The sequence below is a fragment of the Camelus ferus genome, chromosome 12 (assembly GCF_009834535.1).
Source record: "Camelus ferus isolate YT-003-E chromosome 12, BCGSAC_Cfer_1.0, whole genome shotgun sequence".
Taxonomy (NCBI): domain Eukaryota; kingdom Metazoa; phylum Chordata; class Mammalia; order Artiodactyla; family Camelidae; genus Camelus; species Camelus ferus.
In genome coordinates, this window is record NC_045707.1 from 1,607,999 (window position 1) to 1,668,946 (window position 60,948).

Consider the following 60,948-nt stretch of genomic DNA (forward strand, 5'->3'; position numbering starts at 1 on the left):
ACAGATGACTGGATAAAGAAGATGTGGCACATATACACGATGGAATGTTACACAGCCATAAGAAAGAAGGAAATCCTGCCATTTGTGACACTGGGGATAGACTCTGAGGGCATTATGCTAAGTGAAATAAGCCAATGACAAGTACAGCATGGTATCACTTATATGTGGAATCTTTAATTAAAAAAAAATCAAACTCATAGAAATAGAGAGTAGAAAAGTGGTTTTCAGGGGCTGAGCGGTGAGGGAAATAGGGAGAGGGTGATAAAATAGGTACAAAGTTTCATCTATTAAGATGAATAAGGTCTGAGGATCTGATATATAACATGGTGACTACAGTTGATAACACTGTATCGTATAGTTGAAATTTGCTAAGTTTAAAAAATGAATGAATGAATGAATGGTTTAGTACATTGTCTGGGCGATTGCTGACACTCAGTAAAAGCGAGTCCCCTTCTCTCCCTGTTGCCACAGGCAGAGGCTTTGCCAGACCAAGCTGGAGAAGGCTTTGATTTTCCTAACATGAGCTGGTCGATTTAAGACTGGAAATCTGAGTGAGGGTATAGCTCAAAGGTAGAAAGATTGTTTAGCAGGCACGAGGTCCTGAGTTCAATCCCCAGTACCTCCGCTAAAATAAATAAATAAACCTAATCACCTCCCTTCCCTCCCCCAAAAATAAATAAAAATTATTAAAAAAATAATAATAAAAGACTGGAAATCTTACAGGTCAAGACCAGGCTCCAATCAACCACCATTCATTTGTGGTGACCACAGGCATGGTGAGACAGGTTATTACACTCTGGGGTGATTACAAAAGGGTGATACAGGCTCCTAGTCTTCAGATGCTCACCTCGTCTAGGAAAGAACTAGGTGAAGACCAAAAAGTGAAGCAACCGTGACAGAAGTGCAAAGGGTTAACTGAAGAGCAGCGACAGTGAGTGGGACTGGGGTGAGGGACTAGGGAGAGGGAGAGACACTAGCAGCTTGGTTCCATCTGGAAAGGTTTTGTGCTGCCTGGAGACAGTGACTTGGAATTCCCAGAATGCACTGTGCTTTCTCACCTCCACACTTAGACACGTGTTTCCGAGTACCTGGGATGCCCTTGCCCTCTTTACCTACTGCGCTTCTTTTTTTTTCTATTTTAATTTTTTCATTTCTTTTTTAATCTTGGGGCAGGGAGGTAATTAGACTTTTACTTGTTTTAATGGAGGTACTGAGGGTTGAACCCAGGACCTTGTGCATGCTAAGCACGTGCTCTACCACTGAGCTCGATTCCTCCCCAGTGCACTGCACTTCTGCTCATCCTTCAAGAGTCGGCTCACTGTGGCCTCTGGGAAGGCTTCCTTGAGCCTTCTAAGCAAAGAGAAGCACTTCCTTAACTTATCCATTCACTGCTCTCCAGGAAGACATTAATTATCCAAATGCCCAGGTGTAGGCATTGACCATAGACAGAGCACACCGCTAAGCTTTGTGGGGAACATCAGGACTGCTCGCAAAGAACTTACCAGAGTACCCTAGTCATGGGGGAAAGAAACTACTTTTTAGGTGGGAAAAAAAAAATATTAGGTGGAACCATATGAAATTACTATTTTAGCAAGTCAAAATGGTGGTGTATCAGTAATTCCACATGGTACAACCTAATGATTAACAATGCAAGTTTGTCTGTAGCAATGTCATTTTCTCTCTTTTTTTTAATTATTGGAGTTTAATTTTATTTTATTATTTTTTTTTTTAGTGAAAGTACTGGGGATTGAACCCAGGACCCTGTGCATGCTAAGCATGTGCTCTACCACTGAGCTATCCCCTCCCTCTGCAGTGTTGTTTTCTGATATGCACACAGCATTTTCGGTCTGCAGAATGCTTTCATCCCCGTGATCTCATGTGAGCCTCACACGCTGTGCTTTAGGCATGTCTACTGTCCCCATTTTATAGATGAGGAAACTGAAGGACAGAGCCAGTGACTCCCCGAAGGCCAAGAGGGGACTTAGGCCCACGTCACCTGCATCTAAATATGATGCTTATATGTGTCATTCAAGGTCAAACAACTATTCATGTTGAAGGGAAGAGAAGATACAGGAAAGAGAAATCAAAAACACATAGGAAGTATCGCAGACTTCAGAACTGTGCGAGGATGGGAACTCCTTAATCATGCACCCAGCAAATATTAATCTAACCGTTACTAGGCATGGGGCACTGAGCCAGACGATGAGGAAATAGAATTGAACAAGGAAAACCAGGTCCTGCCCCCATGGAGTTCATATTCTGGTGGGGACGTCAGACATAGCAAGTAACTACATTAAAAAGACTCTCAGAGAGTGATTCAGTGCTATGCAGAAAACAAAAGAGAGCCATGTGGTGCAGAGTAGGTGGTGGGTGAGTGGATAAAGCCATGGAGAGGATGTGCAGAGAAGGCCTGTGTGTGTTGTACTCTGTGTGTTGAAAAGGAGGGGACCGAGAAGAGCTCTGGGGAGGAGCATTTCAGGCAGCCTGACAGCCAAGTGCAAAGACCCTGAGGCTGGAAGGAGTTGGGTCCAAGTTCCAAGACAAGGTCAGCGTGGGTGGAGCAGGGGAAGGGGAAGGAGTCGTGTAAGATGAGGCCTCTGCTGGCATGAACCAAATCAGAGAATATCTCCTGGGGAAAGCAAGCTTTCACCCTGCCTAGGCAGGGTGGGTGGGGTATGGAGAGGCACCAGGAAGAGGGAGAGAGGACTCTGCCATGAACATGGTCTCTGATTCTCCACACTGGATTTGGCTGAGCCTATAAATCAGCTGGGGCAGTCATTGTCATCATCTGGAGTTTACCTGATGAAGAAACTCCACAGGTTTCCACTGAAGGAGAGACATTTCCAGGATGTGTAATCCTTGTCGTCTTCTTCCAACATTTCATTGGCTACCGATACACAAGGAATAAAATGTATTGCACACCAATTACTGGATCTGGGACCTGGACCAATGGATGGAGGCTTCAGAGAAATACATTTGAGTGCAAAAGATGGAAAAAACAAACAAGCAGAGCTGAACCAAAAGAAAACGGGCTTATGCGGAAAGCAGGGATAGTCCCGGCCATGAAGGCATGCAAGCCAAGGGTGGGCAAGCACTGAGCAGGATGCGGAGAGGAGCTGAGTGTCAGAAGTTCAAAAAAGATAACTTTCCGTAGGGCGTACCCACATGGCAGTTTGCCTACAGTGGTCCCTGTGATGACAGGTGTCCCAGTGTTATTTACATTAACAGTACTCTTCTACTCCCCAGTAGTGTCCCAGAATGGGATGATGAATTATCTAGACTCCAAACTTTAAGACCCCTTTCAGCCCTGAGAGTCTGTGATTCTCTTCCCCATCCTGATATCTCTCTTCCCCCCCGTTCAGCTACAGGACTTGTTTGAAGTCATTTCCACCAGAAGCCCTGACCTGTGCCCCCAGACGAGGTGGGGGCGGGTTAGTTCCATCGGCCTGGCAGACCTTCTCCTGTAAAAGCAGCCTGAGTTTCCTTCTAGAAACCTAATGTCAGTTCTCAGGGGGTGGGCAGGGTGGGCACATGACTTGGCCTCTGACCATCCTCCTGACCATGGTGATCTCGGTGGGGAGCGAGGTCACCACTCTGAGAACCTGCGGAGAATGAAGCCCACACGTAGGCAAGCTGAGCTGAGAGATGCAGCAGAGATTGTCCTAACGCCGCCATGAGGACACCTGGGTTCAGCTGTGCCTGAAGCCAACCTACCTCAGCCTGTCATTTACCTGAGCAAGCAGGTCCCTGTTTTCATTAATCCAGTTGAGTGTGGTTTCTGTCATCTCCAGAGGAGAGACACCTGAACAGGTGGTGTCCTCAGAGTACCCTGCATTTTCCCCATGACAGCTCTTATCACCCTTGCTTGTAGGCCCAGACATCAGATCTGACCCTCCCACCAAAACAGAAGTCTCATGAGAGCTGGATGTCTGCCTAAATCCTCTCAATCTGGTGAGGAGCATAGCCCTACTCCCTCCCATCGCTGGGGTCTCCACAAGGGTAACCTCCATGAAGAGGCCTCCCTCCATGACCCTGTCTCAAAAATTCCTCCCATCATGCTCTACTTCGCTGGCACCCCATGTGGCTTCTCTTCAGAGCACCTCTCTTGCCCTTTACAACATCTCACTGTAGATGACATTTTTGTTAGATTATTGTCTGTGTCCCCATGAGAATGTAAACTTTCATAACTTGCTCGGAGCAGGGACCTTATCTCCTGGGTCCTCCACTGTGTAAACAATGCCTGGCACAGGGCAACATCCAGTAATGATGGTGAGTGACTGAGTGAGTGAGTGAGTGAACACCACTGGCCTGGGAATTAGAGGAACAACGGATGCAAAAGCTTAACAAAGTGCCTTGGTAAGGGTAAGGGCTCAATAAATTGTTAGCTGCATGTTCTACCCCCACTTCCACCATAGTTAATCTTCCTGAGTGTTACCCACACCTGGCCCTGTGCCAGGCAAGGTGAGTGATAGCGCTAACACACTCAGAGCTCTAGCTAAGAACTTGACGCATACTCTTCCACTGAAGCTTCACAACAACCCCCAGGAAGCAGGTATTATTATTATTACCCCCAGTTTACAGATAAGAAACAGAGGCACAGAGAGGTAAATTAACTCGCCCAAGGTCACACAGCCAAGTGGCAGAGCCAAGGTTGGAACCCAGGAAGTCTGGCACCAGCATCCAGCACATAATCACTCATTAAACAGCTTGTATCTCGTGGAGATGAGGAAGGCAGAGTCTCTGCTCCCAGAGAGTGGGCCAGATACATGAAATAAAGTGAGGGCCCCACACGTCCCTCTTTAATTAATTAATTATGAATTCATTGCATTTGTGGGGAGGGGAGCCACTCTGGGCCCCAGAAGCTGAACTTACTCTGCCTCTTTTCTAGGGTCAGCACAGATTTCATTTAACCTGAGAGGCCACTGAAGCCATAATTTCAGCTTTTGTCAATTCAGGGGGAATCAGTGGAAGGGCAGCCTAATCTAAGATATTTTCCTTCCAAGACTGGTGGGGGAAGAGGTGAAGGGCAGGGCGGTAGGCAGAAGGGTGACTGTCGATTATATTCGAGATTATCTTTGAAATAAGTTATAAAGTGTCATATGGAAAACGGTCCTTTAAATGGAGCCCAGTGCTCCTTCCCGTGGCGGGTTTTTCTCCCCTCCATCCGTGAGAAGTGTTCTCGCCCTGCTGTCTCTCCTCCTCGCACTTCTGAGCAGCGTGCAGGCACATTTTGGAGGAGCCAAGAATTAAATCAAAATTACATTTCTCTCACTGTCTCTTGGACAAGTGAAACGGTTCACTTTCATTGGCTCCTAGAGGCTCAGGGGGCCAAGGCAGGGTTAATAATAATAATACTGTGTATTCATAGACTGCTGTGCGGCATCCTGCAGTAGCCCGTATCATTAACTGGTAACTGAGCTCTCAGCCCTAAGACATGGGCTGGAATGAAGCCCCAGAGGCTATTAAGAACCAAAATATGTATCTAAAAATGGCTAGATCCAAAGGTTAGTGCTGTGTAAGAGCAGCCAGCATTTCCTCAGCCCCCACCCTCCAGGCAAGCCCTTCCTCCTGTCTGAAGATCTCAGTGCCTTCACCCCTAAAATGGGCTTGACAAGGGGAAAGATAGTTAGGGATGCTTTCTGCTGCTGGTAACAGGACATCTGGCTAACACAAACAAACAAGGGGCTGCCAGAATCTATTCGTTAGCTCAATGATGTCAGGGCAGTGTCTCTGCGAGTCTCTTGTCCTTTCCCTCATGGTTATAAAACGGCTGCTACAGCTCCAGGCATGGTGCCCATATTCCAGGCAGGATGAAAGGCAGAGGAGAATAAAGACAACTCTACCTATCCCTTTTACCAGTAAAGCAAAAGCTTTCTCAGAAGCCCCACCTTGCCCTCAGCAAATTTCCACTTATATCTCATTGGCTAAAATAGGATCACATTAAAACACCTAGCTAGTCAGTACTAGTCAGTACTGTCGACTGGCTAAGCGAGGGAGAAAATGTTAGGAGTGAGTTCTGGCTTAGCTGGCTAGCAGTGGGGAGTAGTGGAAAGAGCACTGACTCAGGAGTGCTCTTCTACCATCTGGGTCTGTGGTCTCAGTTTCCTTGCCTGTAAAATGGGAAGCATTGAACCAGATGATCTAGAGCCCTGACACTGAGTCAGTTTATGACTTCTACAGAAGCACCTGAGGCTGACACACAAAGAGGCAACAGACTATAATCCCCTGCTCCTTACTGTAAGCTGGAATAAAGGAATTACAGCCATGGCGTAATCAGAGGGACTGGAGGGTCAGGGCTCCTGTGTTCCCTTTCCTTGTTCATGCTGCCAACTTCCTAAGGGTTTGAGTGTGCCCAGTATAGAGTCTTCCAATCAAAAGTCATGTAACCTGGGGGGAGGGTATAGCTCAGTGATAGAGCGCATGCCCAGCATGCATGAGGTCCTGGGTTCAATCCCCAGTACCTCCATTATAAACAAACAAACAAACAAACAAACAAACCTAACTACCCACCCTCAAAAGAAAGTCATGTAACCTGAAATAATAGCAATAATAATAATGTCAAACATTGAATGAAACTTCACTATGCACTGGACACTATGCTAAGAGCTTCACCTGCATTATCTTATCAAATTCTATCAATCCCATAATGCAGATGTTATTGATATACCCATTCAATAGATGAGTAAACTGAGGCTCCAAGTCACATCCTTGCCTAACATCACACAGCTATGGAGTGGAGGAATTGGGGTTCAGACCCAGGGATCCTTGCCCAACATCACACAGCTATGAAGTGGAGGAGCTGGGGTTCAGACCCAGGGAGTTGCACCGAGAGCCCAGGTTCTTAACACAACCTAACATTTATCTTCCACCCATCTATTATCCTGTTTATCCTTGTTCCTATGGCAACCCTATGGGGGATGAATTGTCCGCATCTTCTACAAATAAGAAAAGTGAGTCTCTGAGACGTTACATGATGGACCTAGAGTGACCAGCTGTTCCCAACATTAAGTGCTGGAGGTCAAATAGGACCAGAGCATCAGCCCTGAGCCACATTCTCGCCACGATGCCATGCTGTGTGGGAGTGTGTCCCGTCCAGAGGCTCAGGAGGCTCCTTGCCTTTGGATCTGTCCTATGTAAGCCCTGCCAGAAAGCCAATTAACGCTGACTCTGCTTGGCCAGGAATTTGCAAACTCCTGCTAATTCTGGAATTTGCATTATTGGTAATAGCCCAGGGAGGCGCATCCTTAGCGGGTTCGCTCCCCTGGGGGAAACCAAGGGCATTGGAAGAGCTGTGTTGTGACCCGAGGATGACTAACACCACAGCTTAACCTCCACCTCGGCCTGCCTTTCCTGGGGCTCAGGGTGGGTGGTGATGGGGTATGGGGAGGGAGACTTCGAGCCCCACAGCCCTCTACTCTGACTCTCAGCTCCTACAGGAGCAGATGGCAAATCAGATGCCTTCCCAGAAGACAAAACCCCAGCACGCTGGTCTGAGGGATTCTGGAGTCCTGACACTTTGGGCCACAATTTACAACTATGCCAAACACAGTGGCCCTGCCAGCCTCCCCTTAAATCCCATAGCAGACCCACATCCCAGCCATATTCAGCTCCGAGGCGGAGGGGTTGGGGGCACGTCTTGTGAGGGTGCAGTATCATGGGGATGCCTTCAGGAGTCAAGAGGAAGCTCAGGAGCCCTGCTGCTCCATGTCAACACCTCCACCTTCTTCAGTTCACACATCCCCTTTACTACGGCAAGAGGGGACCCCAGAACAAGGTGGGATCCTGGTAGGACTCCTACCTCCCTCTCCTTGGCCCAATACTCACCACCTCAAGATTGCCAACTGCCTAGAGACCCCCACGGGGCCATTCGCATCATGGCCTTTATCTCCACTTGCATCAGTCCTCGAGCAGCCCAGGACCCCAGGGGCACCCTCATCCTCTGGACGCACCCTCATTCGGTTCCACAAGAGAGGCGCCACTACCCCAAGAGCCCCCTCCCCTGCTTTTTTTTTTCCCACAGCCTTCATCCCCATCTGAAATTCTCTCTGTTTCATTTACTGATTTGTCCATCTTCTGCCTCCTACATCGTGAAGGTAAGCTCCGTGCGGGCAGGGGTATCACCGCCTTAGCCCCCGTATCTTGAAGGGTCCTGATACACGGTCAGACCCCAACAGATAGTGTCAAGCAAATGAGTAAGGGTGAACAAGCACAGGAAGGGATGCCTAACGAAAAGGAGCTCACAGAAGCGTGTTTTACATCACAAGAACTGAGGGCCAAATCGCTTGCGGGTGGGGTAAATCGGCAGCTTTATGACATAAGGGACCCAGCTGGTTTCTCTGTGGTTCTGCTGGCTTTTCCATCATGCTTACAAAACAGCTGCCCCAGCTCAGAGCATCACATCTTCATGCAACAACGTCCGAAGTCAGGAAGGAGCAAGTGTCCACCCTCTGCCCCTTTTTAAGGATGAAGGACAATGTCCCCCAGCAGCCTCACTGGGCAATTTGCATCACCTGACTATGCCTCAACCTATCACTAGCCAGGAGAACAGGATGCCTGTTTACAGTTTGCACCAATCAGCATTCAGTGCCCTCTCCCAGCTGGCGAGGAGCCCATGGAGAACCTGGGCACTCCTTACCTAACGAAGCCTGAATGCTATAAGAAGAAAGGAGGTGGGATGGAAATGACTATCGTGAAGGCTGTGCTCGGCGTCTGCCATGGATGCTTCAAATTTTAAATGTAATTTTCCTCCTTAATTATGATTTGCGCACGGGCAGCACACTTCATCGTCCCCCAGTGCTTTACTGCCTCTCAGTCTGCTTTACCCCTCACAAAGCCCTCAGGATGCAGGCATGGCAGATGGTGTTGGCAGTTTACAGAGTAGAAAACTGACAGGTAAAGAAACTAACATCTCCAAGTTGTGGCAAAACCGGAACTGAGTGCCACGGGAGTCTGACACCCAAGTCAAGAAGGCTCTTTCCATGGTGTCACGGTGTCTTCCGGACGAGGGTTACATTATATGGAAAGCTCCTTTCTTTGGGAGAACCTCCAATCAATCAATCAATCAATCAATCAATCAATGTCTCTCTCTCTTCCATATATGTATATGCATATGTGTAATATCATTACTTTCATTCCATGTAGCCCCTGTAAAACCGAGTGTTTTATAGACCCAGTGTTACATATGACTCAGGAATATGTTCCAAACCAATAATCTCTACACTATGGATATTTTTTCTTTTGAAAAGCAACTTAAATCCTTACTTTAAGCGTCTCACAAAACTTCTAAAGAGGGAAAGTCTATTTGTAATGCAACAAATATCTCACAACTCCCCTTTCCTCAACTCGCTCAGTAACTCCCATGGATCTTCCCCCAAAATGCTCTCCTCTCTTTTTCCAAACTGCCCCAAACTCTTTTCCCAGTCTCAGTCCATTTTGACTCTTACTTTCTTCCATCTTCTCACACCTCTCAGACGTTATTCTCCTGGCTTCGAACTGTATCTCTCTGCACTTCCTTCTGTTTCCAACATTAATCATCCCAGCCAGCCTGAGTGTTTCTGCCCTGACCCACTACCTCAGCCCTGCACAAGGGCCCAGGAATCAGCCTGACAAAGACAGAACCCCCTCGGCAGCCCGGGGAGGGAGGAGGATGTGCCGGCTCACCTGGTACTATTCCCTGCTCCCCTCTCCACTGTCCCAGTCACAGGTCAGAAGTTCAAAGAGCTTCTGACACCAGTACCACCTCTAGGAGCACCTGGGGAAGAAAGACATGGTGAACAAGAAAACAATCTTCCCCCGTATTCATGGTGCCTTTTCATGACCTAAAAAGCAGTTTCCCTTTAGACTGGCTCATCCAATCCCTACAGCAAGCCTTCAAGGTGACTGTTACGCTCATCCCCATTTTCCAGATGAGGAAATTAAGAATCAGAGAAATAGAGTAGTTTGCCAAAGGACAGAGCCAGAAGGAGATCTAGAAGGTTGTGGCACAGGGCTATTGCATGAATGAATGTGGGCTTGGATGCACGGATAGATGGATGAGTGGATGGTAAGTGAATGGCTCCAAGGCTCACATGTGTTTCACCACATCCCATTGACCCCAAGACAAATGCTGCTTCTGGAAACTTCTACAAAGATCTCTCCTCCGAATTTCCTTCTCACATCACTGCTATCCTTGCTGAGATGGCAGAACTGGACTGGAATTCCAGAAGCCATTCTAATGGGGCCCTAGATTCATTCAGTAGCCCCACAACCGGGTCCCACCCGGGCCCCGATCCCTAAAGCCCCCCTCTCCCCATGACAAAGGCCATTTAGCAACCCTGTTCTTGCTGTGGGTCAGACACAGAGTGAGGACTGAGCCTCAGCAAGATGGATTTAAGCACTTGCCACTCAAAGTGGAGTCCCCAGAGCAGCAGCATCGCCTGGAGATGATTAGAAGTGCAGAATCCCAGGCCCCACCCTAGATGGACTGAATCCAACTCTGCATTTTAACAAAATGCCAAGGGGACTCACAGGGGAGGCAGCAGTCCCAGGCCTTCTTTTAGGATACGGCTCCATGCTCTGGGCCTGACGGTTCCCTTGTGGCTCACCTCTGCAAGTACAGCTTTGCCTTGTTTCCAAGAGGGATTCCTACCTATATTCCACTTATGATAACTATATTCTTGCATTGGTCCCTGCAAATGAATGCTTTGCCTGCCAGGCAGGGGTTGAGGGGGTGGGCGGAGTGGTGCCTGCTTACCAGCCCAGGTCTCTGGGGCTCAGAGGCCCAGTCTAAAATCTTGCCATCTTATTAGAAGGGAAAGCATGTTCCTGTATGTCAGTAGATCATGGATAGACATGGAATTTAGAATTAGAAAGACCTGGGTTTGAATCCTGAATCCACTTTTAAGTTGGAATAAATCACAAACTCTTAGAGTCCTACCTGTGAAATGAAAGCAGACACCTCTATTGCAGGATTTTTATACGGATTTCATGGATCACAAAAGAAAAAGCCACTAGCCCAAGATAGGTGCTCAATAAATGATAGTTCTGTTTTCCTGACCCTTCTGCAGATGGCTGTGTTAAACCTACAGGCAAACCTCCGTGGTCTGACACTGTGAATCACTAATTACTCCCCTAAATTTGCTAGGATGCTGTAGGCTACAGGTAATAGAAGGCCCAACCGAAAGTGACCAAGCTGATAAAGAATTCATTATCTCACATAACAAGAAATCCAGAGAAGTCCAAGACTGGTAAATTCAGTGGTTCAACACCACCTTCAAGGACCCAAGTGCTTGCTTGCTTTCTGCTTTGCAATTTTCATCATGCCTTACAGGCCCAAGAAGGCTGCAACACTTCCAGGCATCACACATCATATCCAGCAAAAAAGAAGTATCATGTACTTTTTTTCAGCTTTTCTGAACAACAAGCAACAGGCTTCCATTCAGTTCCCTGGGCCAAGATTGGCTCATACACCTATGTCTGAACTATTCACCAATTTGACCAATCATGATCTCCTCACTGGAATAATGCAGTTCCTCTGAACAGGGAAATAAGGTAGGGGAAGCTATTGGCTCATCGATCAACAGTATCTGCTATAGACCTGCTTCCCGGTGTGGGCCTTCCTCCCACTGCCTGGTGCAGTGAAACACCACCCAAGCTGATGGCCACACTCCCAAAATCCCCATTCTGCCCATAGCTCTGGTTCTCAAGTGCCCCTGCTCCTGGGAATCTCTTGGAGAATTATTTTTTAAATCCTGATGCCCGGGTCTCCATCCCAGAGATTCTGATATTAATTGATCCAGGGTGAGGCCTGAGCCTGGTGATTATTTAAATCTCCTAAGACAAGCTAATGTCTTGAAAACCACTTGTTTATTTCAGTGGTTCTCAACCATTAAGATGCATAAGAATCATCCCCAGGGTTTCTGATTGAGCAGGGCTGGCATGGAGCCGGAAGGTTTGCATTTCTAAAAGTTCCCAAGGGATGCCAAGGGGGCTGATCCAGGGACCACACTTAGAACTCCTGGTCAGGATTAGTGTTTTTTGAACTTCATTGTGCATAGAAATCACTGGGAGAACCTGTTAAAAGGTAGATGCAGCTCCAGTAGGTCTGGAACAGGGCCCGGAGTCTGCATGTCCAACAAGAGCCCAGGTGATGCAGCCCAAACTACATAGCAGGGTCTAGAACAGGGATCAGCAAACTAGAATCCGTGGGCCAGACTCAGCTAACCACCTGTTTTTGTAAATAAAGTTTCATTAGAACACCACCTTACTTGTTTAGTTACACACTGGCTATGGCTGTTTCTGCAGCAGCAGCAGAGTGGAGCGGTTGCAAGAGAGACCACATGGCTTGCAAAGCTGAAAAAATTTACTATCTGGTCTTTTACCAGAAAAGTTTGCGGACCCCTGGGTCTAGAATGATGGCTGGTTCTCAAACTTGGCTGTACATTGGAATCCACTGAAAAGTTTCAAAAGCTACCAAATCCTATTTCTGGAGATTTTAATGTAACTAGGGTTCAGCCTGGGCCTCCAGGTTTTTACAAACTTCCCAAATGATTCTATCGTGCATTTGAGAAAGGCAGGTCTGCCAGACATCCTCCCAGCCCTGCAGCTGTGCCCTCACCCTCTGACATCCTTCACTTTAGCTGGACTCTACTCCGGGAGAACCAAGCTTCTGCTTTTATCAGCTGCCTTAGTTCAACAAGACAGCCAGCTGGGTCCTGAGCGGGGCCCCTCCCCAGGGGAGAATTTTAGAGGAGGTTCTGCTCCTTCAGATAGATCAGGTTTTGCACACTCATTTGCAATAAATAAACGGACAGTCCCACCCCTTCCTAGCTAAACTTCATTAAATTTACAGAAAAGTCTATCTTTGCCCCCAGCCCACTGAGAGAGTTGCCATTGTCAGAACTGAGTCACAACACAAAGACACACATCAGATGTGCTCCTGAAAACATGTGAATTGTCCTTCCTCGAAATAAGGAAAAGAAAGAGAATTATTGGTAACAGGAAGTGAGTTTTCAGGTTTTCATTTCCAAACTCAGTGTATATATGCCCTTGGCAACGGGCTCCAATTAACTCCCCAGGAGTCTGCTGTTCATAACACTTGCATAGTCCTTTAGAAAACCCCAGATTTAGAAGAAGAACTGTTTAAAAAAAAAAATCAAATGGGCACTGCTGACAAGGCAAAAAATAAAAACAACCCTGCTATGTCAGTCTACATTTGCTCAAACTCATAAAATATACAACATAGTGTTCACTATGGGCTTTGGGTGATTATGATGTATCAGCTTAGGTCCATCAATTGTCAGAAATTGTGGTGGAGGGAGGTTGATCACGGGGGAGGCTATGCATGTGTGGAGATGGGGTAAATGGGGAATCTCTGTACCTTCCCTCAGCTTTGCTGGGATCCTGAAACTGCTCTAGTAAGTCAATAAACAGTCCTGCCACTTCTCAACACAATCTGGAGCTGGAGGGCTTTGAGAGGTCATGGAGTGGGGGGCTTTTTTTTTTTTTTTTTTGAGAGTTCCTTTGCCCCTCATCACAGTTGCCTTCTGGAAGATGTTTCCACCCCATCCAACCATAAGAGCCTCAGCCTTGGTGCTCCTGGCCACAGGTGACCAGCTCCAGAGGAAGCCCTGACCAGGCCAGTAGTAGGACTCCACCACCCTGGCCTCAGGGGACTGGCCTGGAGCTTGGCTTCTGACTCACACTGAGCCAGTCTGACCCCTTCCCTGGGGTACCTCAATCCCTCTCTGGTGGTGAAGGTGAGTGAGGAGAGTCACAATCCTATTTCCCAGCCTGGGGACAAAACCAGCTGGGAAGAATCAAGCCAACATCCAAGTAAGGCCAAGATGGGGTGCGGAAGGAGCTTCTGCACCATTCCTCGGGAGGAGGGTACAGCTCAGTGGTAGAGCGCATGCTCAGCATGCACGAGGTCTTGGGTTCAATCCTCAGTACCTCCACTAAATAAATAAATACATAAATATATAAATAAATAAACCAAATCACCTCCCCCCCAAAAAAAGAGTTTAAAAAAAAGACCCCATTTCTGAAGTGGGTAAGGGTTTAGCTCAGTGGTAGAGCACATGCTTAGCAGTACCTCCATCTAAAAAATAAAAAATAAAATTAATAAATAAACCTAATTACTTACCCCACTCTTTCAAAAAAAGAAAGAAAAGAAAAAGCCCATTCCTACCATTCCTACTGTCCCCAAAGCACAACTATTCTCCTCCTCTCCACCGCCCCAGTCATCTGAGCCAAAACATCCCCTGCTTTGCTCAAACTAGGTTTAATTTGGTTTTGGTGACATGAAGCTGGCTACTGTAAGAAAAACGCTGCAAGGCAACACTTGTCTGAGAGGCGCTGCTGTGAACCCAGCTTCCTCAGCTGGACCCAAGGTGCAGCACCTCTTAGGTGGGGCTTGGAAGAAAAAAAATCAGGAATGTGAGGTTTTCTGCTTTGACACTGCAGGAAGAAAGGACGTGTAGAAGTTGTGTTTCTGCAGCACATTAGCTCCAAACCTCAGGGTCTTAAAACAAGCACTCTTCACACACAAGGTGTGATGGTGTCATACTACTGAGATGGACTGAGTCTTCGTTCCACTTCTTCACTCATTCTCTGTAATAGAAATGCACGCCCTTTGCCACGTGATTCACCAGTGCCTCCCACAAGCGTATATTTCCCCGACTCCACTGATGATGTTGATGACTTGTGGCCAATGAAATGTGAGCAGACTGAAGTGGGTGGAGACTGTAAATGTACCTGCATGGTTTGGCTTGGCTTCTTGTGCTCTGTCATTGTCCTGAGAAGAGGATGCCCTGGGTGGATGCTGGTTTCAGAATAGAGATGTGTGGAGCAGACCTGAACCTGGAGCCAAGCCCAACCCAGCCCAGAAGAAACCAGCAGAACCACAGCTGACCCACAGGACCATGACAGAGAAGCCAATGATCATTGCTGAATGCCAGTGATTTGGGGTTGTATGTTACTCAGCATTATTCTAGCAGGCACCTACCTGACTGATAGAGAAAGTACCTGATGTACTCACTATACAGTAGGCACTGTTAATCCTCGCAATAACCCTATGAAATAGATACCATCACCCCCCTTTTACAGCTAAGGCAACTGAAGCTCATAGACATTATTTCCTGACTTAACATCACAGATAATAAAAAAAAAAAAAACAGATTTTGATACCAACTGACTCATTACATTGTGATGCACAGTCCTCTTACAATGCATGTGCATTTTTTTCCATTTGAGTTAGAAAAAACATGTTAAAGGTCCCAGCCCTGAATCGCTGGATGCCTGTTATCCTCAGTTCCACTCCGAATCAGTACAGTGGTGGCTGCAGATATCAGTCAGAGGGAGAGAAAGTTCCTTCTAGCCCCTGCCAGGCTGAGGGAAGAGGCCTGATGTGCAGGTTCAATGTGTGGAAAAGGTCATACGAATCCCCTATTGGCGTGCAGTATTGCTCCAGCAGATAAGTGCTATTCCTGCCTAAGTGCTATTCCTCCCTCCTCCCTTGCTAATAAAACATCGGTTTCATTCGGTTTACCTCCTTGCCCAGCTCAGGAGGTAAACCATGACTGATTGGTCCAAATTAGTCGTGCAGCCTTATTTCCCTTTGCCAGGTACTAGGTCCAAGAATGGGCATTCAACCCAGTTCCAGGAAATAAGATGCTCAGGGAAGTCAACCAGATGCTTCTGGGAAAGCTCTTTCTCTCTGGTTAGGGAGACACCCTCTCCCTGACTGTTTGGTCACAGCAGTGAGCGTGGGATACTCGGAGCTGAGGCAACCATATCGCTATCACGATAAAAGACATTCCCCAACACACAAGAGTACTTAACAGAGAAGAAAGATAGGAAGATCTGGGTCCCTGATGACACCACTCAGTTGTTGAAAGCCTTGTAACTACCTAATTTCCTGTTAGGCAAACCATTAATCTCCTTATGCTTTAAGTCACTGGTAGTTGGGTTTCAATCAGTAGCAGCCAAACACATCTGTATTAGTTATCTATTGGCCACTTAGAACTTGGCCACTTAGAACAACAGGCATGACTATATACAACAGCCAAGACACGGAAACAACCTAACTGTCCATCAAAAGATGACTGGATAAAAAAGTTGTGGTATGTTTACACAATGGAATACTACTCAGCCATAAAAAAGAATAAAATAATGCCATTTGCAGCAACATGGATGAACCTAGAGATCACCGTTCTAGGTGAAGTAAACCAGAAAGAGAAAGAAAAATATCATATGATATCATTCACATGTGGAATCTAAGAAAAAGAGAAAAAGAGGACACTAATGAACTCACCTACAAAACAGAAACAGACTCGCAGACGTAGTAAACAATCTTATGGTTACCAGGGGAAAGGGGGTGGGAAGGGATAGATTTGGGAGTTTTGAGATTTGCAAATGTTAGCCACTATATATAAAAACAGATTTTTTTAAAAATTTCTTCTGTATAGCACAGGTATTCAGTATCTTGTACCATAGCCTTTAATGAAAAAGAATATGAAAATGAATATATGTATGTATATGCATGATTGGGACATTGTGCTGTGCACCAGAAACTGACACATTGTAACTGACTGTACTTTAATTAAAAATAAATAAATAAAAAAAATAAAACAACACGCATGAATTATCTCAGTTTCTAGAGGCCAGGGATCTGGGCACAACATTGTTGGGTCTTATGCTTCAGAGACCCTTAAGAGGCTGCAGACGAGGTGTCTGCTGGGCCTGGAGTCTCCTCTGAAAGGACTCTTGTTGTGACAGGACTTGGCTCCCTGCTGGCTGTGGGCTGGGAGTCACCCTCAGTTCCCTGCCACGTGGACCTCTCCAGAGGGCAGCTCACAACACAGCAGCCGGCCTCGTCAAAGCCAGCAAGAGAGAAAGTGCTGCGAGTCCAACGGAAGTCAGCATCTTCCATAATCTAGTCACAGATGTCTGCAGCTTCACCATATTCAAGCAAGTCCTGATCCACTCACCTGGATCCTGAGTCAGACAACCCAACTGCTACAAAATACTTTTAAGGCCTTTGGGAAATTTTTAATGTAAACTATACATTAGATGATATGAAGAAAATAGTGTTCATTTTATTAGCTGTGCTAATAGCACTGTGATTCTTTATAAGAAAATGGCCATAATATTTTTGGTATATTGCATTAAATATAAAACTAGCAATATATAATAATAAACAATATAAACTATAATATAATATTTAAAATATAAATATAAATAATTTATATTATTTATATTGCTTTTATAAGCAATAACTATAAAAATTCTGTTCATTTTATTAGGTGTGCTAATAGCATTGTGATTCTACATAAGAAAATCACCATAATATTTTTGGTGTATTGCATTAAATAAAATATGTCATCAAAAAAAAAAGAAAATGGCCATTTTTTAGGAGTACATAACAAGGTATGATGGGATGAAATGCTATAGTGTCTTGGGTTTACTTTCAAGTATTTCAACTGGGAAAAATGAAAAAAAATGGATAGAGCAAATGTAGTAAAAACACTAATTATTGGTGAATATACTCACTGTACTGAATTCATTATATGCACTGATAGTCACTGTACTATATCTCAACTTTTGCATATGTTCAAGTTTTTTATAACTGTTTTTAAAAATCTGGCTACCCTTTTATGACCTCCGTGAAACTCCACGTTAAACACAGAAGACTGAGAGAAATTGTGCTGCGAACACAAGAAAAGACAATGACCGGATTGTCCTCGAAGCTCTGTTCCTGCCTCCCTCTCCGTCCTGCTGTCTTCCTACACATACGCTCTAACCCTGCCATCCCAAAACACACCTAGTTCCCCAAACAGACCATGCTCCTTCATGCCACCCCCTCTAAAAGATTCTGCATTTTCTATGCCTTTACCCAGTGGTTTCTTCCAACACCTTCCTCAACACCATCTATTCATCTGGTCTACCTCCACATGTCAGCTCAAGTGTCAGGTCATCAGTGAGGACTTCCCTGACCCCACCAGCTATGTAGAATGGACCCTCCCTCTCCGTAGTGCCCGTTGTGCCTTGTGCAATGATTATTACCGTATGTATCACAGTGTATTGGAATTATGTATCTTCATGTCTGATTTCCCCACCAGGCTGACAGCTTCTTGAGAAAAAAAGATTTCTCATACATCTCCATACCCAGTGATTAACACAGGGTTTGGCACATGGTTGAGTGCTAAATAAATGTTTGTTGAATAAATAAATGAATAATTGAATGAATGAATAAATGAATGAAAAGATCTATACACCTGATTTCAATCCACTGATCAGATAGAGATGAGATCTGGAAGAGCTTCAGTTTACCAAGTGATTTCCACAACCCAGCCATGCCCCACCTTGCCATCTGAGTCTCCCTTGGTCTAAATATGAGATCATTGCAAAGGCAAATATTCCAGGACACTAGGACAAAGCACCAAGTGCCATTCCTTTATAGGGCTCACAAATAAGCACCAAAACCCATTCTTTAAGAGGAGCTGCAGAAATTGTCTCAGAATTGACTTGGAAAGGATGGCTTTGTTGGCAGCTACCATTCTGTACAGATAGCACTCAAAATAAGAGGGCTATGTCATAGGAAGGTGGATTTGGGCTCAATATTAAGGAAAGTTCCCCATTTTCTGAAGAAGTTCCCCATTTATTCAAAAGTCTACAATTATGTACCAAGCACCTACTGTTCCAGGTGCTGCATTACTACAAGGAACAGCATGGAAACGTAACTACCCTTGGAGATGATATTCTGGATAAGCCAAGGTGAAGTCTGGGTGATTCCAAGAATACTGAAGAATAGATCCTTTCAATCTAGACCCCCAGACATTGGACCAGGTAATCTCTAAAATTCCTTCCAGATATAGGATCTGTTCTTCTTGTCCTGGCTCTTTCCCAGTTACCAATTTCATGAAGGACTAGTGGCTTCTAGGGTTCTTCTAGGGAGATTAGAGAAGAAACCAGATGTCAGCTATCAAAGAATGTAAACTTAATTATATCTCAACTAAGAGATGGAGGGAGAGAGGAGCAATGAAGAAGAGAAAGAAGGAAGAACCTTGGGGACAAGAACCCAGACAAGCAGTCTGAGCAACAGATCTGTAGGGCAAGGGCGGAAAAGGGACAGAAATTAAGGCCACTGGTGTCACGCAGGTGAGAGATGATAGGTAGGGTAGTGAATGAACACAGACCTGGAAAAAGCTGGGGGAAAAATATAAACTTAAGAAAGTAAGAACCATGTGCCTCTGGTCTACCACTATATTCAGAACTTGACACATAAGAGAGACTCAATACAAAACTGAATAAATAAATGAATAATGAAAGTGGGTGGGAGGGGATAAAAACAAGAGAGCCATTATAGCTGGGGGGATTGGGGTGAGGGGAGCACTATGTATCTGAGAGATATGAAGAGTACAAGAAATAAGAATAAAGGAGTTTAAGACGTTTTGCTGTGCCCTTTCACGTCAATTCGCTTTGTCACTTTCTCGAGAGGACTGCAATAAGAAATTAAATTGCCTGTTCAATTACTTTTGGATTCTGGTCTGACCATTCTTTGCCTGAGATTCCTGTTGAGAATAGACAAAAAGTGGCCTACAATTTAGATGAGTTATGATGTTTTCAACATCGTAGGAGACCATAACATTAGCCAATTGGCAATGATATCTTTGAGATGCCAGTCTTATGCAAAATGATAATTCCACAGAATTGGCTCGACATACTGCAACCTTAAAAGTCATTCCTGAGGTTCACTGGTCTACAACGACTTGCTGTCTGGTCCTGTTAGATTGTCCAAGTTTCCTTTTTGTGTTCTATTCATGCCACTGTTAAGGCAGGATGTACTGGATTAGGGAAGGACCGATGGGAAGATCTGTTGTGTGGTTTTGATTGGCAGTGACATGTACAGCATCTTGTGATACCAAAGGCCCCAATAGCTCACGCAGCCTGCGTTGTCCAGAGCAGCTGGAGTGGACGTCTTGGGTGGGTTTGCAACAGAAGTTAAGTGTGCTGCACACACCTGGCCTCTGATTTCTCCAGGGGGTCAGTGGGCCACTGGGTTGGGCGACCTCTCCACTAGTGGGCACCAAAAATACTCCTGCCCTTCCATCGTCCTCTTGCTGCTGAGATCCAAGTCCTGCTCCGTCATTCCACTAAGTGACCAGAACCTTTAACATTTTCTGTCACTTCAACACAAAATAGTACCTGAATTAATTCATACAAAAGTCCCAAGAGTTAGCCATAATTGACCTAATTGTGTAGATCCCACTAGAAAAGAGAGAAACATGATTCTTAGATCCCATTTTCCAACAACTCTGTTTTGGACTGTGTTCTCCAAAATATTTTTGTTGAAGTCCTAACACAAAATGTGACTGTATTTGGAGATGGGTACTTTAAGGAGGTCATTAAGGTTAAATTAGGTCATAAGGGTGGGGCCCTGACCCAATAGGACTGGCATCATAAGAAGAGGAAGAGACACCAAAGATTCTCTCTCTCTCTCTCTCTCTCAGCACCTGCACAGAGAAAAAGTCATGTGGGGATACAGCAAGAAGGCGGCCATCTGCAAGCCAGGAAGAGAGCCCTCATGAAGAAACCAAGTCAGCCGGAAGCTTGATCATTGACTTCTAGCTTCCAGACCCATGAAAAAATAGATGTCTGTTGTTCAGGCCACCAGCCTGTGGTCCATCGTTCTGGTAGCCAGAGCAAACTGACACCAGCACCTTCCTAATGTGACCCTCTGGATCTTTGCCCATCCCACCTGTCTGCACTTAGGACCCTTTCTTGGCTTAGGTGCACCAGCACCACTTAAATCTCTGAACAAGCATCACCGTCTCCATCAAAACATCCCTGACTCTCCTTACCTTGGCCCTGTACAGACATCAGTAATCATGACAGCAAAAACAGACATTTATTGAGCACTGACTGTATGTAACCAGGCACTCTGCTGTGCATGTGTCATTTAAACCTCCCGGCCACTCTTAGATAGGCACTATTTCCATCCACACTTTACAGGTGAGGAAACCAAGGTTGCCATAAGCACCTTGCCCAAAGAAGAAGCAGGGTCCAGATTCGAACCCTGGCTGGCAGTCTGACTCCAGAACCTGCAACCTTGCCCAATCTCATGGCACTGGAACACTTGATCACCTGACCTGACTGTCACTTAAATTCCCTCCTCCAACCATCTCCAGATTGTGAGTGCTGCAGGGGCTGGGTCCTTGTCAGACCCGTCTCTGCATCTCCGTGTCTCCAATGCCTAGCCCAACGCCTGGTGCATCTTGGACCTCACAAGGGCTTGAGGAGCAAATGAACAAATGATCGAACAAATGAATGAATGAATGCTTCAAACTCACACTGGTAGCCACCTGTCACAGTGATCAGAAAATCTGCAGTCCCTTTGACTGTGGTTATTAACAAAGAATCTCAGTGTGGGCTAATGAAAGTGACAGCATGTGCTGTCTGTCCACACAGCCTCCCTCTGTCTCCACGTTCTGTTCACGTCTTGGTGAACAGATAACTCACGCTGAGATTTACTTAAAAGGCATTTAACTCGACTCACACGTCTGCCTACCAAGCCTATTACTTGCAGTAATCTATTCCATGTATCACCATTTTGATTTCCAGCGCGGAGAGACGGTGCTGGGTTGGTAGGATTTTTTTTTCTCCCTTTCGCCAGTTGAGTTACTGTCTGCTTTTGTGGAATAAATTGCTATAAATTGAGTTACCCGCACTCTAAAATGGGGAAATATATTCTCGATGCTATATGGGCAGCTGACAACATTATGGAAATACACAAAGTGTGTGTCCAAGTTTATGCGAATGGTGATGAGTTGTGACGGATGTTGGGAGAAGGCCAGGGGTGTGTGGGGGATGGCGGTGGCCTCGGGCAGAGACAACAGTCTTCCTCCCACTGCAGCTGGGTTCAGCCTCTAGCAAGGGAGTTTTAGAGATGGAACGCCAGGAAGATGAGAGTTATGAGGATAAACAAGGGGGCAGATCACTGGAAAAAACCAACTTGGGAAATAAGATAAAACCAGCCTAGTAGGGACACTGCTGGCGCCCCACCCATACTCCCTTACATGGCTCTTACCTGTCCTGTGTACACATCTTGTAGCTTCTAGGTGCTTGCAAACTCTCTTCGGAAGCCTGCCCTTGGGCTACTGGAGTGGCTTTGCAACTCTGCAGCCCCCTGAAGGCAGCTCCTGGCCAACAATTGCCTGGTGTGACAGTATGAAAGACCAGCGACCTTGCTCTGGGTGAGGAAGTGCTCTGAGGTCTAATATCCCCTCCAGAGCTTCCCATGGAATCAGACTGATGAAGGGGCTTCACCCAAAGTCGCACTTTTGCTTGGCTTCTTTCCTTTGCCTGCCCTCCTTCCTCGACCTGCTTACAGGTTTCTCCTGGGAGCATCTCCTTAATGAACCATGTGGACACAAAAGTTTGTCTCAGAGTCTGCCTCTGGGAAAGGACACAGGGTTTGTAGTCAGGAGACCTCTACCAGTTGTGAGGGTCTGTGGGAGTGGATGGTGGGGAATCCGGAAGCTGATGGGCAGCAGTGCCCAGGGGAACAGAATGGGAGCTGAGGGCAGCAGGGGAAATCTCCAGAAAATCCATCTGGTCAGCTCCATCCACCAGGCCAAAGTTCAGGAAGGCAGATGATGACACTTGGAAGCAGATAAGAACTTTCCTGACTCCTTTTTCTCCTTCCCTCCACATCCCCCTAAACCAATGCTCCACAATCCAAAGGGGCCAAAAATAGCAACTCTCAGTAGAAAAAAGAGAAGGACCAACGGCCTCCCATTGCCGGAGCCCTGTCCGCACTTGGCCCCAGCTGGATGGAGGAGGGAGGCATCTTACCTTGAAAACACACTGAAATGCTGACTAATGGGTTGGACTGTACATTCCAATTTCTAAACCAAGGTCCTATTTCCTACCTTAAAGCGACCACAGGGGTTTCTCTTGCCTCTGCTGACCAGCGGAGCCATGCAGACCCCCCAGAGATTCCCCCCAGGACCAAGAATGGGATAGCTCTTCTCAAGCCAGGATTAGAGGGACAGGGGGAGACAGTAATAGAATAGCTTTTAGAATCATATCTCACAGGTCCTGAATGTTCAACACATCAGTACACATCTAATAGACATTCGCCATTGGTATTATTGTTACCGTTTGTACTGTAATTGAGTTGCTGGATATAATGGTTTCTCACGCCCCTAAGACAGACATGTCCATAGGAACACTCTGGCGAGAATGGAGGCAGAAAGACCAGTTCAGAGGCAGCTGCAGGGAGAGATGATGCCGCTGATGACGAGATTGGCTAACCAAAGCCATTTGTGTTCCCCTTACCCCTGCCTACCTCTATTGAAAAGCCTGGAAAGTGAAATATTCACCTCCCCAGATGCCCCTGCTGCTGGGGGAGTCATGGGACATGGTTCCAGCCAATGAGATGTAGGTGGAAGACCCCAGGGAGGGGTTTCCTTCCCAAATAAAAGGACAAAGGCTCTCAATGAGGAGTGATGGCCTGGAATGTGGAAGTGATGCTTGGAGAAGCAGCAGCTATCTTGTTACCATGAGAACCAATGCCAACACTAAGGATGGGGGAAGAGAAAAAGGAGGAGGAGCCAGAGTCCCTGATGACATCCTTGGGCTTCTGTTCCAATTCTGAACTACCTGCCCCAGACTTCTTTTTGCGCCCCCTCCTGGTTGAGAAGGTCCAATACATCCGTATGACAACCAGGTACTGAGCCCCAGACCCAGAGCCAGGTGCTTTGCGTAGCTGAGCTCATTTAGTACTCCCAACAACCTTACCGAGGAAGGTCTCACTGTCCCAACTGTACAGCTGAGGCACGTGAGGCTCACAGAAGCCACACAGTTCGCTTAGAATCATCCAGGAGATACACAGCAGAGTCCAAACTTAAACCCAGGAAGTCTGCCTGACTTTTAGGCTAATTTTATTTTTTTAATTGAATTATAGTCGATTTACAATGTGTTAATTTCTCATAGTGATTCATTTATACATATACATATTCCTTCTCATATTCTTTTTCATTATAGGCCATTACAAGGTATTGAATATAGTTCCCTGTGTTATACAGTAGGAACTTTTTGTTAGTCCTATTGGTAGTATCTGCAAATCCCAAACTCCCAATGTATCCCTCCCCACCGTCTTCCCCTACTGGTGACCATAAGTTAGTTTTCTATGTCTCTAAGTCTGTCTCAAGCTTTTCTGGCTTTTATAGCAATTACCGCTCTAACCAGACCTAAATTGGAGGAAATGTACATACTTCTAAGTGGGCCTGCAGTGACCCCTAGTGGAAGTGTTGAGGAATGCCTCAAAGAGCGCCAAACCTCTGACGGCTGCCGGCACAACGTAGAGTCGGGCAGGCCAATTTGGCCAACGGCTTCCCAGAAGTTTCTCATCAGCCCCACCCCCCAAACCCAGAGTTGTGTAATTATTCTTAGAGGCTCAGAGATCAGCGTCTAGATGTACAGGTACTTGCAGTTGGATTTGAGGTAAATAACTTTACCCTTCTGCGCTTCAGTTTCCTTGTCTGTAAATAGCTTCATGTGATTAAATTGTCTACTTCGGAGGGTGGTTCTAAGGATTAAGTAAGATGACTCACGCGTAAGTGCTTTATACAAAGGGCAGTTTGCTATGGACGTTACTTTTTAAGGAAAATGTACTGACATTGACGTAAAGTCTCCGCTTCTGAATCAGCTCTTCTGAAGACATCACCTTTACCAGGTCCACAAGAAGGGCCACCCAAAGCCTCAGTTACACGGTTCAGGGTAGAGGGGCGTGTGTCTACCTCATGCACAGCTCGGCAGACCCCAGAAGAGTGACGTGGGAGTTAGAGCACCCCCAGCATTGTCCTGTCTCATGGGTCATCACAGGCTTTAGAAAAAAAACCTCTGGGTGAACGAGTGATTGGAGAGGACCCCTATCCAGGTGTGAAATGGCTGAGGCTAAGGGAATCTTTGTTTTCTCAAAGTATATTTTGACATAACGTCAGATTTAGAAACAAGTTGCAGGAACAGTGCAAGGAATTCTCAGGTTCCCTTCATGCAAATTCCCTCCATGTGCACCTGTTCCACGTGTGCTTCATCCTTCTCTCTCTCTCGATAGGTGTGAGTGTACGTCGTCTTCTGAACCATCTGGTATAAGTGGCAGGCATGAGGCTCCCTTGTCCCCAAGTCTTCAGTGCATATTTCCAAAAAACAAGGACCTGCTCTTACATGATCATAGTTCAATTATGAAAATCGGGTGATTTACATACACGCAACAGTATTATCTACTCCATGAACCTTATATCAGTTTCACCAATTGTCCCAGTAATGTCATCTGTGCAAAAGAAGATCCAGGATCATGCACTGGATTGGACTGTTAAGTCTTTTTAGTCCTGGTGAATCTGGGCCAGTTCCTCAAACTTGTGTGTGTGTGCATGTGTTTACATGCACGCTGCACAACACTGACTTTGTAAAGACTTTTTCTTTAGAGCTGTTTCAGGTTTACAACAAAATTGAAAGGGAGGTACATAGATTTCCTGTCTACTCCCTGGCATTGAGCTTTTTTTACGATTATGGTCTGGTAATATTGTAGAATGTCCTTCATTTGGGGTTTGTCTGATGTGTCCTCATTATTCAATTTGGGTTATGCATCTTTGGTAAAAAGAACAGACGAGTGATGTTTTTCTTCTCAGAGCCTCATATTGGAAAGCATGTGACATCAATTTGTCCCCTGCTGGTGATGTTAACTTTGATCCCCTGGCTAACGTGGCATCTGCCAGATTGCTCCACTGTAATGTTACAGGTTTTTCCTTTGTCATTAATAAGTATCTTGTCATGAGCTATTTTATTTATTATTGAACTGCAGTTGATTTACAATGTTGTGTTAGTTTCTGGTGTACAGCATAGTGATTGTTACACATACATGTATGTTCTTTTTCATATTCTTTATCATTATACGCTATTACAAGATACTGAAGTTATGTCCCTGTGCTATACAGTAAGATTTGGGATTTGTTTTTCTATTTTATGTATGGTAGTTTGCATCTGCAAATCCCAGACTCCTAATTTATCCCTCCCTCACTTTCTCCCTTGGTAACCACAAGTTTGTTTTCTATGTCTGTGAGTCTCCTTCTGTTTAGTAAACAAGTTCATTTGTGCCATTTTTTTTGGAGTCCACATATAAGTGATATCATATGATATTTGTCTTTCTCTATTTGACTTACTTCACTTGGTATGATAATCTGTAGGTCCATCCATATTGCTGCAAATGGCATTATTTCATTATTTTTTATGGCTGAGTAGTAGTCCATCATGTAAATATACCACAACTTCTTTATCTAGTCATCTGTCGATGGACATTTAGGTTGCTTCCGTGTCTTGGCTATTAGAAATAGTGCTGCTGTGAACACTGGGGTGCATGTGTCTTTTCAAATTAGAGTTTTCTCTGGACATATGCCCAGGAGTGGGATTGCTGGATCATATGGTAAGTTTATTTTTAGTTTTTTAAGAAATCGCCATACTGTTTTCCATAGTGGCTGTACCGATTTACATTCCCACAGATAGATACAATTTAAATGTTCAACGTGATTTAATGAATAATGAAAATTGAATAAAATTTGGTACACTGCCACCATAGAATACTACACAACTCAAAAAATAAATTACCTGGATGTACATGTGTCAACACAGATAGCAAAGACAAAATAGCAGCTTGGTTTTTTTTGTTTTTTGGTGGAAGGGGGAAATAATTAGATTTATTTATTTATTTTTAATGGAGGTACTGGGGATTGAACCCAGGACCTTATGCATGCTAAGCAGGCACTCTACCACTGAGCTATACTTACTCTTACCCTCTTTTTTACTCTCTTACTCTCTTTCTTTCTCTCTCTCTTCCTCCCAATCCAACTAGAGATTTATCCATTTTATTGATCTTCTCAAAGGATGACCTTTTGAAAACACCTTTTCTTTGGAGTAATTCTAGACTGACAGAAAACTTGCAAAGATAGTACAGAAAGTTCTCATACCCCCCACACACACACAGTTTCAGTTTCCCCTTATGTTATTCTCTCATATTACTCTCATATGTTTGTCAAATCTAAGAAGCCCACATTGATACGTTAACTATTAACGAAACTCTAGACTTTGTTTCTTCCAGGTTTTCTATTAATGAATGTCCTCAAGCCATTCCAGAATACTACTTTGAGTTTTGTTATGTTAGTGTCTTCTAGTCTGTGGCCGTTTTTCAGTCTTCCCTGGTTTTTCATGACCTGACAGTCTTGAGGAGTACTGGTCATGTATTTTGGAGAATGTCCCTCAATTTGGGTGTGTCTGACGTATTTTCCTGTGACTCGGCTGGGGTGACGGATCTGGGGGAAGAGTCCCACCAGGTGAAGTGTTCTTCTCGTCCTGTCATATCAGAGGTGACAGGCATCACACAGTTAAGGTGGTGTTTGTCAGGGCTCTACACTGACAGTTACTACCTTCTGTCTCCATACTATTCCCTTTGGAATTGAGTTGCTAAGTGTAGCCAACTCTCAAACAGAGAGTTGGGAGTTAGGCTCAACGTCATGGTGGGGTCGGGGTGTGTCTGCATATTCTATATGAGATTCTTGTACAATGCATATGTCTCTTCTCTCCCATTTATTTATCTATTTATTCAATCATTTATTCACATCACTATGGACTCATATACTTATTTTGCAGTTTGGGATCCAATACGGTATCATTTACTTTGGTGCTCAAATTGTTCCAGTCCGACTGCTGGGCGCTCTTTCAGGCTGACGGTTCCTGTGTCCTTTGACATGCCCTCTCCCCCACCTCCCTCTTTTTTAAACACTCTCCTGATTTCCTGGTTCTACAGACTATTCCACGCGTTTTCATATTTTCTCTTCCCCAGCCCTAGAATCAGTTTTCTAGTTTCATTTCTTTTTCTCTATTTTCCTTCTGCTTCTCATTTGAGTGATCTCTGCCCTTCCCTTTATTACTTCCTCTCTTCTGCTTATTTTGAGTTTAATGTGCTCTTTCCCCTCCTAATGTCTTAAGGTGAAAGTTAATGTCATTGATTCAAAACTGAGACCTGGCTTTTGCTGATAGATGTATTTTAGGGCTATAAATTTTCCCCTAAGCACTACTTTAGCTGCATGTCACAAATTTTGATATGTTTTGTTTTTATTTTGATTCAGTTCAAAATATTTTCTAATTTCTCTCTTTTTTTTTTTTCTGGACCTATGCATGATTTAGATGTCATTTCATCTCCAGATACCTGGGGACTTTCCAAGTATCTTTAGGTTACTGATTTTTAACTTAATTCCATTGTCATTAGAGAACATATTTTATATGACTTGAATCTTTTTAAAATGTATTAAAACTTTCTTTATGGCTTACTGTACGATCTATCTTGGTAAATGTTCCACGTGCCTTTGTAACACATGTATTGTTGCTGGGTGAAATGTTCTGTAAATGTCAATTAGGCCAATGAATATGTTCTAGTCTTTAGTGGCGTTACTGATTTTCTACCTACTTATTCTATCAGTTATTGAGAGAGGGTTGTTGAAACCTCTGATTACAATTGTGTTTGTCTGTTTGTCCTTTCAGTTCTACTAGCTTTTGCTTCATGTATTTTGAAGCTCTGTTACTGAATCATAAACACTTAAGATTGCTACGTCCTCGTAACAAATTGACCTACTTATCATTGTGAATCATCCCCCCTTTCTCTCTGGTAATATTCTTTACTCTGAAATCTACTTTGTCTAAAATAAATAAAGTCATCCCAGCTTTCTTCAGAATATGTCATAGTCTGCTCAGGCTACTGCTACAAAATACCGTAGACTGGCTGGCTGAAACAACAAACGTTTATTTTTCACAACTATGGAGGCTAAATGTCCAAGATCAAGGTGCTGGCAGATCCAGTGTCTGGTGAGAACATACTTTCTGATTTGCAGATGGCCATTTTCTCACTGTGTCCTCACACGGCAGAGAGCAGAAGAAAGGAAGGAAGCTCTCGCATGTCTCTTCTTACAAGAGCACTAATTCCATTCATGAAGGCCACACCTGCCTGCATGACCTTATTAACCTCCAAAGGTCCTACCTCCAAATACCATCCCACTGGGGATTCTGCATATGTTTTTATAAACCCACAAGCCATTGTGACTACTTTTGCTTTAAAAAGCCAGTTTTCACTAAAAGAGATTTCAAAGAAAAAAAGAAGCTTTCATATTTACACATAGTTACCACTCCCAATGCTGTTTATTCCTTTATGTAGATTCAGATTTCCAACTAGGATCATATGCCTTCCAACTGAAGGAATTCTTTTAACACTCTTGTGAAGGTCTACTGGTAATGAAATCTTTTAGCTTCTGAAAGTATTTCTATTTTAAATCTTTATATCAGTTATATTTTTATTTGAAAGGTATTTTTTGCTGAGTACAGAATTCTAGGTTGACTTTTTTTTTCTCAGGACATTATAGATGGTGCTCCACTGTCTTCTAGTTGGCACTGTTTCCAACAAGAAGTCTGATGTCATCTTTATCCATGCTCCTTTTCACGTAATATGTGTCTTGGGGTCCCAAAAATTACCCACATATTCAGAAATTTGTTGGAAGGACTCAGAAGATTCACCACACAGATGTACACATGGCTAAGATTAATTATAGCAACAATATAGTAAGGATGCTCGGTAGGGGTGCATAGTAAGGACACATAGGAGAAAAGTCACAGAAACAGCCTGGAGGAACCCATGTACAGACTTCCTTATGCTTTCTCTCCCATCAGTAGTCACACAGTGCACACTTCCCTTGCAGTAAAAATGACGGAATGTTGTGATGTTCCTGTCCAGAGAAGTCCAGTGGATGCTCAAAGTTCACATTAAGGGACTGGTCATGCCAACTCTGCCTAGCATGTACTAAAATTCCAGCTCCCAAAGGGAAAGCAGGTATTCATCATAGACTACACTGTTTGCACAAACAGCAGGGACAGTGAGCCTACCAGTTAGGAAAGGGTGGGAGCCCCCAAACTCCAACTTCACAGATACCAGCCAAGGGCCACAATTGCATGTGGGCTTTTCTGAGGATAGTAGTCGTAGGCCTGTAAGGTTAAGTCTTTTCTGCACAAAATGTCTTTTTCTATTTATGCCTTTAAGATTTTCTCTCTATCACTGATTTTAAGCAATTAGATAATGACATGCCTTGGTATCATTTTATGTCTGTGATTTTGGAAAATTTGGACATTTTTATACCAATATTTATTAAAAATTTTTATTTCTACTCTCTGTCCTCTTTCAGGGACTGAAATTACACTTACATTAAGCTTACATTTTTCCCACAGCTCACTGATATTCTTCATTTTTAATGAGGGGATCTTTTTCTCTCTCATTCATTCTGCATAGTGTCTCTCCCTACATCTTAAAGTTCATTTATCTTTTCAGTGTCTAATTGGCTATAAATCCCATCTACTACATTTTTCATCTCAGATATTGTAAATTTCATCTCTAGAAATTTTATTTAAGTCTCTCTTCCCCGATGTTTTTGACATCTTTATTGAAGTATAATTGACATACATTAAACTACACATATTTAAAGTGTGATATTTGATGAAGTTTTGACATATGTAAACATCAGTGAAAAATCATAATCAAGATAATAAAATAATACAGAGTGCACCCACAGATCACAATGGCTTCAAACTAGAAATCAATAACTGAAAGATAACAGAAAATTCTCCACACGCTTGAAAACTAAGCAACATACTTCTAAATAATCATTAAGTCAAAGAGGAAGTTTCAAAGAAATAAGCAACTACACTGACTGAAAATACAACATGTTAAAATTCATGGGGCACAGCTACAGTAGGGACATGAGGCAAATTTATAGCACTAAGTGCATACATTAGAAAGGAGGAATGTGGGTGACATCAGAAGTATGGCGAAGTGGAAAATCTACCCTTGTCTCATCCCTTCAGTCTATAAACAGTAAAACACTCACAACTCAACAAAGGTGCCCAACACAACAGGATGCCAGACAATTCCACACATTTGCATATCTAAAGGTGGGTGGACTGGAACACAATGAGGACATGGGGCCTGCGATACTGGCCCCCCGACCATGGCAGAAGCGCCCAGAGTTTCAGAGAACCCAGTAACAGCAGGGAAGATGGCACATGTGACTCAAGCCAGCCTACCACACCAGTGCCCACGGCCACAGGTAACTGAGCAGCAGCAGCAGTGGGGCCTGGAACCCCATCCCTACAGCTGCTGGGGCATCCATGACCCCGGCCGTGACACTTGCTTGCTATCCACAGTGGCAGAGTCCATGAATCAAACAACAGTGGACAAGGTAGCGGCACCTGCACGAACCTGGCTCCCCCTCTGCACCACCCACCTCTGTCCACAGCAACAGAGCCTGCAACTCAGGGGATCCAGGACACAAAGGAAGAGCCCGCCATCCTGGTGATGACAGAGGATCTTGCAGAAGCAAAGGAGCAACAACCCAGTGGCACAAAAAGCGGCAACGAAGGAACAGAGCCACACCTCTACGGAGACGGTGGAGGCTGGAAAGTACCAGGCTCAAATATTACCAGAGGCTGCGCAGGTAATAGAAATTAAAAACGTGTGTGATAGCGCCACCTACCGGAAAACAAAACAAAGGACTCTAACTCCTAACCCTTTAATATCAAATGCAATGGTGAGCAGGATAGGGGTTGAGGAAATGATGCTAGCTTTTGTTTTTGTTTGGCTATTTTTTTTTTTTTTGTCAGGGGGAGGTAATTAGGTTCATCTATTTATTTATTACTTTTGGTGGAGGTACCGGGGATTGAACCGGGGACCTCGTGCATGCTAGGCATGCACTCTACCACTGAGCTGTATCCTCCCTACCTTAGTTTTTTTTTTTATTATTATTGTTTGCGTTTACATTTGGGGGTTATACTCAACAACTCTCTCTCAAGTGTTTTTAACATCTCGGCACTTCACAGTTGTAATGCAGTGATTGAAAGAATCTGATCTCAGTGCAGAGGAAGAGAGAGAATAATACGGTGAAAACAGCACTGAACCAAGAGTCCTATAATCTGATTTCTAATCCTAATCTGATCACTGATTGACAGTATGGACTGAGACAAATCACTTTGCTCCTCTTGGTCTCAACTCGTAAGTCTGTAAAGTGAGCAGTATGACTATGTCATCTTCAAGCACCTGTCTGATTCTGGGATGGAAACCCTGATAGGACAGTTCTTAATCTTTGATGGGATTGAGACCCCAGAAAAATACACATGTACACAAACACATAATTTTGCCCAGAGTTTTACAGATTTCACAACTCTAGAAAGCATTCTATATCTCTAACCTCTCTGCTCTACAGAACCTAGGACACTCGCTTCTGCTTGGACTCCTCTTCTGACAGGGAGCTCACTATCTTACAACGTAGCTAAACATAACTGACCTGTGCTGGAAAAATTAATTCATCTTCATATTGAACTAAGATCTGCACACTGTAACTCATACCCACTGGTCTAAATTCTCCAGAGTAAAACAGAAAAACAAACAAAAAATTTCTCTCGTGTGTAGCATCTCTTCATTTCTCTGAAGGCTGTTTCTAACTACTAAATGCAATAATTTGGGGGGGGGGATGAAGATGATTTGCCATACAAATTATTTTACAGTGCATTGTTATAAAGATATATTCTGCAACCTCACCCCAAATATGCCAAACACCCAAATGTAGATGCTAAACTCCAAACAGGCACCACTGCTATTAATCTGCATGATTAGGTTTTGCAAAGACAAGAATTAGTCTTTTAAAAAAATATCTTGAAGGACATAGCAGAGTCCTCTGGAAAGAGCACTTCATTAAGAATCAGGAGACCTGGGAATAGTATTCCGCTTCCCGCTCCAACTACCTGTGTATCTTTGGACAAGTTACTTAATCCCTCCCTCTGAGCCTGTTTCTCATCTGTAAAAAGTGACAAAACCTACCTCACAGGGATGTAGTGAGGACCAAATGATATCATGTTCCTCAGAGTTTCTGACCCAAGACCGGCACAGAGCAAAATTCTCAATACATACTCGTTCCGGAGCTCAGCAACTTCAGCGTTTCATTCGATGAGCTCGGCGCTCTGGCAACAGCGGGATTCCCCTTCCCGAGCGGAGTCTGCGCTCTGGGCTCGACTGAGGCTCCCTGGCCGCTCGCGCTTTTCTCTCCTTCTCCAAGATGGCGGCGGTCGGCGGCGCTGAGGCGGGATCCGGGCGAGAGGAGTGAAGGTAGCGGCGAGCCGAGCCCCCACGAGGCTGAGCTGGGCCCCCACCCCCAGGCGGCAGCGGCCCCGCCCCGCCGCCACCCGCCTCCTCGGGCCCGCGACACCGCTCCGAGGGCGCCCCGGGCCCGTCGCGGCCTAGCCCAGGGGCCGAGCCGGGGACTGGAGTAGCGGCCGCAGTCCGCCCCCGGGAAGGGGCTGGAGCGGGCCGAAGGAGGAAGGCGGGCGGGAGCTGTTCAAATGGAGAAGGCGGGAAAGCTGCGGGGCCGGGAGGGGGCGTGCGGCCGCCCCGGGGGCCTGCGGGCCGAGGCCGCCCCTCCCCCTGCCCGGGCCGTCTCCGCCCTCGGGGGCGCCGGAGCCGCCGGGACGCGGGAACCCGGGTAGGGGCCGCCGTGCGGCTCGGGAGCCGGGACGCGGGGTCCCCGGGCTGTCAAGGGGCGAGGGGGCCGGGGCGACAGGAGGGCTGGGGCGGCGGCCGGCAGGAGAGGACGCGAGGAGCTTTCTTCTTTTCCTCTTCGCACAGCGTTGTCGAACTAGCTGTTGCTGCAGAACTGCCGGGAGAATCCCTTAGGTTTGCCGTGGGGAGCCACAAAAATGGTGGTCCTGGGGGCTCTTTGTAGCAGTAACCCGGTGTGGTGTGTACTCTTTGCGCGCGACCCAGTTTGAACGTGCCTACCTAGCGGGATCTCGGTCCAGGCCCATTTCCCCCCATAGCTGTTACTGGTAGACTTCACTTTATATTGTATCACGCCAAAGAAGAAACATCTATCTCCCTGCTTCCTGATAGCTAAGCTGGTGGCTGATTATATTTCCCCATAGCAGAATAAATTAAAAAACTGAATCCAAAGTAGAGCCTGTTGATTGGACAAGGCTTGTCAAAATTTCTGCTGCTGGGTTTTTTTGGAAATGTGTGTTGTCAGCCAATCTGTGCGGTGGTCGTGGTTCCGCTTAATTGCACTACAATGAGAGGATTCAATCCCCATCCCAGGCTGTCGGGATCTCTGCAGTTTCCAGAGCTGGCAGGGGCTGTGAGTGCTGCATAGGTAGGTTCTTGGAGAAGGGAGTGGCAAGAATTCGGAGTCGCTGTGTGCTGAGATTGGAGGAAATCTCGACGAAAATGAGACCTCACCTACTAGTATCCTAGAAGTAACAGCAACAATTCAGAAACTGGCAGCAGCTGGACGTGCATCTTCCTTTTCCTGCACTGACTGGCACTTTGAGTTCGTGAGAGGAGGACTGGAAGAAGAGAACACGGAACCTTGAACAAGGCTCTCCTATTGGACTCGACCTGGATCTCAGGATTTCACTTACTGCCCGGTTTCCAGGCTTACTTTGTTTCTTCTTTTTCAATACACATTTACATTCTGGGATGAAGAAGTTTGTGAGTGATTGCTGGGGCTCAGATTACGTCAAAAATTCACCTTCCAAAACTTTTTTTTTTTCGCTATTTATAATTTGGATTTTCAAAATAACCAAAGTACTGCATCTGACGATTTTTGATTTCTCCCTGATTATTTTGATAATCCAGAAAGCAATGCCTGAACCTGACCCATATACTTATCTACAAGTGGAAGAGCAGCTCTGTCTCCCCTTTTTTATCTCCTGAAGAAAAATCCGAAAAGAGCCACTTAATAATTTGCACCTTTCAAAAGTACACTTTTTTTTATGATGGCATGTTTCTTACTTCCATAAACAACATTAAATAATGAACTATTACTTCTGTGGTCTTTTCTTAGCCCACTGAGAGGAACATAATTTTAAAATTATCCCTGCCTCTTGAAGTTGACAGCACTGAATTCTATCAACTCCGAAATGACGGAATTCAGGAGAATGAGTTTTAACACCTGTTCTACTTTTGCCAACATTTAATGTAATTATGGCCTCTGTCTTCTAATGTGAATATCAAACCTAATATTTTTCATTTTCATTAATCCTTGCAATCTGCTGCTTAACCCTGAACTCTGAATTTATCGTGGATAATATTCAAGACCTGGAAAGACTATCAGGGGAGTCATCTGATCTTATGTAAATGTTGCCTTAACTCTGCCTTTCTTCCATACTGTTGCTTGAGACTTCTTTATCTGGTTTCATCTTTCTTCTATGAGTCAGCAACCAAAACTGAGCCCTGGGCTGAAATAATATCCTGATTTTAAGGAACCTAGAAGTTCAGGGTCCATCAGTCTGCCCAAGCTGTGAATGAGATTGTGTTTAATTTTAGTTTTTTAAGCTCTTGTCTGTCCCAATTCTTTAGTGAATTGGACGTGCCTTCAGGCCCTGTTCTTTTTTTACCAAGGTTATTTAATCTTCTGATTTGTAAAACTCTCTTCAGTGTCTTTATGAATTCTAATTCTAATTTATAATTCTAATACATGTTGCTGACACCAGCACACGTTTTCTGTGCTGCTCTGTGCCTCTGAGGATCAGCTCCTTGTTTTCCGTTCCCTTTTACAATGTTTTTCATCCACTGGTTGTTTTTCACAGCAGTCGGTTATGAGACCATGAGCACTTTTTCATAGTCCAGTCAGTGACATCATTGTTTGCCTTCTCATACTGTCTTCAGAGGTACTTATTCCTATTCTGACTGTTAGCTGTTCAGCTCTGTTTTATGTTAGTTTTGATGTTACCAAAGGGAAGGCCTGGTTATAAGTCTCAGTCTCCATACAGAAGAGCATTTTCTTACTGACAACAAATTGATGGTCCCATTGATGATGTTGAATATTTAAGATATTTTTCCCCATTATTTCTCAAACGTTCTTTGCCAAAAGTCACGTTGGCATGGAAAACGTTTAACTTGAGGTCTCAAGTTGTGGTATTTCTTGGCGTTATCAGCCTGTGAAAATTAATGGGGTCCCTGTACTCTTCTAATAAACTCACTACTTTAGTACCAGTGACAGGATATACTATTTTCAGATGAGTGGGTATAATCCCCTATAGTGTTCCCCCTCCCTTAACCCGCCTTGGAGTTACACCCCTTGGGTGGAAAGGGGATGACAGTAATTTCTGTTTGAGACAGTTTAATGCCTACTGCTGGAACATGGAAACTGGCTGTGTCACATGTATCTCGCCTCCTCACATTTCTGCATGAGACCTGACCTTATAGCCCCTTGATTTCCTGTGAAAAGCCCTTTGAGTAAGCCATTCTCCAACTATCTGTAAAATAACCCAGTTCATTTCATGTCTTCACTTCACTCAAGCTTCTCTTACCTTGACCAAGACCATTCTTCATTCCACTTCTTAGGGAAGTGGAGAAATGCTTTTTTATGTTTCTTAATCTTCCCTGTAAATCATTCTTGGTAATATTTCTGTTTTCAACTCAGGCATATGTGTGCATTGTGTTTTATCTGACTTGTGCAATTAGACCTTTTTTCTTTGAGTTATTTTAAATGTGACTCTTACGACAGTTTCCTTTGTTAATTCATCTTTTCTTTCACAAAAGTTACGTACTTCAGTATTACCCATCCCTTCCTCGAGGTGTTGGCAATGTCTCATTGAAGTGTCTTTCAGCATTTCTAAACCCCATTATAGTGATGAAGGTAAAATAAAATTTCAGTAAATGAGCAGTCACATCAGCTTTTAAGCATGTCACTAACTGAATGAGGACATTTTCAATATATTTAGTATAGAATATTTAAATTTCCTGCAAAGACTTTTCCTGTAGGAATTGTGACATTTCCTGTCCTAAAAGTATTTGAAGAACTTTACCTTGGAGCGCAGTTTATGGCTTGTCATCCTCAAAGTCAAAATGGACATGTAAACTTGAATGCCGAAAAAGTAATTTTAACAATTTAAGGCAACATTTAGAACTTTTAAATGATAGTAATTCTTCAAATTAGTGAAATCTTAATGATAAAAATGCCATCACCAGTGGACAAAGGAAAATTCCTCCTTATTTTCTCCTATAACCTTTAAGAAAGGCTTAATAATGTTAAAAGCTGTCCTATGGCCAAGCAATATAAAAAGTATGCCTACTTTTACAGTTCCATGATTTTGAGCAAATTCAGATAGCCCAACCAAATGCAAACCAAAAGAATTATGCTCTAAAGATCTTTAATATCCCTGTAATGTACTCGTCATTTCTGTTTAAATTGTAATACAATAGATTTTAGCCCATCACCAATTCGGATGGTAGGTTTTTGTGGTCTCAAATGTGGGGTATAATCTGTCTTCCTCTGTATCCTGCTTTATCTGTGCATTTTGTAACCATGATTGAACCTATCCCTCTGACTTAATGTCAGTTCTTACCTGTCTCAGTGTTGTCAGTCCTGTTGGCATTTCAGAAATTCTCATTAATTTTGAAGTATTTTTTTTCTGTGGAAAGTATTTTATATACTCCCCTCCAACAACAGCTTTAATTCATGAATCAAATCAAATTAAGCCTAGTGCACTTCCTACACTTTCAGCCCCAGAATATTTACAGAGTCAGAGGTGACAAGACGCTCCTTTATCTCTTGCCGCCCTTCCCGTCTGCCCTTGGATCACTGCGCATTTCCATCTGGAAGGTTGCTTCTCCACAGTGATTTCGCATTACAGGAGGGTTTTCCTTCTTTGTTTCTCAGACCTGGTCCTGTAGACGGGAAGGCGCCTGGACACAGTGACACATTCTCAAAGGCCCTGCAGGACCGCCATGGCTTATGATGACTCCATGAAGAAAGAAGGTATGACCCCTTAACCTGAGAAGCATTCCAAAGGGGGTGTCCTCTTCAGCCCTTGCAGCCCGTGGACATAGAGACCAGGACTGGCCATCACAGCCTGGACTCCCAAGTGATGAGCCAGAGCGCTATTAAAACTCCACGTCATCCCCAAACTGGGCCCATGGAGACGAAAACCAGGACAGGGTTCCAACACAAGAGTCTGAAACATAAGTCTCTGTAGTGTATTGGGGTGAGCCCCTGCAGCACTCGTGGTCCTTGCCAGCTCCAGTGTGCAGGGCTCTGGGGACAGGAACCACACAGTGGACTCCCACAGAGCAGCACAGCACATGAATCCTTATTCTTTTCAGCCTTACCTCTGCAAGTCTGTGTCCACCTGCCAAATCACAACTAAGAAACCATGTCTGAGGATGCACCCTGGGCCTTTGCATAGCGTGGAAGCGTTGTTTCTTCAGGTTTGATTCTTATATTTGCAGCCAAGCCACCAAGACATACTCTTGTCCCCTTGGATCTAGCCCTGTATCCCAGTGGACTTATCGAGTAACGTTAATTTGAAAATGGAGGGACTGTTGCGTTACACATGTGGCGATTTGTTTGTTACTTACTTGACTCTATCATTTCCTTTCCAAATGAATCTGTGCTGCTCAGATTGCTTTGATGGTGATCACAGCTTTGAGGACATAGGGCTAGCTGCTGGCCGAAGCCAACGAGAAAAGAAACGCTCTTACAAAGATTTTTTAAGGGAAGAGGAAGAAATCGCTGCTCAGGTCAGGAATTCTTCCAAGAAGAAATTAAAGGTAAATGCTAAACATTTGAATTAGGAAAGTTTTAAACTATTTTGTATCGTATTTCCTAATATTTGAAGAAAGGAGTTTCTTTTAAAAATGTTTACAAAAAGACATAAACATTATTCACATCTATTTTTACCATTTCCTGTGTTTTACTTTATTTTCCAAAGTCAGAAGTCATCAAAAAACAAGATTGGTTCCAACTGAATCACTTTGCTCTACACCTGAAACTAGCACAGCATTGTAAATCAACTATACTTCCATAAAAATAAGTAATTTTTTGTAAAGAAAGCAACAGGATTGGTTCCAAACTGCCTTTGCCTCGTCATCTTATTCTTGGTCAACTCTTCTTCCTCTTTAATTTCCAGGATAGTGAACTTTACTTCTTGGGGACGGACACGCACAAGAAGAAGAGGAAGCACTCGTCTGATGATTACTACTATGGAGGTAAGGCTGGGAGAGGGCAGCAGGTGGGAGAGACACATCTCTGGTTCTTGGAGTCGGGGTAGGGGAGAGGGATCCAGATGTTGCTGACTCAGTGGCCTATTTAACAGGACAGTGGTTCTTGTTCTGAGTGCCGATAAACCAGTGTGAAGGAGGAGAGAGGTGGAGGGCTGGTATTTTGGAGGATTCAGCATAGAAGAACAGTCTTCATTTGTGATACACCAGGTACCAGGTTCCTTCTCCCCCCAATCACCCACTTATCTTGTGCCCATTGTTACCGAGCGTCCCTTTTGCCATATGTAGTCCTGGGCCCTCTGGCCTGCACCTGTGGGTTCTCAGTCCAGCACATCTCCACTGACAAGACCAGTTTTTCTTAGCTCTGTTATACACATAGCTGATGAGACTAACTCTTTCCTAGAATGGATTTGTCCTGAACACAGGAATAAATGATACTCTGTCTGCAGTGTAATCTAAATTGTAACTACTCGTAATCCCACAGCTATGGTCCATTCTTCGGGGTATGCTCTCTTTGGTTGCTTGCGAAGACTCAGTGAAGAGAAACAACATTAGTGGCAAGAACTGTCTCCAGGGTCAGAGGCAGAATCTACCAAGCCAAGAAGCACGTGGGCATCGTCTCTGAATGTTAGGAATCAGTCGAAGGGCCTCCCCTCAAACCATTCCTGTTAGCCTCCTCCTCATCTTACTTGGGTGCTTTTGGTGAGAGAGGAAACTGGTTGGAAGTTGCTCTGTCATGTGGACATCACTCCTCTTGATTATTTCTAGATATTTCGTCTTTGGAATCGTCACAGAAGAAAAAGAAAAAGTCCAGCCCGCAGTCTGCTGATACAGCCATGGACCTGTTGAAAGCTATCACTTCACCACTGGCAGCAGGCACCAAGCCCTCCAAAAAGACAGGAGAAAAATCCTCTAGTTCTTCAAGCCATTCAGAGAGTAAAAAGGAACACCACAGGAAGAAAGTAAGTGGAAGCGGTGGGGAACCATCCCTGGAGGATGGTGGTTCCCATAAATCCAAAAAAATGAAACCGCTCTATGTGAACACAGAGACTCTGACCCTTCGTGAGCCCGATGGCTTAAAGATGAAACTCATTCTCTCACCAAAAGAGAAGGGAAGCAGCTCGGTTGATGAGGAGTCTTTTCAGTACCCCTCTCAACAAGCGACTGTGAAAAAATCCTCTAAGAAGTCAGCTCGCGATGAGCAAGGTGCTTTACTCCTAGGACACGAGTTACAGAGCTTCCTGAAAACAGCCCGGAAGAAGCACAAATCCTCCTCAGACCCGCGTTCATCTCCCGGCCCTGAAGGCTGTGGGGCTGATGCCTCCCAGTTCCCAGAATCCCACAATGCTAACCTTGACCTTTCAGGGCTAGAACCTATTCTCGTGGAGTCAGACTCCTCCTCGGGTGGGGAGCTAGAGGCGGGGGAGTTAGTGATAGATGATTCTTACCGGGAAATCAAGAAGAAAAAGAAGTCAAAGAAGAGCAAAAAGAAGAAGGACAAGGAGAAGCATAAAGAGAAGCGACACTCCAAGTCCAAGAGAAGTTCAGGGCTTCCCGCCGCAGCCGTGGGAGAGGTCCCAGCACCACCTGGCCCTCCTCCCAGCACCCCGTACCCCGGAGCAGCAGCTCCTCCCCCACCACTTCCGGGCCTCCATGCAGATGGGCACAGTGAGAAAAAGAAGAAGAGAGAGGAGAAGGACAGAGAGCGCGAGAGAGGAGACAAGGTAAGGCATTTTTTTAAAGTATGATGCGTAGGAGGTGAAGCAGGCTTTTCCCCGACAGTAGTAAGTGGACTTGGAATTAAGCAGCTGAGGTGAACCGTCAGGGATGCAGCAAGGTAAATCTGCTGGAATGATGTCAAGTATGAAATGGACCAGTGGTACAAAAATAGGTGCCATCTTAATTATTCATGGGTTTTCTTGATAGAGTCGTTCTCCCACTGTGCCAAGCAGAGGTTTAGAAATACCAACGCTTATTCTGACCTGCCCTTAGAATTCACAGAAGGAGCCAAACCCAGTTTCTTTCACTCAGCAGCACAGTCTGCCTGGGCCAGTGTGCAAAGGTATCCTGTGAGTTCATCTTGAGAAACAGATTTTCAAAATTAGGAGAATAATGAGCGAGTTAACAGAATAAACTAACGGCTTTTCACTAACCGATGTTGGCTACTTTCTGGTATTTTTAGTGTCAAAGATGTGTTCTCCCACTATTTGAGCGCTTCCTGTTTGGCAGGCCCAGTGCTACCATTGGCGTTAAGAGGTGGAAGGATGAGCAGGATGTAGCCCTTGACCTCAGGGAGCTCACTGCTTGTAGAGGAGATAGGAATGAGAACTTAGCCCCCAAGATTTGATTTCTTTCTCACAACTCAAGAAATTTTCTAGCAGTTGTACTTTCCGGGCTCATGACTATGTCATTACAGGTTTCCTTTAAAAAATAAACTACCCGCCTCCCCGCCCCCCGATTATCAAAGTAATATACAATTTTTTTAGAAATTTAGAAATTCAGAATAGTAAGAAAGAAAAAAATCATAGTTTTGCCACCTAAGGACAACCATTTTCTTCCTTTGTAGTTCTGCAAAGTGAAAATGTTACATAAAGTCTGAAAAAAAAGCAACTAAGAAAGAGAAAATCAAATATATTAAGAATATGGGATTAGCAATTTCATTTCAGTCTAAAATTTGACGTGCAAGTTATTTTCCCCACTAGTAAGACAGCCTTTTAAGAAAGTAAAAAAAAAGCCTCCCAAGCTAAGAATCAACATAAGCATAACATAACTGGCTGGTCACATACTGGGTCAGGTTTTATTCATTTGTTTATTTGAAAACTGTTTCATGAAATAGTACGTATCCTGTGTAAGAATGGGTGTATTCTGAGAACCTCCATTCTAGTGATATATGAGAATGCCGTAAACTAATCTTACAGCGCTCAGTGTGAGGGGGCAGGATGGTCAGGGATAGCTCAGAGAAGAAAAAGGATTTCAGCAGAAGGGGGCACGTGGAGGCAGAGAGATGGTCAGGAAGCAGCGTAGCAAAACAGCTGAACCCTCGTCCTTTGTTTCCAGCCGTCTGATCAGTATTTCTGCCTGGATGCCTTGGGTACTTCAGACCCTTGTGTCACTAACTCAGCTCATCATCCAGACTCCAAACCTGCATCTCCTCCTCCATCTCCTTCTGTAATCCCCATGTCCTGCCAGCCAACCCAAACTCAAAACCACATGCTTATCATTTTTCTCAGTACTTCATTATGAAATTTTTCAAACAAAAAGCATTGAAAGAATTGTACAGTGAACACCATATGCCACCCATTGAGATTCTACAGTTCATATTTTGCTGTTTGCTTTATCATTCATCTTTCCATCAATCCATCTTACCTTTGTTAATGTATCTTAAAGTAAGTTGTAGGCATCATAAACTTCATCTCTCTACTTCAGCTTGCATATTATTAACTTAAACTCAACATTTGTTTTCAGAGCTTTTTTTAGGTAAAATTCACACATGGTAAAATGCACAAATGTTGAGTGTACCATTTGATGAGTTTTGGTAAGTTCACACACCTGTGTGACGAAATCTCCATGAAGATACAGATATTATCCTCATTCCAGATACCCAGAGGTATTTCTCATACCCCTTCCCAGTCAGTCCTCACCCTTACAGCCAACTGCTGTTCTAATTTTGTTTTCCAAACTTAAGGTTCACTTTTACATTTCCCTCTTCCCTGCCCAGCCCCCAGTACTTCCACTCAGGTGTTGAACCTGATATTCGTCCTCCTTAATAACTTCCACATCTTTATGCCCTCTCTCACCACTGCCTCATCCCTCTCTGTACTTAATGTAATACATGGCTCCCTTTCCATTTCTTCCCCCACACGGTGAGTCTTACACTGATGCCAGAATAAACCTAAGTACCACTTGGATGACAACAGGCATCTGTTCAACATCCTCAGTGGATCCTTACTCCTTTATGTTCGACCATAAGACCCAAGAGGACCGGGATGAGAAGTGATGGAGCCCAGAGCGGCCTCTTGTAGCAGACACACAAGGGCCCTGGGTGGGAGGAGGGGCCCTGTGCTGGAGGGGAAACCAGAGAGGGCTTAGTGTCACGGAAGCAAGGGACAGACCGTTTCAAGAATAGATTGGTCTCATGCCTGAGAAGACAGGAGTTCAAGTGTAGTGGGGAGAATGGAAGCCAGGTGTCTGACAGAGTTCACACTAGAGTGAGAAGTGAAGGCAGTGGGGGGATCTTTCACTGGAGAGTTTTGACTGATACAAAGAAGGGAAGTTGCACTGTCTCCCTGGTGAACAGTGGCACTTTCAGTGTTGAGTTGTGTTTTGGGAGTGGTTTTTTGGATGTTTAAAATTTGTTTGCCTGTTTGTTTCTTTGTGGTTGAATCCTGCTTTCTAGGAGGAGTAGAGAAGTCAGATGGTAATGTCTTGAAGCTTCATTCCCCCTTTAAGATCATCCCTTTGAAGTTGGGGTTTTGGTTTATACTGGAGGAGCAGGCTGTGGTAACATTTCAAAAGACACCTTGCTTTGGGTTTTAGTAAATCAGTAAAAGCCGATTCACTGCTGCTCAAATAAGAGCTGTGATGTTGCCACTTCAGAGGCACACCTTCACTTACCTGTGTGTTTCCAGAATGTTCTCATTTCCTCCAAGCAAACGAAGGCTGGCCTGGTGGCCTGGTGCCTGGCACACTCAGACATTACTGTTAATCTACTAATAAACTAAATTCTGAGATAAAACTAGACTTGTCCTGGTATTATGTAGATTCTCTCTGGTAAAACTGAGGTTGAGTAACAATAGCAGTCAGTGGTTCCGGTTAGTCAGTGCCATCTTTTGAGAGCCTGTTGTGTGCCAGGCTTTCCTGGGCACTTGTGCACACAGAGCGGTCATGACTGACAGGAATTGGTAGCCCCCTTTGATGGAGGAAGCAGCTGGAAAGAAAGGACGTGAATTTTAATAGAGGCCTTTAACCCCGAGCCTGGACTCTTTCCACTATCACGCATGCCTCTCCAAACCTGTAAAAGAGGGTTACCCAGCCCCGTAACGCACCCTTAGTGAAGCTAATAGGAGGTTCTAGGTTAAGGGAAACTGATAGGGTGTCCTGGAGTCAGCGATTTGGCCTATTGAGACATAAAGATGTTGTAACGAAGTGGCTGAAAGCTTGGACCCGGGTACAGCAGACTTGGGTTCTTGGTCTCTTTGCTACTTACTAGCTTTGTTCCCTTGAGGTTGCTTCCTCACTTCCCTGCTCACTTGTGAAATGGGGTTACTTAAACTGACCTAGGTGTACGTGTGACATGCTTAGCCCACGGCCTGGCTCAGCAGATAGCTGCTGTTGCAATGACTTGCTTTCATCCCGAGCTCTTTGGAAGCATAAAATATACTTGAAAATATCTTTTTAAAACTTTTTTTTTCAACCACTCATTTCACATATTAGACCAAGCAAGGAGACTATGCTTTTATGGTTTCATTTCTGTTTTCTTTTGCCTTTTAATATTAACATCCACCTTTTAGGAAGCAAACTCTGCAGTTACCACCTGTTTGGAAAACAGTTAAAAACCAAAGAGAAAACAGGGTGTCTGAGGAGCAAAAGCAGATGCTATAGAGTGAATTTCCTCTAGCTCGTGGAGCACTTCATGGGCACTGGGGGAAGGAACGTTGGCTGGAGACGAGCCCCTGGACCACTCTGACCCTGATCTTTTCTTCATAGCATAGTGAACTAGCACCCAGCCTGCTTCACATAGAAGAGTGTTGTGAAAATCAGCCAAGGTAATCCAAGTGAACGTGTGCACTGCCCTTTACACATACAGCTCTGGGGCTCTGCTGTGCATTCAGTACATATTTATTCTGCACTTTGTGCCAGGCACTCGCCAGGTGCTATGGATACAAAGATGAATAAGACCCAGTGTCAGCTCTCAAAGAGCTCAGGGTGTAGTAAGCGAGGTTGGGAAGTGTCCAGCATGTTGAACGTCAGCAGAGACGTGTGCAGAATGCTGAGGAAGGCCTCTGAGTGTCAGAGAAGGTTTCAGGGGAGATACCACCTGAATTGAATCTTAAGGCCAAATAGGAGTTATCGGGTGGAAAGGAGGAGCAGGCATTTCAGTCAGGGAGTGAAAAGTGCATGTGAGGGCAGGCACTGAGATACAAGGGGCATAGGATGTTCAGAATTCCCCAGGACGTTAGCAGAAGGTTCAAAGTAATGGGTGGAAGACAGGAAGAGTTGCTGCCCTCTAGGAGAGGGCAGTAGAGTAATGGTCAGTAAATTACAAGAATAACAGCGAAATGTATGGAGTTGTTCATAGGTTCTAAGCACCACACTAAGTTTTTTATCTATGGTATATCGGTGAATTTTCACAAGCACCCCATCATGTGTAGGTCTTACTATCGCCATTTCACAGAAATAAGCTCCAAGAAGTGAAATTACCTGCCCCTGGAACACACACCTGATTAGTGGCAGAAGAGAAATTTAAGCCCAGGTTTTTCTGGTTGCAGGATCCATGCTCTTTCCACCATACAGAAGGAATGTTTAAATTCTATGCAGTGGTATATTATGAGAGAGAGCAGAAATAGTTTTCCATTCAGAATAGTTAAAATAAAAGCTTTGGTGTGGAAACTTTGCTTCTCTGGCACCCTGTCCTTTAGCCAGATCAGATTTGGGGATTTCAGTCAAGTTAGTTCAGAAGAGCATCAGATGGTGGCCCTGCCACTCCCTCAGCAAATGACTGGATCTCAGTTTCTCATCTGTAAAATGTCAATAATGATGGAATGTACCTCGTAGGTTTGTTAGGAGGCTTAAATGAGTTTCTACAGGTAAAACCTAGGTGAGAGCGTCTCCTACATGGTATTCATGTCAGTGAAGAGACTGGGTTCCTGTCATCAGCAGAAGAAAGCCAAGTTCTATTTTTAAGTTTCATAAATTATATTTTGCCTTAACCCTGAGATGTTTTATCCTTTAAAGTATGTTATTAAACTGGGGTCATAGATGCACTTGAAGAGGCATTTTCATCAGACTTTCTCAGAGTTCTGTGATCTAAAGGAATTAAGTGTGACTGCTTTATAAAAAGCAGTAAGAAATTGCTCTTAATATAGATCTTGATATTGTGACATATGTCATCAAACATTTAAAAGGAGGTTCTGGCTATAAAATTACAACCTTGTGAGTTACACTTAAGTGGATTTGTTGCCAGTCATTTGCTGCTAATAATAAAGTATCCAAGTTTTTGAAATATTAACATTTTGTTAAAGGAGAGCCCAGATTAGATCTAAATGTAACCCCTGTGATTCACTTGACATAATGTATGTTTTCTCATTCTTGCCTTAGAAAGTCTAGGGTAGAATTACTGGTCTTGCATTTAGAATCATGTGGAAAAGTTTTGTATGTCTAGAGATCAGCCATTATTTGTGTTATTTCTAACTATTAATTTAGAAAAATGCCTATGCTCTGGAAAAAATTAAACCGTTAGGCTTGAATTCCAAACTTTGGGTCCGTAGGCTGGAGTTGCATCTTAGAGCATGATGGGTAGGTTCTAAGGTCAGCACAGACAATGAAAACTGTTCGAGTTTCCCTTGAAAATCTCTTAAGGCGGCTGCATGATGAAGGCCAACAGATTCTCAGTCCAGCAGAAAGTCAGCCCAGTGCAGCCGGGTTTTTCTCTCTTCGGCACCAGATTAAGTCATTGGCATATGTTAAGGAGCCATAGTTTTATTTTATTTTTTAAGTTGTGTCAGCTACCAACATGAGAATCACACTGGGGTAGTGAGTTGCACACACTGAGGGAGGCATCCAGGAACTGTCTGGGGAAGGCAGATTTATACTCTGTCTCACTCAATCCAAGGAATAGGTTCTTAGAGCAGAATCACCCAGACTCGTCAGTCCTTACCTCCCTCTCTCTCTCATGGCCAAATATAAAACTGACATGAGCTCATGTATTTGTAGTGCCACTTTGTTTTATCTTGGGCCCAATAAAGGGGGATTTGGAAGGATTACAGCACTTAGAGCATTTGGGGATATGAAGCTGCTACTAAATTAATAAAGGAAATGCAGCCCCTAGAACTCACTTCTGTTGCATCTCTGAACAGGACTGGCTCCACCAGGAGAATACCGAAAATAGGACCTTTACTATGTAAATGGCATGTTTAAAGCAAAGGCCTTGCTGCTGTGGTTTGTTGTTTTGGGGGGGAGGGGTTGTTTGTTTTTGTCTGATTTAGGTCAAATAATTTCACCCCATTAGCCTTCACCAGAATTGCTATTTTTTAAAAAAATCTTGTATTGGCTTCTTGGAAGCCACAGCTTCTATTTTGAAAAATAGAGAGGGAATAGAAAAGAATTCATAGCAGTTTTCTACTGTGGTGTAACAAATTACCACAAATTCAGCAGTTTAAGAAGACCTGCATTTATTATCTCGCAGTTCTATAGATCAAGCCCAGATAGGGCTCAGCCAGTTTCTCTGCTCCATCTCATGAGACTGAATCCAGGTGTTGGCTAGAACTGGTTTCTCATCTGAGCTGCAGGCCCTTGTCCAGGTTGTTGGCAACATTCAGTTCCTTGGAGCTGTAGGACTCATAGCAACTCATCTTCGGGTCCAAGGCCAGCAGGAGAGTGTCTGCTGCTGGGTCTTACCTCTTTTAAGGGCTCACTGGATAAGGTCAGGCCCACTCCAGATAATCTCCCTTTTGATTCGCTCAGATTCAACTCAATCGGGGACCTTTATTACATCTGCAGAGTCCCTTTTGCCATATAACATAACATAACACGATCACGGGAGCAACAGCCCCTCAGATTCACCAGTCCTGCTCATGTCCAGGGGCGGGTCTGTGAACACCAGGGACGGAAATCTTGGGCACCATCTTGGAATTCCGCCTACCACAGAGATAACGTTACTCAGTACCTACTGCAGTACCAAATACTGGCTAGTTCCCACCTTTTTATCCAACTTTTACTTGTAGGGAAACTAAAGCTCAGGGAAATAAAGCAGCTGGGGTAGCTAGTAAGTAGTGCGGTGGATTTTCACTTAGCTCTGTTGGCCTCCAAGGCCCAGGCTCTTTCTGTTTTGCCACATTATCTCCAATAAATCCTTTCCCTTCTCCCGCCCTTTCCATATATTTGCTTTTCTGCATCCCCACTGTCTTGGCTGTGGGCCTTCACCATCCCTCCCAGGCACTCCTGCAGCAGCCCCCGATTGGGCTTCCTGCCCCCACTCCTGCTCTTCCCAGGGCATTCTCCAGGGTCCTGAAGTGCATCCTGACCACGTGGCTTCTGGAAGCTTAAAGTACTTGAATCACTTCTTTCCAGCAGAGCCCATAGTCTTTTTTTTTTTTAAATTGATGTATACTCAGTTACAATGTGTCAATTTCTGGTGTACAGTGTCAGTCATACAGATATTTGTTTTCATAATTCTTTTTCATTATAGGTTACTACAAGATATTGAATATAGTTCCCTGTGCTATACAGAAGAAATTTGTTTTTTATCTGTTTTTATATATAGTAGTTAATATTTTCAGATCTCGAACTCCCAATTTATCCCTTCTCACCCCCTTTTCCCCTGGTAACCGTAAGATTGTCTATTATGTCTGTGAGTCTGTATCTGTTTTGTGGATGAGTTCATTAGTGTCTTCTTTTTTCTTTTTTTACATTAGAGTCCATGCTCTTTAATACAGGTTACAAGGCATCCACCTCTAAGCGCTTCCTACTTCGCTGACATCATCTCTTACCCCTTCGATGAGTGTTACCACATGTTGTTCCCTCTGCCCAGAACACCCTTAACTGTTCTTCACCTGGCTAAGTCTACGCAGCTTTTGGGTTTAGATTAAATACCGCTTGACTGCCTAATTAGCTAAAGCACTTCTATTACATGTTCTGTAACACCCAGTACTTCCCCTACAATGTTGTTGATTTTATTATGATGACATGTTTATCTGTCTTATCTCTTAGATTATGTGTCTGATCCTTGGCTGTTTTCCCTACGTCTGACACATAGTGGATGCTTAGCAAATATGTATTAATAAATGAATGGCAGAGGACTTTGATAGGTTACTTTTTTTCTGTTTCCCTTATAGTCTCCTTCATTTTAGTCTGCTTTTCCTTCTTGGTCATTGAAATACTTTTAATACCATATGTCAGAACAGCTATCCACTTCTCAGGTGTTCTATTCAGGATCATATAATTAGTATAAGGTGAAGCTGAGAAAAGATGGTAGGCCTTTAAACTTTAAATGTCATATGTTTTCCAGTATTTTATGCTGCTTGACAGCCTTAGAATAAGATCTGGGCTTCAAAAGCTCATCCTCTTAACTACCACTGTACCCAGGACAGGTACTCAATAAATACTCGTGTATTTTCTACGTAATTGAATAAAGTCCCTTATAAGAGATATGAGAGGACCCTCTCTTCAGTATGTGGATTTGGATCTAATTTATTGAATGAGAGTCATGATTAATTTTGTAAAGGTAGTCCTAATTTTATATTATAGCTATAGATTGCCTTGTGGAATAGAGAGCATTAACCTTTCACAGTATTATAGCATGTTTGAGAAAACATTGTTAAAATTCCTTGCAAGTTTTATAATATGGCCAAGTCAGGTCAATGGATAAGCTGCTTTAAAAAGATTAGTCTAAAATTTTTGAAGCTAAATTTATAACAAACATGCCATGATTTTTATATCCAAAGAAGGGCTGTCTCTCATTCAAAGCAGCTACTTGGGAAGGTGTTTCAGGAATGTTTCCACTCTTCAAAAATGGTTTTAGAATTCCTTTTGGAATTAAAGTCAGAGCCATCACACAAGTGTTTTTTTGTTTTGTTTTGTCATAAGTTTTGGCTAGTCTTTGGCCTTTGACAGTAGTTTTTTTTATGAAGACATTAAGAACTAAGGTGAACAAAGTGTGTCATCAGGCTTAATTTAAAACAAGCTGCAACTCTAGTCATGAGACAGGACTGTGTTGTTTGTTGGTTTGTTTGGGTCATAAAATACGACTCTTAAGGTGAACAGAAGTTCCCAGTAGCTTTTAAAGCCCTAAACGTTCCTGTCATTATAATAACTGCAGGACCAGAAAGTACTCTCTTGGGAGGAGATAGAGGACTCACCATATTTTGATACTTACAGATGAGGGTTTCAGGAAAGCCGTACTGAAAACGTCAAAGGTTAAAAGGGATCATCTTTTTAAATAGGAACCTTTTCTGTAAGGAAGCAACGTATTTGTTTTCTTTGGCCCCTAACACGTAGCCCTAGAAGTCAGGCTTCCTGGGCTGCAGCCATTCTGGTGTTATGGCTGGCGTAGTTGTGGGACTCAGGCAAGTCACTATTTTTCAGAGTTTCCTTTTTCTCATCCTCAGGATGAGAGGTTTGGACAGATGCCATCTAATGCACCTTTTCAGGTGGGAATACTTCTCGAGGTTTTTTCCTCAGTCTATAGATAACTGTAAAATGGAATGTATAGTAATAGAGAATGTAATCTATTGTTTTATATATCCCTTGCTGAACTGGCTTTAAAAGCATATTTTGTTTTTGTTCCTCAAAAAACATGTGTTGCTTTTGGAGTTGTCATAATGCAGTGAAGAATAAACATAATTCAAGTAGTACCAAGCAGCTTGTTGAGAGAAAGAGGTTCATCTTACACTGACTACCAAAGAATTGTTCTCGGTTATTTATCTGCTTCTCACCTAGGACCACAAGTATGTGAATAGTAAAATAATGATAAACTACAAGCGACAGTAAAAGCAGGATCTGGAAAATTATAAGATTAGAAATCAAAACCAGAGGAACGATATGAACATAAATTTGGCTCTTGGCTTCCTGGCCTCAAAGTAAGGGGAAATTATGTGGTTCTTACTTTCAAAGAAGGCAAAAAATACACACCCCAGAAGAAGTAAAGATTTTCTTAGCACTTAACTCTAAAAGAAATTCATAACATGAGATTGTATGTGGGAAGAATGGAGGACTTTACAAATAATTATCAAGTAAGTGCAACAACCTGAAAAATCTAAAAATAATTTAGCATGTGATTTTTACCTTCTAAGACTAAAACTGATACTCATCTCTGAGCCATAAGAAACATGGATTAAAAATTAATTTTCCTGTTTAGGAGAGCCGGTTAGTCGTTCAGAACAGTCTTGATGGAAAAGTGTAGGTAACTTTTCTGTTTTGTTCCATAAATGCAAGGTTACTCAACTTGTGTTCTCATGAAGTTTTGTCCTGTTCTATTTTTATGTGGACTAGCCAAAAAAGAAGAACATGTCGGCCTATCAGGTGTTCTGTAAAGAGTATCGTGTAACCATTGTGGCTGACCACCCAGGCATAGGTAAGAACATTTCTCATCTTTAGCTTTTTTACTTTCCATTTGTATCTCTGAAGCAGTGCAGTTAATTCAGTCGGTCAACAGGCATATTCTTCCCATAGTATGAAAAGAACACAAATCTCATTTCTCTCCTCAGTTGTGCAAGTCCCTTTAGATTTTGTCTTAGTTTACCCCGTCCGTAAAGCACAGTGCTAAACATGCAGTTGTTTATTTCCAAGATTTTACAGTTGACCTTTTGCTTAAACTGCCCTTGGGTTTGAAGTTAGAGTGAGATGGCATGTTATATTGTTTATGTTTGTCTCTGTGTTAGAAGTTACTGAGGTGAGAGCTACAATTCAAACTGTAGACACATCACTTAAGCTCTACAAACCTCAGTTGCCTAACGGGTGAGCTAGCTTCTCAACCTCACCAGAGCTGTTGTGTAGCACAGATGAAGCCCCGTAAAAGCCACGAATATACTTTGTAAAGTGTGACCTTGCCGTACACGTGGAAGGACAGCATTACACATCTGGAAGATCGCTTCTGAGCTGCTCTAGGGGAATTCTTTATTTCTGAGCTCTCAGAAATTTGGTCAAAATCTAACATCTTTATCAAATTCTGCATAACATGTTTTCTTTAACCTAAGTTGATAAGCCCTGTTTCGTGGGATCAATTAAAAGATACCAGAAAGATGCTTAAGGAATAAATCCTTAGAGAGTAGATGTGTGAGAATTTGAGTCTTGTCTCATGACCACCAAAACAGCCCCTTCCTTCTAGAAAAGAATCAAGAAAAGTGATGGGGTTTGGTTGGTTTTCTAACAGAATCTTGTGCTATTTAAATCTGATCTTCAAACCGTTTTACCAATGTTTGCTCTAATCAATCTTCTGTGTTGTTTATGGTTAAACTTTTACTGTATCCAGTTATATTTTTTACTCTTTTATGCCAGATTTTGGGGAGCTTAGTAAAAAACTGGCTGAGGTGTGGAAGCAGTTGCCAGAAAAGGACAAACTGGTAAGTATACTTGTACAGACATGTTTTTGCTTTGTGCCTTCCAAAATGTATAATTCTATAGACTGTCCCAAACAACACTGAAAATAGTGGAAAAAAGTAAAATCGGTGGGAAATGGTTTAGCAGAGGGCAGTGAACTGGTTGGTGCCAGTTCACTCTAGGTGAGGATTTAGCTGCAGGGAGGCTGTCTTTTCTAAACTGATCTAATTTTCTCCTAGCAACCTTACATTGAGCCAATAATAGAAACACAGGACAGTGTTTACCTGGTAGGTAGATTCCAGGTCATCATCCTCATCAACCAGTATCCCTTACTATCAAGAAGCTATTAAGAATGAATAAACAGTCATATCTGAATTATTCACAGTCATTTTCCAATTAGATGACATGAAGATGCTCTAGGAATTAGAATTACCTCCTTGCTTTAAGATACAGCTCATCTGGATGAAACAGCTATTATGTGTTTCACCCAGGTAGATTAGTTCCTGTTTTCGTGTCATCGTTGTACTGTTGGTGTTGCCCACGTGCAGGTTGGACATTAGACTGAGGCAGATGTTTCCTCTCTGATTTTACATTTCGACCCTTAGAGTGATCTCAGACTGGGTGCTGCCATCTGACCTTCAGCACGGAGGGATGTTCAGCTAAGATATTACTGTCTTCGCTGTCTGAAGCCTGTTCAATGACCCTCCAGCTTCAGAGTTAACGCCAACCCTCTGTCTGCTCCCCTCCACTCTCCTTCTTGTCTTCATCCTCCTCTTCCAAGACTGCTTTCCCTTTTACTTTTTTTTTTTTTTTTTTGCCCTTTGTAATGTATTTTTGCCCTGATCTGATTGCAGATTTGGAAGCAAAAAGCTCAGTATCTGCAACACAAACAGAACAAAGCAGAAGCTACAACTGTGAAAAGAAAAGCCTCCAGCTCAGAAGGTTCCATGAAAGTGAAAGGTAGTGACCACACCCTCTCTGGTTTTCCTGCTTTTCCCTCGAAAACTGTGACTTCTGCTCCCTTACTAGTAAACTGGGAGAGCAGCCTGTGTTAGAAGCAGATCTTGATATGTAGGTATTGTTACGGAAACGACACACCAGTCAAGAAACAAGCACCACTCTGAGGGTTGGAGTACTCAGATGTATTACGCCGGCGGGCTCAGAGGGGCTTCTGCTCCGAAGATCTGAGCACCTCCAAGACGTGCGCATGAGGTTTTATAGGGTAAAGTACAAGCTTGGGGTATTTGGCCAATAGGCATGGAACAGCTTTAGCAGCATTATCATCATAAAAGTGGAGGCAGGGAGGCAGCAAACCAACATTCCAAAGCCAGATATGTGTCTTTGAAAATCCAGCTGGCTAGCAAAAAACATAAACAGCAAACCAACACTGATAAACTTAGATTTACAAGTTAGTCCAGCAGAACTCAGATCAGTATTCCAATACTTAGACTTGTGAGTTATCTTGTTAGCCCAGCCCAGCCTCTCCTTCACATTCCTAGACCTGTGAGTTATCTTGTTAGACCAGCCCAGCTTTTCCTTCACAGTATTATTACTGAATATTAAAATTTGCCCCCCAAATTTAGAAAATGTAAATCAGAAGTTAGCAAAGCTTTCTGTCAAGGGCCAGAGAGTAAATATTTTAGGTCTGAGGGCCATATGCATTCTCTGTCATGTATTACTCTTTGTTTTTCCTACAACCATTTAAAAATCTAAAATCCATCTTAGCTCACAGGCCAAGCACAAGCAGTCACGAACCAGATTTGGCCCGCAGTCCATAGTTTTGTTAATGCCTGGTAGAGATCATAAAAGGGGAAAGTTAGGAAGAACATTTTTGTGGTGTTGGAGGCCGTAGGCAAGCTTTATTTGTCTCTGTTCTCAGCTTCCTCTGCAGGAATACTGTCACCCCAAAAGAAATCTCCACCCACCACCATGCTGTTACCCGCCTCGCCAGCCAAAGCCCCTGAGACAGAGCCCATCGATGTGGCTGCTCATCTCCAGTTGCTGGGAGAGTCCCTGAGCCTCATTGGACACCGCCTGCAGGAAACTGAGGTGAGGACGAGCGGCACGACTCCAGCTGCCAATACAATTTGAATCCATTTACTCACATACGTTGATTGAGCAACTACTGTGTGCTGGATTATGCCAGGTGCTCAGGATACAGTGATAAAGAAGATAGATGGTAATAGAGACGTCTGGAGATTCGGCATCTACCTACTGGCTCTCCAAGGTTATGCTAATACTGTCCTACTGAAACAATGGCACAGAAGGAAGTTAGAATACTCTGTAACTTTTTCCCCCCAGTTTTATTGAGATATAATTGACATATAGTCCTGTCATTCATTTTTATTTTTTAAAAATGCAATGGAAAAAATGAGTCCACATCCCATGGATGCTTTGATCATTTTTACTGCAAATTCATTTTGAATTTTTCTGTGCATTTCCAACAGGGTTTTGAATAGGCAGATTAGGTTGTACAGGGGATGAAGAGTTCCTCTACAGCTTTGAAAATAGGCAGCAAGGGAAAGGTTAAGGTTCTCAAGCTCCTCATTACTCTGCACTTGAATTACATAGTGCTAGTACCCTAAGGAGATCTTTGTCCTTTTAAGCTTTAATTTCAAAATCACTTATCCTACAAAGCTGTCGTGTTCCATTGCCATTACTATATTCAGTTTCTAATCATGTTGCCCCTGGGCTCACTCAGTATGTAGTATTTCAGTTTTCCACTGGGTCCTAATAAGATATTTCAGAAAAGAAATCAGTCTAAGCTACTGAAGCCATTTTTCAGCTGAGAAATCAGTGTAGGAATATGAAACTATTCACTTGCTTCTATATGGAAGCTGAATTATTATTCATCAAACAAAATACCAGGGAGTGGGTACAGCTCAGTGGTAGATCACATGCTTAGGATGTACCAGGTCCTGGGTTCAATCCCCAGTACCTCCGTTAAAAATAAAGACGTAAATAAGTCAGTCAGTCAGTCAGTCAGTCAGTCAAATTACCTGCACCCCCAAAAAGATAAATAAATAAAAATAAAAACAAAATTCCAAAGGCCACAAGAAACGAAGCTTTGTCTAAGTTCTTTGACTAGTTTCTAAAAATTCAGTAAGTGTCAAAACAACTACTTTCTTGTAAGCTCAAGTATTTGAGTAGATATAAATATTTCCTGAATAAAATATTCAGGAATCCTTATCTATTTTTCATATTTAGACATTCTTATGTTTCCTAAAAACGTTAAAATTAAGAATGATTTGTTTTGTTCACCTTCCATATTCCAGATTTCTCCCTGACATTTCTATTCAGTTCAGCAAAGATTTGTTAGGTACTTAGGCATTATTTCAAAAATTGAGGGGAGCAGAAAATCTGAATAGCTTCCCGATAATTTCCTATCATCAGGAAACTTACAGACTAATTGGAAATAAAGAATAGATACATAATTAGCAAAAAAAAGAAGGCAGCTTCTGTGAGCAGTTGCTATAGAAAAGTTACATATATATATATTGACCAGAAAAGGGAAAGAATATTACAGAATCTCTAGTCCACTCTTTTTTTAACGTAACAGTCTTATTGAGGTATAATTCATACACCATAAAGTTTACCTTTTAAAATGTAGAATTTCGTGGCTTTTAGTATAGTCACAGATCGGTGGCTCCATTACTACTGTCTAATTCAACGTCATTTTCCTTACCCCCAAAAGAAACCCCCTACTGTGTGTCAGCAGTAACTCCCCATTCTCCCCCTACTCCACTTTTCCCAGGCTTTAATCATTCACATAGATCTTCACAATTTTGCAATTTCCACATACCACTTACACTGTTATTTACATTACATTTTTAATTAAATAAATATATCCATGCTTTCACAATGATATCCTCAATATCACGAGTGTGATATTCTAATCAAAATTGATGTATATCAAATAATTAACGTTCACCTCTATGCCACCTAGAAGCAGTAAACGTGCTATGCTTTAAGGAACACTGATTTATACAGTTTCCTCATTTAAAGATTAAATACCTGAAGCCTAATGAAATTAAGTGACTATTATTCCAAGTTTATGCAACTACCTGTGACAGAGCCCAGCTTGCCTCACTTCTAAGGCCGCCCTCGTTCTGTTGTTCATGGCACCTGAAGCAGTCAGAGCAAGGTTCAAGAGAGCTAGGGGAGTCAGGAGAGGCTTTGTGGAAGGAAAGTGGTGTTCCAGCTGGACCTGAAAGAGTGAGCAGGATTTCATATCATGGAGATACTGGAGAGAGAGGTTTTAAACCAAGAAAACAGCATATATCTGTTTCTCAGCCTTGCATGCAGAGATGGGTGAAGAGGCCTCCATCCCCACTTTAACCAGACCTTTTAGCTGTTTTTTGGGGTTCCACTTTAGGTTTTATTTCATGCTAAAATGATGAAAAACTAGAACATGCAATGCACAAGATGGGGGAAGGCTAAATATTAAGGGTATAGTCCAAATTAAAGAGGAAAGTGACTATTCAGAAACCGCAGAGAATTTTTGAGTAGGGAGGAATGATCAGAGCTCTCATTTGGTTTTCTCTGAGAATATCATCTATTTTAGATCGGGAGTGAAAAGAGACCAGAATTGGGGGAAAATTATAACAATAATCTAGTCTAGACATGACAAAGACTTTATTTTAATGCAGCAGATATTTACTGAGAGCTTACTCTATGTGGAACACCAGGAATTATTGGGAGGTTATAAAAAAAAGAATAGGACTTGGTTCCTGCCCTCAGGTTGCTTATAATCCATTGGGAGAGTCAGGCATAAAATATTAGCTATAATTCTCTGCAGAGCAAAAGTAATGGGATATCTAATTGCTATCTTTCAATGAATGCTCACTCAGCCATTCAGCGTGCTGTACATGGATTCTTTCTTTCAATTCACATTGCAACTCTGTGAAGCAGAATTTGTATTCCCTTATTTTATAGAAGGGAAAACAGAGAGGTTAGGGAACATTCTCTGGAGTTTAGCCTCTCTGTGCTGAAACACTGCCTTGAGTTTGGTGGCATGACCTCAGGGTCCATGCTCTTAACCCTTTGCTCTACTGCCTGCCTTGGAAGGAGGGGGAGACACTGGACAAGGAGGGTGAGGGAAGGAAGAATCAGTGGCGGGAAGGCCTTGAGACTGGGCAGTCGCAGTGAATGGTGGTGACTAGCAGAGGAAGGGATGCTAGGAGGAAGGGTAGGGTATCTCTCTTTACAGCATGTTGAGACTGAGAAATAACCAAAATGAAAGACCTAGCAGGCAGCCAGAAATACAGTTTTGGAGATGGTGGTGTTGGTAATAATAGTCATTGTTCCTGATACTTTATCATCTCACTTAATCCCCTCCGTGCTGCAGACGCTGTTAGTACTGTTTTACAGGCACAACACAGGAAGCAGCGTGCCCCTTTCAGTGTGTGGGGCAGCCAGGTTCTGGACCAGCAGTATTGAGCTCATTCTCTGAAGGACTCAGCTCTGCTGCCTCCCGAGGTGACAGGTCCTCATCGTATTTCTAGTCAAAGCAGATTATACAAGAGCTGGGGAGCAGTGTTTGCAGCAAGCAGTCTCATTTCTTATCTCTTTGAATCACAGAGATATAGACAATGTGAATTGTATGATTTGTCAAATGTTAAAAAAAGAAAAGTACCATCAGCTGTCAGAAAGTGGCGTCATCAGCTATACGTGGAGAATGTATGTGTCTATATTGGATGTTAATGTGCAGGGCTGTAGAATTCTCAGCCATCACACTTGAGCTAATATAAGAAAAATACTTTTGCATACGTGGTCTCTGCAAATCTCAGCAGCTCTCCAGAGTAGATAAGGCATTTTTTACTATTTTTAAGTATAGATTTTTTTTTTAACTCTTCTTAAATGACTAACCCAAGGTCACACAGAGGGTAAGATGGGTTAGGAATATAGAAAGGAAACCTGGGAATGTATTGAGTTATCAAAGCAGATCCCTTCCAAAACCACTGCAAGTTTCACAGAACTGCCTGAGACTTAAAGAACCATGTGAGGAAGTCACCCAGAACCTGGAGGAGCAGCAGGAGTGTGATCCGAGTTACAACCTCCTCTCATCTAACGCTGTCCCTTTCAGGGCATGGTGGCTGTGTCTGGCAGTCTGTCCGTGCTTCTGGACTCCATCATCTGTGCGCTTGGCCCCTTGGCGTGTCTGACCACACAGCTACCTGAGTTGAATGGCTGTCCCAAACAGGTTTTGGTGAGTTTTCCTTGTTTCCTTGGATTTTGGGGGCCAGACCTCCAGGGAGCCAGAGAGGCCCTGCCTTAATGAGTTCTATCAGGCGCAAGCTCATAAAGCTTCCTGGATGTAGCACTGCCTTCAGCTGTCAGCCCGTGGAACATGGGCTTTCAGTGAAACAGAAAGCGTGCCATGTCCTAAGACATCTCTCCTTTGGAGAGAAGCGTTCTAGCCTTTAAGGTACTTCAATCCTGTGTTTCCTGTTTGCTTTTCTACAAAGCACAGGAGTCTTCTGCCTCTATTTTACTAGGATTAACTGGAGAAGTCAGCAAACAAGCTCCTAGCATAAAGACAACAGGAGACTATCTTCATCTCCCCCCGTTTCCTCTAACTCTAGTCTTTCTTTCCATCTCCCTCCCCTGAACAATGAAATATGTCTCAGAGAACTAAGGAAAAGTCCTCTTCACTGAACCTTTTTCCCTTGTTTTGCAGTCAAACACACTAGACAACATTGCTTACATCATGCCTGGACTCTGACCATAAAGCCTCCTGGGACAGAAACCTTATCCCCCCCCATTGCTGGTTTGTGTATATATGACTGTTCCAGATCCTTTCGCTGGCCTCTGGGTATAGGTTTTAAATTTTTATATATATGCATATACATATATATATATATAAAATGTACAATATATACATAAGACTGTAACTACTTTGCTTTTAATAATTTTATGAAATGGCAAAGGTTTAGCCAAGAGGAAAACCTTGGCATGAATATGGGCTTGGGATTCTTACTTCTCCTGTGGTGGATAAATCTGCCTTAAAAATCAATGTAACTTGGGGCCTGGGGGCTTGTTCTGGATGCCAAGTGCATCTCGTTATGGACAGCTAAAATGTGATTTTTTTCCAAACTCAGTTGTACCTCCAGACCCATCACTGACCATTTGCCTTACCTGTCTTAACAGTCTGAAGTGTGATGGGAAAGATTATGGGAAGATGTCAGTTAACTGAAAGTACAAAGCTTTTCAACTTGAGGTGACCTAGGTGGGAGGTGATAAAATCGTGCCCATCTTAAAGCTATTGCAATGGTTTAAGTGAACTTAGTAGGGGGTTCATTCCAATTCCTGCTCTACCAGTGTCCACGTCTTAGTTCATTATAATCATTGGTACCATTGGCAGCCTCAGTAGGGGCCAAGGAGTTCTGTGAGCCCTGGCGAGGGTAAAGCTGTCAGTGCCAGCAGCTGAACGGCCTATACTGTGAGCTGACCCGGGATACTTGGTCTGCAGGACCAAGAGCTGGTACCTCCCTTGGCAGCGTCAGCTTCACTCACGGTTCTGTGGCTGAGTTGTTTGGTGGTTGTAGAAGGTGCACTTTGCCCAGCCTGATTCCTGGGTTCTTCTCATTGGCTCCCCTGCTGGGCAGATAGAGTGTTCTGCATTCCACACGAAAACGAATTGCAAAAAAAAACGTACTCTATTCTCGTGTAGGTTTATTTATGTGCGCGTGTGAATGTGTTTTAATTATGTGTATTTAACTCTTTAAACTCTCTTAGATTTTAATTTATCCTGTAAATTTCTGTATATATAATTTAAAAACAAGAGCCTCCACCAGCAACAGCATGTGGAAGATAACAGATTTTCATTTCTTCCTTTCTTCCTTCCTCTGGTCCCCTCTGAAAACTCCAAATCATTTACACGTTAAGGTATTTGTGCCTCACAAAGGAATCATTATGTTGGGATTCTAATCCTTTCTGATTCAATAATGTCAAGAAAGTAAAATAAAAAGGAATGTTACCATTCCCAGCTGCCCTCATTTCCAAAGAACCAAACTTTTGCTTCCCAGTTCCAAAGAAGACAGTTGAGTGCTTCAGGGTTGTTTTTAAATTTGGTGTGTGATTCCACGTCAGAACCAAGCTCTGAGATCGCTGTGCTTTCTTCCCTTGGCCTGGACGGAGCACTGCAGCATCAAAGTAGATCTCTGAGGGCAGTGCAGCCAGCCTGCATCCTATTTAATTCTTTCCTTCCTTCCCACCAGTGTGGTCACAAGGCTGTGTTTCTTAAAGGTATTCTGGGTACTGAATGCCTTTCTCACCTCAGAGCAATTTTGAAATTTAATTGAGGAAACAGGAATGTTTGGGAACCAAAATCATGAGTTAGAATCTGTACCAGGCCTCATCTGCACACATGTCAGTTTCCTGTTCAACACAGGGTATCAAGGAAGGGCCTTGAAGACATAGGTTAGTACAGAAAGAATTCAACCCTACCATTGTCATTTTACACATTAATGAAATCCTGATGAGGAACTGCTTTCTGTTTGTTTGTTTTCCTTTAAAATCCAACCCTATTGTATTTGTATTTAAAATTTGTACACATTTGTATAATAATCTGTTCC

At 43.5% G+C, this 60,948-nt stretch overlaps 1 protein-coding gene across 4 annotated transcripts; it reads left to right on the forward strand.

Annotated features, from left to right (window-relative positions):
- The first annotated feature begins 33,135 nt into the window (after positions 1 to 33,135).
- Positions 33,136 to 60,709, forward strand: HMGXB4 (HMG-box containing 4). Of its 4 annotated transcripts, XM_032492102.1 has the most exons (13): positions 33,189 to 33,229; positions 37,779 to 37,877; positions 38,222 to 38,326; positions 38,520 to 38,668; positions 39,028 to 39,106; positions 39,214 to 39,328; positions 39,887 to 40,842; positions 51,326 to 51,407; positions 52,331 to 52,395; positions 53,227 to 53,332; positions 54,252 to 54,421; positions 58,458 to 58,580; positions 59,052 to 60,709. In XM_032492102.1, the coding sequence occupies exons 7-13, from the start codon at positions 39,955 to 39,957 to the stop codon at positions 59,094 to 59,096; spliced, it is 1,479 nt and encodes a 492-aa protein (XP_032347993.1). In that variant the 5' UTR covers positions 33,189 to 33,229; positions 37,779 to 37,877; positions 38,222 to 38,326; positions 38,520 to 38,668; positions 39,028 to 39,106; positions 39,214 to 39,328; positions 39,887 to 39,954; the 3' UTR covers positions 59,097 to 60,709. The 4 variants fall into 4 exon arrangements, with proteins under 4 accessions (XP_006191651.1, XP_014420571.1, XP_032347994.1 ...); XM_006191589.3 differs by lacking the exons at positions 38,222 to 38,326; positions 39,214 to 39,328 and having other exon boundaries at positions 33,136 to 33,229; XM_014565085.2 differs by lacking the exons at positions 37,779 to 37,877; positions 38,222 to 38,326 and having other exon boundaries at positions 33,151 to 33,229.
- Positions 60,710 to 60,948: the final 239 nt, after the last annotated feature.

What these genes read in the sequence shown, in the direction of transcription:
- HMGXB4 (XM_006191589.3), top strand. Translation starts at nt 37,847, where the DNA reads ATGGCTTATGATGACTCCATGAAGAAAGAAG. An exon ending in AGCGCGAGAGAGGAGACAAG is followed by an intron (nt 40,843 to 51,325) that starts GTAAGGCATTTT and finishes TATGTGGACTAG; the next exon opens with CCAAAAAAGAAGAACATGTC. An exon ending in GGCTGACCACCCAGGCATAG is followed by an intron (nt 51,408 to 52,330) that starts GTAAGAACATTT and finishes CTTTTATGCCAG; the next exon opens with ATTTTGGGGAGCTTAGTAAA.